The sequence below is a fragment of the Chlorocebus sabaeus genome, chromosome 23 (genome assembly GCF_047675955.1).
Source record: "Chlorocebus sabaeus isolate Y175 chromosome 23, mChlSab1.0.hap1, whole genome shotgun sequence".
In the NCBI taxonomy this organism is placed as follows: Eukaryota; Metazoa; Chordata; class Mammalia; order Primates; family Cercopithecidae; genus Chlorocebus; species Chlorocebus sabaeus.
Window position 1 is genome coordinate 16,352,834 of NC_132926.1, and position 72,089 is coordinate 16,424,922.

The following is a 72,089-nucleotide window of genomic DNA, read 5'->3' on the forward strand; positions in this document are numbered from 1 at the left end:
AAGCTCCACCTCCCGGGTTCACGCCATTCTCCTGCCTCAGCCTCCTGAGTAGCTGGGACTACAGGTGCCCGCCACCTCGCCCGGCTAGTTTTTTGTATTTTTTAGTAGAGATGGGGTTTCACCGTGTTAGCCAGGATGGTCTCGATCTCCTGACCTCGTGATCCACCCGTCTCGGCCTCCCAAAGTGCTGGGATTACAGGCTTGAGCCACCGCGCCCAGCCGAGTCTTACTCTAAAGGAAGAAGGGACAGCAGTGGTTCAGGCAGTTGTATGTAAAATACTGTAGCAGATTACAAGACAGCAGTGATGGGACTTGAGAAAGACAGAACTAGTACTGCAATCTATGACTTAGGGAAAGGACAGAGGATCTCAAAAGCCTGTGAAGGCATTACCATAATATGGTAGAATAAAATGATGGCCTTCAAAATGATGGCTCTGAGTTATGGAGGAAAGAGATACTTAGAATACTTAGTACTCTCTGTTTAACATAATAATCATAAAACAATGTCATGGTTGACACTGTCACTGTGAATCTTTATAAGAATTGAAATCCACACTAGAAAAAGCAAATGTGCAAAGCAATGAGACATTTTAAAAAAGGTTAATCAGGCCAAGTACATGGCTTATGTCTGTAATCCCAGCACTTTGAGAAGTCAAGGTGGGAGGATGCTTGAGCTCAAGAGTTCAAGACCAACCTGGGCAACACAGGGAGAACCTGTCTCTAAAAAAACTTTTTTTAAATTAGCTGGGCATGATGGCATGGACCTGTGGTCCTGGCTACTTGGGGGACTGAGGTGGGAGGGTCACTTAGGGTCACCTGAGCCTGCGAGATTGAGGCCGCGGTGAGCTATGATCATACCACTGCATTCTTGCACAGGGTGAGACTAAGACCCTGTCTCAAAAAAAAAAAAAAAAAAAAAAAAAAAGGGAGGATTAATCATGTTTTAATCATGTTTTTAAAAACAAGAAACATACCCAGAAACAGATTCCCAGTCACCTATGGGGTCTTTACATAGTTCTTCAATAACGCATAGTATATGTCTCACATTTAGTTAAATAAATCATCTTGAAAATGTGTAAATGTGTATATTCCATTGCTTGCCTCTGAGAATAAAATATGTTGCATTGCATTCTAGCAACGAGCACCATTTTAGCATTCAGCTAGTGCTTCCTTCATGGGCTGTAACTTGGCTCATTCATCAGCCTGAAATGGGCTAATTTAAAATAGTCTGAGAAAGAAAAGGGGAAAAAAGCTAATTGTCTGCAAAGAGGTGTTAAGAATGAAATAAAAATACAGAAAATTAGGAGTTGAAGAGGTATCTTTTTCAGCTGTCGCAGCCTACTGTCTGAAGACGCGTACCAGTAATTTGTGAAGATGTGCGGGTATTGAATTGCTCTGCGCACAAAGCCAGTCTAGTGAGTGATAACTCCAATACCAGCTTTGACTTGAGTGGATTAGGTGCTAAGTGGGTTTAACAAAATTACCCAGAGCATTACATCATATTCCTCCCACTTCTTGTGACAGAAGCTATTATTCCTGTGGGGCTGTGCTGAAAATGAAGTGGTCAAGAGTATGAAAGGGGTGAAAGGCTATCGGGATGAGAAGGATGGAGAAAAAAGGGATCCTTATGCTGGGCTGTTGCATTTTGGAAAATGGGGTAGAATTTTGCTGAAATCTGAAGTGTGTGGCTTGAAATGAAATGATATCTTCCTTTTATTTTTCCTCTGGTGAAGATTTAGCAAGATTATCTCCAAAACTTCCCGCTGGCATACTTAATTTTCTGATAAATTGATTACTACAAATATTTGGGATAAATAAGAACGAATCACAGTGATCCCTTTTTTACCCCTTCTTCTTTCCTTAGTTCCTTGTTCCCTCCTTCCCTCTCTTCCTTCTTCCTTTCCTGCCTTCATTCTTTTCTTCCCTCTCTTTCTCCCTCCCTTCTTCACTCCCTTTTCCTCCCTCATAGTATTTGCTCTCAAGCACCATAGCTGAGTAATTATAATAGGGAAACAGAAGGAAAGGCAGCAATGATCATTCTCTAAGACATGATGAAGAAGAAACTGCCTTATACAAATACTTATATCATTCACTGATCCAATATGTAAATATGATACTGCAAGAGACTAAAGTACTACGTAATGGTTGAATAAATATAAAACCAGCCGTGTGGGAATGTTTCTCTTTGAACCAGACAATAAGGATAATTTCTATAGAGAAGTAAAGATTATTAAAAATAAATAATATTTTAAAAGCTTAAAATATCTGTTATCTACAATGTGATTTAATATTATTAAAAAGTCACATCATCACCTCCTGCCTTAACCTTCCAAACAAGTAGCACACTTAAATTTGAAGTTCTGCAGTACTTTGCTGATAAATTATTTTATATTGTGCTACTTGGTCTAAGTAATAGAAGAGAACTCAGGGACCAAACTTTTATCACATGAGGTAATTTGATTCTAGATTTGGTTTCCACCACCTTAAACAAGCACCCTAGAACATAGTCACTGTGCTGCATTTTCTTCATCTAAGAACAGGGAGAGGACTAATGAATTCTAAAGTAGGAAAGGGAGTGCTTCGAAAAGAAATTCTTCTTGTAGGGTATTATATGACAATTTCACTAGCAGTCAGAAAATAATATTTTTCACCAATTAAAATAGTCTACCCTTATGGCAGGTGATATGTTTTGTTAATGGCTACCTAATAAATATTTAGCTGTGCGGCTGACGTATCCTTCTTGGGTTTTCATTTATCACCTGTCTCTGTTACCTACTATTGTGATGTGATTTTTATAATTGATAAGCTCATCACAACTAGTTAAAAGTCTTGTTGAGGCCACATAAACAATGACTTTTCCCAAGCTAACCTGGCATGTAAGTCCATTTATAATATGATCACATTTTCTTTTTTTTTTTGGAGACAGAGTCTCGCTCTGTTGCCCAGGTTGGAGTGTGGAATGTAGTGGCATGATGTTGGCTCACTGCAACCTCTGACTCCCGGGTTCAAGCAATTCTTCTGCCTCAGCTTCCCAAGTAGCTGGGACTCCAGGCGCACGCTGCCACGCCCAGCTAATTTTTTGTGTGTTTTTAGTGGAGACAGCGTTTCACGGTGTTGCCCAGACTGATTTTGAACTCCTGAGCTCAGGTGATCTGCCCACCTCGGCCTCCCAAAGTGTTAGGATTACAGGCGTGAGTCACTGTGCTCAGCCCACATTTTCTTAAGTCTGCAATACATTTGAAATTCTTTTTCTGTTTGATTCATTCAGCTGGTGCTAGTCTCTCCAAAACATAGTGGTTTCTTTTTCACAGTGCAACTAAAAGAATGGTATTTTAAACATTGGGTATGGATTTGAAAGAGGAGTAATAAAATCTTATTCTATAATCTATCAATTTTTTTCTCTTTGTAGTTCTTAAAAAGTCTGAGTACAGAAAGAATATCTCTTAATCTAATGCTCAATAACAACTCAGACAGAGGCACAAGATCAGTCTGATGGATGTTTGAAGACATAAAAATTGTACTTTTTTCATATTTAATTCAGATATCATGCCTTATATATTCCGAGGCTGAAGAAATGCACACAAGTACATATTTTTACCATGATCTGGAGAAGATCATAAAGCTTTGATTTCCTTTGTAGTCACTGACTTAACAATTGTGATTTGATTCCAACACATTGAACCTAACCCATAGTTTAAAAATTATTTGAATGGCTGAAATTCTTCTTTTTAAAATGAAAAGAGGAAAGAGAACTAGTAAATAACCTTACTTGTAATAAAAGTTTATGAAATAGCAGAGAAAGGTTAAAATGTCTTCTAGCATATTGACTCAGAACCTGGGAGGTGAGGTAAGGGCAGATGCCAGAACTCAAGCTTTCAGAGAAGAATTAAATATTTAGAGGGAATTTAGTTTATTTACTTTGTTTTATCATTTTAAGGTAGATTTTCAGGTTCAATTAAGGGAAAATTTACACTATTTTTTTCAATCTAAAAAATAAATCCCTGTCTTCTGCAATAACTGTCTTTCCGTTGTATACTGTGTGTATGTATGCATGTGTGTGTGTTAGAGTGCAGGTAACACTGAGAGAAAATGTCATAATTAATGGAAGAATAAATGATTATTAGTGAGAATTTTGCAGCGTTGTGTCAGGAACATGCCCCAAAATAGCTTGAGGTTGATGGGGAATACTTAAGCTGCCAGCGGTTTCACTGTTACTGACAAAAATCCCCTAGGGCAAGGCAAGTGATAAGCAGCGTAAGAAGTCAGCAGAACATGGTTCTGGACGAATGCACAAACCCTCATCAGAAGTGGAAACTGCCCAGATGTATCCATGTAGGTCTCCAAGCCAGCACCCAGAGCCCCACCAAATCCCATCATCTTGTAGCACAGACAGCAACGTCTCTGACAAAAGCAGCAGCCTTGATGAATCCTGACATTGGGATCATCACCAAACAGAACTCTTTGAGATTAGCGGCCTTGTTTTCTAACATGCCTGCTTAAGTCACGACTCCTAGGTTGAGTCTACTGTTTGTAAAATGAAACTAGTGTAACACTTTCCTTGATGTTGTGAAAAGCACCGCATATCTTTCTCTCTCTCTCTCTCTCTGTCTCTGTCTCTCTCTCAATCATCTATCTAATCTATCTATCCATCCATCCACTTTTTTGAGACAGGGTCTCACTCTATCTCTCTGTTGCCCAGGCTGGAGTGTAGTGGCATGATCATAGCTCACTGCAACCTCAAACTTCTGGGCTCAAGCAACTCTCCTGCCTCAGCCTTCAGAGCCGCTAGCACTACAGGTGAAAGCCACCATGTTCAGCCGGCACTAAATTTTCACAACTATTATTATTGTGGGTATTTTTTTTTTTTTTGACAGTTTCTGGCAAAGCATAGACTGTAGAGTCCACAATTTAATTGCATTTAACAATTCCTCTGTTTCCTTGGGCTGATAGTAATGCATTTTGAACCCCTTAATTCTCCACTTCTTCGTGATAACTTCCCAGTCATGAAGAGAATGTATAGAATGTATTGTTGATAAATATTCCTAAACCTTTTAAGACTTATTTTATAGAAAAGTTTTCAGTGGCATCAAAAACACTGAAAATAAAGAGTCTTATAGTTGATTTGCTGAGCCCATAGCTACTATGATTTCCCTGCAATTAAGCATGGAGTAAAAGAATGAGCATCAAGTTAGGAAAATTCCAAACACTGAAAGCAAGTGTTGGAAATCTGTCATTAAGACAGTTTTAATATGATAGTTCAATAATACAGTAGTTAAGACTGGTGGCTCATGCCTGTAATCCCAGTACTTTGGGAGGCTGAGGTGGGTGGATCACCTGAGGTCAGGAATTCAAGACCAACCTGGGCAACATGTCTCTTTAATAGAGACGAGCCTGTCTCTACTAAAAATACAAAATTAGCAGGGCATGGTGGCATACACCCATAATTGCAGCTACTAGGGAGGCTGAGGCACAAGAATCACTTGAACCTGGGAGGTGGAGGTTGCAGTGAGCCAAGATCGTGCCATTGCATTTCAGCCTGGGCAACAGAGTGAGACTCCAAGTCAAAATAAAATAAAATAAAAGGCCGGGCACAGTGGCTCACGCCTGTAATCCCAGCACTTTGGGAGGCCAAAGCGGGCCAATCACAAGGTCAGGAGATCGAGAACATCCTGGCTAACACAGTGAAATCCCGTCTCTATTAAAAATACAAATAATTAGCCAGGCGTGGTGGCGGGTGCCTATAGTCACAGCTACTCTACAGGGGAGGCTGATGGAGGAGAATGGAGTGAACCCAGGAGGCGGAGCTTGCAGTGAGCTGAGATTGTGCCACTGCACTTCAGCCTGGGCAACAGAGCAAGACTCTATCACAAAAAAAAAAAAAAAGAATAAAAATAAGATAGTAGTTAAGAAGGAAATTCTCTTACCTAATTGAAAAAATGTTCTAGAAAAAATGGCAAAGCAATGAGCAAAACATGTTTAGAATTCTTTTGTTGTTCAAAGGCATACATAGGAAACAGAAAGGTTTAAAATTCTTTTTTTTTCTGAAAAAGAAATGTATTTCTACTTATTCCTTTTTTTTTTTTCCCCAAGGAGCACACTTTGGGGCAAAAGGAGGGGGTGATAGCATAAAAAATACCTATTAAGAGAACTGAAGTCAAATTTCCTGTGTTCACATTTTAGCAGAACCGCTTGTTATTTCTGCGACCTTGGCAAACCACATCATCTCCTGAAGTCTCAGTTTTCTCATGTATCGCATGTTGGAACACAATAGTGTATACCTTATTGATGGCTGGGGTTATTGTGAGGGGTAAATAACATGTCACCTGCCAATCAAGTTGAATTCATGTCTGGCACATTACATTCATCAGTTATTCTGTTATTGTGTTGGCATAGAATAGTGTTTTCATTCTAGCTCCCAAATTTATTAAAGTCCTCACTGAGCGCTGTGGTGAAATAAGCTCAGGAAACACTAAATTAGAAAATATAGGACCAATATATCGACTGTTAAGTCTTCTGAGATTTTTTTTTTTAATTTTGAAGAATGTATCATAAACTTTGGGGAGAGAAAAATATGTAAATTTTTCCAATGTTATGGGAAATCTCTAAATGTATGGCTTGTACGCCAACAGAACTAACACTATAAATGTCATGTTTTTTATCTGGACCCATCTTGTTGGAGGACCCAAGTTGAGTCACCCCTTTAGTAGCTATTTCAAGATGCTATCATCAGGGTTACCTCCAAAATTACAGTACTTGATCTTATTTCCCATTAAGTCAAAAATCTCTGGCTGTTCTCCATGACTGCAGAATAAATTTGGAACTCTTTAGCATGGCACTCGATGACTTTGATAGTCTGACTTTAACCTTTCCTTCTCACTTCTTTTCTGATCATACTAACATCTCCAAAACACAAGGTATCCATGGTTTCTCATACTACTTTCTAAGTCTATAATGGATCCAAACAATTTCTCCACCTGACAATGCCTACTCTCAAGAAACATCTCATGTATCCACACCTTGGGAAACTTTTCTTGGGACAAATGCCATAGAGTTGTCCATCTCTCTTTATGCCTTATTTGATTTTTCTTTGCATAACTTATGACTGTCTGATCTAATTTAATTTAATTCAATTAGTAGATACATATTTCCTAGGGCCATTTTCTTCTAAGATAGGACCTCTAAACTTCTACAACTTTGTTTTACTTAGGTTCACAGTTTCACTATAGCCATTTATTAAAGAGAATTAGTATCATAACTTGTATCTGAATCCATTTTTTCCTACTTCTTATGAGTTCAGAGAAGGAATGGAATATGTCACATTCCTCTATTTATTTTCACTGACTAAAAGGATGTCTGTCTCCTAATAGGTACTCAGAAAATTGATTTTGAAACACTAGGAATACTGGGAAAAAAATCAAAGCCTAGCCCTGCTACTGTGCTTTAGAAGCCATATTTCCATACATGAGAGGGAGAAAGCTACTATTACTGCTCTGTTAAAACACCGATCTGTCTCAAGGCAGGTGTTTACAGGTGTGTTTGCCTGCAGGTAGTGACTGCAAATTGTATCAGTTCCTCCTAAATTCAAAATGTATTTCTTAGTTTCTTGTCAGCAGTAGAATTGGGACATTGGCTACTTGAATAATGGGGACACTCTTAGTTTATCAGGAAAATGTGAACACAACCTATATGTGGGCATTCATAAACAATTTTTTTATTTAACAAATGTTACTGATTAAAGTATTCTCAAATTGCAGGAAAAGTGTTCTATTCAACTTGAAGCAATAAGTTAGTTTTCTTATTGTAGTAAACCTAAGTTTTACCTAATAAACCTTGCAGCACAGAAGAAAATTGATTTTTTTTTTTTTCTGAAAAAGCAAATAGATTTAAACTGTTTTCAAATTGACAGCACCTTCCAGAGCTTCCACCATAATCAGGAAGAATATGAAGACTATTTCACTTAAGCAGAAAGGAAAAAATGAATTATATCTAAAAGTCAAATGTAAAAATACTGAATAGAAAGTTGACATGAATGCTAGAATTTGACTTCTTCTTAGTTCAAAATCTTCCTCTAAACAGAAATAGAAACAAATTGCTAGCGATCAGGTATGTCTGGAAATTTTGGTAAGTGAAAATAATACAGTGAAGGGAGAAAAAGGAAGAAACTGATGTTAGATGCCTTGTATGTTTATAAAGAATTGTAAGTTCATTTATTACTTCAAGAATTCTTCATTCTAAAAGACAAGCCAGTCTGACCTGTTGATGCGATGAAGGCTTCATACAGATGAAATTAAGTATTTGAGAGCTATCTTAGAGCAGTGCTTCCCAACCTTTTTGATGTCAGAAAAAATAGAGAAAATGATAATTTTGTAGGGCACCTGGAGATGAACTGATGGGTGTGCTCTTGGTTGGAGGGAATGGCCCTTCCAGTGATTTTCCATTATTGTCCCTGCTATTTGGCCCCAGTGACTCTCTTTCCTATTCCAGCTTCTGTGCCTTTGTACTTGTGGTCCTTTCTGCTTAGAAGGATGTTTCTCCAAACTTCACCCAGGCTTGTCCCCAATGTCACTCATACCTCTGGTAAAACTCCATCTCTTCAGAAACATTTTCTCTGAATCCCGCCCCCTCTTTTTTTTTTTGAGATGGAGTCTTGCTCTGTCGCCCAGGCTGGAATGCAGTGGTTCGATCTCGGCTCACTGCAACCTCTGCCTCCTGGGTTCAAGTGATTCTCCTGTCTCAGCTTCCTGAGTAGCTGGGATTACAGGCACGTGCCATAACACCCGGCTAATTTTGTATTTTTAGGAGAGTCGGGGTTTCACCATGTTGGTCAGGCTGGTCTTGAACTCCTGACCTCATGATCCACCTACCTCGGCCTCCCAAAGTGCTGTGATTACAGGCATGAGCCATGGCGCCTGGCCTGAATCCCCTTTCTAGAAAATAGATTTGTCCATCTCTCTTTATGCCTTATTTGATTTTTCTTCACATAACTTGTGACTGTCTGATCTAATTTAATTTTGCTTATCTCCTCCGAGTGTGTCCTAGGAATAAAGATATCTGCCTCACTTGTTCATCACTTTTCCCCAGCACTTAGCAGAGTGAGTACAAATATTTACTTGTTGGAAGTATGAAGGAATAACTGTTTCTTAGATCATAGAGTTTGCTAGTTCCCTTCCTTGGAAGAAATGTGCACATTTTTGTTATCTTATGCACACAGTGTTAGTTGTGTGACCAATTGTAGTAATACATAAAAGTATTTGAAGTTAGACACAACCTAAGGAGATGGAGGATTCCCTTTGAATTTTTGCAACAACACTGATTTAACATATTTCACTCTCAACCATCTGAGTGTAAATTTGCCACTAGAGTACAGGTAGTTTCAGTTCTATTAATGGGAGTACAGATATTTTTTGGATACGTTGTCTTACAGATAAGAACTTTAAACTCACTGAGTCATAAAAAGCAGGCTGAAACTAGGGATTGACCCTTGAATGAAATAAATCATTGAGATTCACTTGTGTGGATTTATATATCCCAAGGGCAGTCCTCACTGCATGAGGTACAAGCCTGCTAAAACTCAAACAGAAAACTCTACTGCTTAGTGGCTTGGGTGTCAGAGGAAGGAGCTCAGGGCTCCCAGAAAGGCTAGAAATGCAAGGAGATGGAATCCAGGGACAACCTCTCAGCAGAAGCTCTCACTCTGAGTTTTAACTCCTATCAAATACTTGACTGAACTCTAAGCTGAATATGAGTGGGAAATATTCCAGAAAGTCCCTAAAAGACAGAAAGCTAGAAGGCTAAGAAATTTAGGCAGGTACTTCAACTGCTAGGGGCAGAGACTGGAATCCATTTGGTTAGAAGGGCAGAAGATACATGATGAACTTTCCATTAAAACAACAGAAGAGTCAGGCACTTTGAAATGAAGATGCAGATCGCATGCTAAAGAAAGCAAGCAGTTGGCCTGGCGCGGTGGCTCACGCCTGTAATCCCAGCACTTTGGGAGGCCAAGGTGGGTGGATCACGAGGTCAGGAGATTGAGACCATTCTGGCTAACACCGTGAAACCCCATCTCCACTAAAAATACAAAAAATAGCCAGGCATGGTGGTGGGCGCCTATAGTTCCAGCTACTTGGGAGGCTGAGGCAGGAGAACGGCCTGCGGCCTGAACCTGGGAAGTGGAGCTTGCAGTGAGCTGAGATAGCGCCACTGCACTCCAGCCTGGGTGACAGAGCAGGACTCCTTCTCAAAAAAAAAAAAAAAAGAAAAGAAAAAGAAAGAAAGAAAGCAGGCATATTCTGCACAATGAACATGAGAAGGCTGGTGTAGCTACATTGGATAAGATATTCAAAGTCAAGATTATTATAAAAACCAATGAAAGTCATCCCATAATAAAATAGGTAAATAAAGGTAAATTCATCGGGGAAACAGCAATCATAAATTTTTACACAGTAATAGCAGATTTTCAAAATACATGAAGCAAAACTAGATAGAATTAAAGGTAGAAAGAGACAAATCTATGACCTAGTTGAAGATTCTAACACTCTTCTCTCCATCTAAATATATGATTAAACAAATAGAAATCAATAAAGATATAGAAACATATACAGCTTTATAAAATAGTTTAAACTAATCATCATTTACAGAATTTTACACTCAACAACTTCAGAAAGCAGAATTTTTTCAGGTGCACATGGAAAGGTCGTCAAGATGTGTCATACCATGAGTCAAGCATCAATAAATTTCAAAAGTTGAAATCTACTACCTCAACAGGGTTAATTTAGAAATAAATAATGTTAAAGTATCTAGAAAGTTAACCCAAATTTTGAAAACTTGTCGGCATACTTTTATATAATTATAGATCAAAAAAATCACAAAATAATACAAAAAATATTTTAAAGAGAATACAAATTTAACATATATCAAAATGTGTGGGATGCAGCTAACGTGTTGCTTACAAGGGAATTTATAGATTTAAATTGTTATAATTTAAAAAATGTTTAATATCTATTAATAAGATTTCCCTTTTAATAATAAAAGAAGAAAAGTTAAATCCAAATAAGTGGAAAGAGAAAAAACACGTCCATTTCTTTTACATGTTCTTTGCCAGCCTTTACTCCAGTTGATATTTAACATTTTAAATGGAAGAAATGCATAAAACTTTATTATATCTCCAAAAATAGGATATAGAATTAGCTTTATTAAAAACATGGGAAAATGTCAGAGCCATATTGTTCATTTACAAACCAAAGGCATTGTACTTACATTTTTTAAGTAAAGTTAATAAAATTTGTGTCTTGTTTAAAATATATAACAAAGTATGATTAGGAATCAGGCTCGTTCTTTTCTCAGGAGTGTTGGCTATAACACCGGTATCAAATGTTTCATTACGCAAAGACTTTTTTCATAAATGCATTTAATAATAATGAAACAAAATCACATATTCGCTTTTAGTTTGAAAGAAAACAATTTAAGCTTGACAATATTGATGCTCTTCTCCTTTGAGAAACTGCAAGACAGCGTTCTGTATTTTTCTGCCTGGTGGGCATTTCCAAATTCTGCCTTGTAACCATGGACCCTATCACAAATAGCAGACACTGCTTTGATACTAGAGATACGTGTCATGGCTTCAGAGTACATTGGAAAAGAAAGAGAAGAATGCTAAGATTATTAAACATTCTCATTCTTCATTTTGAATTCAAGAAAACATGAGTTAATAAGAGGGAGAAAATATTCTCCATGATTCTCTTTCATATTTTCCTGGATGTCTAGGCCATTCTTACTCTACTTTGTCATATTTTATAGTAATACCATGACAAGTTGCAAAGGTGACTACAGGTATCAGAAATTCAAAAGCTTATGGGGTCATGTAGGTAACATAAATGAGTGAAGGCATCCAGGTGTAAATAACAGAGAATGGTGATGATGGTGACCTGGAGAGCACTCATTTTCTACAGGGACAGCAGCCACCCAACTCAGCACTATGTTCCCAGAACTTCTGCTTTTTTATAAGAAGCAGAATATACACATTTTTATGCAAAATTTTTAAACTAAAGATTCAAAAACATTTTAGATGGTGTTTAAGCCAAAAAGAACCCATCTTGTGAGCCGAAGTTATCAGTGGGACATCAGTTTACAACCTGTGAAATAAAAATCCATTTCTCAATTATCTTATTTCCAGTACATTAAATGGGGGATTTCCTATCAATTTCTTTTTAAACCACACTAATAACAACAACAAAAGACAAAGACACTCAAATAATTAATCATACAACTAATGACTAGGTCTTTTACTCAAATCTTCTGGTTCCCAAGAGAGTTGCCTTTTCTCTAGGCAGCTAATCTTCCAAAAAAATGGTAGCCAACAAAAAGTAAAGGTTACTTTTAGTTACAGAGTAAAGACAGAAAGCAAGTTTTTCCCATGTCCTGTACTTTGCCTTTGGACTCCATCTACCTCTAGTCTTTCAGTGTCACTCCTTCTACTTATTCATTCTGCCCCGAACTTCACAGTTCAGAAATAAAAATGGTATACGAAGTTGCCCTAAGAGATAAGGTCCTTGTGGTTATTGGACATCATTTGCATTTCAAAATGGAATACCAGGGACAGGTAAATACTTAACTAGACTGGGTTGTATACTGTTGAAATTTAAGGCATCCATCTGTAGGCCAGCTGGAAAGCTGGAGTTGACTGAGAGGTTTAACCACCAAGAATTATGAGTGCTGTGTGTTTTTGATGGCTGCCATTGATTACATTCCATAGTGGGATTGAGTGATGCTGAGAAATTTGAGATAGAAAAATTTTAAGAAGTCTCCTAAAGGCACCATGCTCTTTCCTTTGGTGCAACATTTAAAACTAGAAGAAAATAGAGTCAATTGCAGACAGTATTACATAATCACTCATTCACATGGCAATTCCAAAACATCATGGTACAGTAACCTTAACAAATAATGTAGTAGTAGCTCACATCTTTTTAGTTGTTCTAATTAGGTGGGTTTTCAGAAAATTTGGAGATATGCAATATGCCAGGAAAACTTGGTGCTTAGCACAATTCACTAATAACAATGGCTACTATAAAGATATGTAATTCTGCATTTACTGCCTAACAGAAAATTTTAGTTTATAATATCAGGGAAATTTCAGTGAAATTTAAAATAACTATTATAAAACATGTCTATTTTATTTTCTCTTCTTATTTGTGGCTATATATGGATCACTCGATTGTGAGGGTCCTTCTTCCGGTACATATGCTGATGTAACTAACCATATGGTGTATTATAGCTGTCCAGCAAAGCACATCTGTCTCTGGGCTATGATAAACAGCCTTAAATCCCTCAAATAATCTCTCTTTTCAAAGGCTTTTAACAAAAGGTATCATAAGGTTGAAATGTGTCTTGAAATAATTGGCAAAATCTCACATTGTCAAGTGCAGGTATATTCTCACCAGGATTTCTCCATTTATACAGATGTAATCCAAAATGAATGTGACTGGGATTTTCCAGCATTGCTTAGAAATAATAACGGAGAGACATCAACGGCATGACTAAGAGCATACACACTTACCTAGATCATATATATTTATATAATTGTCCTATTTTTGCTTAAGCAAATAAATGGAACCAAGTACAGGACTAGGAAGGGTATGGAGAGTGCTAGTTCACTCCTAAAAAAAAAATGATGCAATGTGTTAATATCTGTTTTCAGCAATTTAATCACCTACAGAAGCCATAATTGCTGCATTAATTATTTTCTGAAGCTGACATTCTTGGCTTGATGAAAATACACAGCCACCAAGGACAAGTATTTTTTTCTTCTACCAAGGGAATTGGGGGAAAAAAAAAAAAGAAGAAAACACACACACAAACAAAGCCTTTCTACTAGAAGAAATGTGACTCAGGCCAACAACCTCAGAAGTAGTTATTTGTCTATAATAATAAAGAAAATTGTCAACACAGAGGGCACATAATACTCTTCTGTAGCTCTCTGAAATTCTTAACCTTACAGGGACTAGACCTTGAGACAAAATAAGAAAGTAATATCCTCTAAAACCCAAAGAGATAACCACAAAATGTTTTATGTATAAGGGAATGATGGGTCATCTTCTTTCTCTTTGATTTGTCTGCTTTTAATTCAAATGTTAAAAGGCAACTCTTTTCAATAATTGTTTCTCTAAGTTTAATGCAAGTCAACTCAACTTACAAATCAACTAGAAAACAAATTTCAGGTGCCCATACTCTGCCTGATATTTTGCTAAGTCCTGAGAAATGCAGAAATAAAAAATATGTCTCTTAAGTAGTTTGCAATCTAATTGGAAAGACAGAAAGCAACAGACAGCACAGGAAAAAAATGTAACATAACAGGAACAGCTGAATTGAACAGTGCCAGAAATTTATTGCATGGGATGTGCCAATTATCAAAACAAAGTGTTGGACTACATTGCTATTCACTGTTCTAACATTTATTTGTTTTTGTACTCTGTGTTTTGGCACTGGATATGGCTTCACTGTGGGGGTAAAGATCTATCTGAAAGCATTTGTATGAATAGTAGATTAACTGGATTGCCTGGGGAATGAAGGCAAGTAGATTTTCTTCTTAATTTTTTTCATGGATTGTTATTTAAATAGGGAGGAAAAGCTTTTTTCCTTCCACATGATGCTGTTGAAAATATTTCATGAATGATTTCACTGTTTTTCTTCATAAAAACAATTTTCAGAAATCACAAAATGTAAGAATTCCAGAAAAGTCTTGTAGTCCTAAAAATCACACATTAAAATTACTAACCATATGGAGAAAATGGGGTTGGCCAGACCATTTAAAATATAACCAGGCCAGTAACAAAAATAATAATAAAATGTATTTAAAATATCTCACTTAAAAAAAAGAAAATATTAAACTTCTAGAATATTTAAAGAATTGCTGTTATGAAGAAAGCAATTTACATTCAGAATAAAGCGATGTAGGTAATTTGATACAAAGGGATGTAGAAAAATGTTGAAGATGCTAGGAATACACAAATATTCAGGAAAAGTTCGTCTAAGCCAGAGTACATTGCCAAACTGTGCCAAGAGAAACTATAGGCCTGTGGACAGTATTCAATTCCTCTGTTCCTTATTTCATTCAGCTTTGCCAATATACTTTGCATTCAGCTGCTGTTACTTTGTGGTAAAAATCAATAACTTGCTGGAAAAATTGCAACTTCTACATTTAGATGACAGCATTCCCTATTTACCAATCATTTATGAGCTAATTTACATTACAGAGACACATTGTAGCAGAATAACTTCAATTGCTTAAAAAACACCTTTTATATCATTGATCACCTTTGGATTATTAAAGAGATATTTCTGCTTTACATAATGACATTAGGATATTAGTATTCGCAAAAAAAATTGTCCTAATAGGCTTTCACAAACTACTGGAGAAAAAATATACTAAAATAGATACTTACGGCACAAGGTAAATGTTAACATTGAGACATAAACAAAATAAAACTTCTAGGCTCTTGAACATAATATTCTCTTTCTGGCTTCAGTGCCTTTGTCTAGGATGCCCTTTACTCCCTGTGCCAGACTAGTAATTTATTAAATTGTTAATGGCAATGTTTGGAATGTATCCCCCAAAAGTTCATGTATTGCAAACTTAATTGCCATTTTAACAGTATTAAGGGGTGGGGCTTTTAAGAGATCATTAGACCATGAGAGTTCTACCCTCATGAGTGGATTAATGTTGTTATTGAGGCAGTAGGTTAATTATCATGGGGGTGAGCTTCTCGTAAGTTCAGCCTCTTTCTTCTCTGTCTCACACATGCACTTCCTCACCATGTGATGCCTTCTGCTGTGGGATGGCCCATGTCAGATGATGGTGCCATGTTCTTGGACTTCCCAGCCTCCACAACTATGAGCCAAATAAACTTCTGTTCTTTATAAGTTATCCAGTCTGGATATTCTGCTATAGTAGCAGAAAATACATTAAGATATACATATTTAAGGTATATAGCTTGATGACTTGATATATGTATATATCATATAAGAACAATGAAGTATCTCCTCCTCTATGAAGCTTACCTCAATTACTCATAGGAAGACTACTTATGTCTTTGGCCAACCACTGTGCCTTGTACATATCACTTTTGATGTATGTTAAAATGAGAATGATTACAATAAGTCAAACACATATTTTGCTCACAAAATTTAGGTGCATAGTTGTAAGCATTCAATAAGAATTTATTGAATAAACAAAGTTTCATGTATCTCTGCCTAGGATATTTTGGGGTGGGAAAAAAAGTAAATAACTGTGTTGCTCTGTAGCATGAATTCAGGGGTTCAAGTATGTGCAAGTGACTGTTACAGGTAGTTGGGACCACTAAAGCAAAAGCCACAGTGACATTAATTTTGGTAATATAAGTTATAGTAAAGTTAAGCTTTGGGGACCAAAATGCCTGCAATACAAGTTATCAGTGTAATGGCTAAATTTCTATGGCAAAGGTGAAGGATTTTCTCATCAGACCAATTTTATGGCAGGATTCATGGCACTGCTTTTAAAAGTTTAGTTTCAAATGAAGTTCTTTTTTTCTAGAAATTCTTTGAAACAGACTTATTTTAATAAACTGACTTATTTAGTAATCAGCCAGAGTGAACTTCTGCTACTTGCAACTAAGAGGCTTAAATAAGGGATCAGCATAGAGATTTTTATTAATAGTGTAGTTGTTTGAACAGTGGAAATTTATTTTATAGACATCAATTTATAGCATTTAAATAACTTAACTAAGACATATCATCCATTTCCTTATTTGGTTTTTCATAATATATAAAATTTAAGAGAACCCAAATTAACTCAATGGCTTACATGTGATGGTTGTTCCAGCATAATCTCTGTAATTAATTTTAATGGAAACTATGAAAAACAAAGATCAATTCACTACTTGGAACTGTCTTCCTATAACTATAATGAAAAAAATTGGGGTGGCAATAATTACCAAACATAAAATAACACAAATAAAACAATGTTCTTTCTACCTGAAATGCCCTTTCTGTTCTAATTTACCAGGTCCATCTCAGTCACCTTTCCAGATATCACTCAGATAATGACCAACTCTGGGGTGCCCTCTTAAGATCCATTGAAAGATAATTTTAAAAATACTCTTTTTTGGTCTTCATTATTCTATAATACTTGTACTAAAACAACTTGCCCTGGCAATTGCTAATTTATACACCCAAGCAAACTATTAGTTTCAAAAGAACATGATTTATTCATCTTTTTATCTTGAGTGCTTCTTAGAGTTCCTGGAACACTGTTGGAGCTCAATATGTTTTGAAGGAATTGAGTGAATAAATGAATGAATGAATGAAGCCAATATTTTGAAAGAAATAAACACCAAAAAATCAAACTGACATTGGAATATAACTACAAATTAAATTTAAGTCAATGTGGAAATAAAAATAAATATCATATGACTGTGTGTACATACTGAAATGCTCTGACGATAAAACTAGGGTAGCTCAGAAGATAAAAAGTTATGCAACAGATAAAAACAGAGTCAACAGTTTCAAATAGAAAGCACAGGGGGAAACTGCCAAAGATTTTAAGCTACAGGAGAAGATGAAACTTTTCATAAGACTTCAAACCAGCCTGTCCTGTTTGTCAAGTAATGGACTTGGTGAGAAACTTGTACACTTAAGAGAGTTGGAAGCAGAACAACGTTTCTCTTTCCAACTACTTCATTTGCAAGATGAGGAGTTGGAGTTCAGGGAATTTAACTAACATTTATTATTGAGGAGTAGGGAAACCAAGCAGAGGAACCCAGTTAGAATTGGGGTAACCAGAGCTGGGTTCTCCATCACAAAACACTAACCAGTCTTTTGAGGCTATTCTCTGCAACTTTGCTTTGATTGTTGTTGGGTTTTGTTTTTGGTCCCCGCTACTCTGCAACCTTAAGGGGCAATGATTGCCGTGGAGAACTGGCACAGTTAGCAACAGAACTCAGATTTATCACGTTCCCAGTCCAGTATTCCAACGTAGTATAGTGGTTAGAGTACTAGCTTTAAAGTGGCATCAGCTTGCATTACATTTCTCCTGTCACAACCTACAGTTGTGTGGTCATGGACAAATTCCTCAGTAAATGTGAATCTTCTAATTTGTAAAATGGGGATAATAAAAGTGCTCTATTCCTACTGTTGTCATGAGTAAATGGGAGTTTTCTGCCATGTTAACGATTGTTTCTCTCTCTCTCTCTCTCTCTCTCTCTCTGTGTGTGTGTGTGTGTGTGTGTGTGTATCTGTCTGTCTTTTTCCAGCTACTTTCTTGCCATTACTGTTAGATGGATAGTTTTAAGGAACACTATTACATGAGTATTCTTCATAAGTCTTTCTTAGAATCTTCTTCACACATTCCTTCCCCTATCAGATTTGTGATCACTCCTACCTCAAACTTAATCTCCTTCAAAACCTCAGCCAATTTTCAAGAAACGTATTAGAGAAACGTATCTCCTGAGGTCCCATTGTTCCCTTCCCAGGCAGGGCTTGTCAGAAGAAAACTTCTTTGTGCAAATATATCAACAGTTTTCTCCATGCCAACAGAGCCCCAGATATAGAAGTAGACTGGGCTGGACTGCAGTTTCCACTGGCTACAATCAAACATGGCAGGCCAGATCTGTTCAGTATTAGTCCTGGATCCAAAACCTATACATCTAGATGTGTTTCAGAATTCAGAATTATTTAGATTTCCGAAAGGTAATTTTGCATGTATATGTGTATATTTAATAATACACTGGTGGAGTCAGGGATAGTATGCCATAATCAAACATTATTATCTTCATAGCAAATGTATGAATAGTAACAGAAAAGAAGAATAAAAACTATAAATAGCCTCATGTCAGATCCAGGTTTGCCTCTGATTGTGAGTTCAGGTTAGATTAAGCTCTCCCTGAACATAAAGATATATATATATCTACTCTATCTACTCCAATTAATCTATAAGTTCTGTGAAAATAAGACTTGCGATTTATTCACCTTTGTATTCCCTCTAGCACCTATCACTGAAACTTCAAATAGTAGGTGCATAATACATCTGCTGAACTGAATGCACAGACATACACACATAAACACATGTATCAAGATGAATAATATATCACAAATGAGAAGACAGACATCTAAATATTAATTATCACAAACTAGGAAATAAGTCAAAACATTTGTATTTATTTTTTCCCTTTGCTTGCCATATCCCTAGGAAGCATGCAAGTAGTAAATGAAATCTGCATTTGTGACTTTTCCTTAGCAGAAATGCACATGCTAGGAGCAGAAGCCAGTGCATATTACTTCATTGATTCATTATACTAATGAAAAAGATAAGACTTTCAGGCATTTATCACTGAATCACAGACACTGAAGTGCTACACTCAATTTTTTTTTCTCTTTTAATGTTTGTATCTGTGCGTATAACTAAGAACAAAGAACGATTATTTCAGGCAAACTGAACTAAACCTAGTTAGCCCAAACTTAATTTACCTATGTTGATATTTCACCTTTATTACACACAATGTGCTTTATATAAGAAATAGAAAACGTTAAGCTAGAAGTCATATTTTATGTGTGGGAGAGAGTACCCTGTTTTTGAATATCTATGAATTCTATGAATCTATATGCCTTTCTTTCTGCAGGGATGGCAACATACCCTTTCTTGTTAGTCCTTGAAGATGAACCATTACTATATAAAAAATAAAAGGGCAGCTATTTTCAGAAGTAGGTAGAAACTTTCGCATGGCGGTAAAATCGAAAGCCCCCTGTATCTAGGTAACAGTAAAACTGTATATGCCTATTGTTATTCATTTGCATGATACACAAATAGAGATGTATAGCCTTACAACTCCACTTCTATCCTGAAATTCCCAATAGAGAGTTGTCTTATTCCAAATAAGTTTTGAATTTAGGGGAAATTAGTGGTAAAATATAGTGATACATGTGAATAATAATATGTGCATATACCCCATGGTAAAATTATACTGAAGAGCACATTGGAGTGATATCAACTACTAATTAAACATTATTTAAGACAAGTTTTTAAAACTCCTTTACATATCAAATATTCTAGCTTTTGTACTGCATAGTATCTAAGATAATGGAGCACTAAATAACATCTTATATACCCGGTGATACAATCTGAATATTTGTCCACTCCAAATCTCATGTAGAAATGTGATCACCAGTGTTCGAGGTGGGGACAGGTAGGTGTTTGAGTAATGGAGGTGGATTCTTCATGGACTGGTTGGTGCCTTAATTACAGTAATGAGTGGTTTTCCCTCTGTTAGTTCCTACAAGGTCTGATTATTAAAAACAGCCTGGCACTTACCTCCTCTCTCTCTTCTTATCTCTCTTGCCATGTGATACTTTCTCCTCTTTACCTTCTGCCATGAGTGGAAGCTTCCTGAGGCCCTCACTAGAAGTAGATGCTGATGCCATCCTTTTTGTACAGCCTGAAGAACTGTCAGCCAAATAAACTTCTTTTCTTTATAATTACCCAGCCTTAGGTACTTCTTTATAGCAACACCAACAGACTAAGACAAAAACATTGATACTGAGGAATGGGTTGTTCCTATAAAGATATTTGAAAATGTGGAAGTGGCTTTGGTGGTGGATAATAGGCAGAGATTGGAAGAGTTTGGAGGGCTCAGAAGAAGACAAGAAGAGAAGGGAAAGTTTAAACTTCCTCGAGACTAAGTGGTTGTGACCAAAATGCTAATTGAAATGTGGACGGTAAAGACCATGCTGAGGAGGTCTCAGAATGGAAGTGAGGAACTGGTTTGGAACTGGAGCAAAGGTCACCCATTTTTAGCCCTTGCAAAGAACTTGGCTGCACTGTGTCCATGCCTTAGGGCTTTGTAGAAGGTAGAACTTAGGAGTGGTGGCCTCCGGTATTTGGCAGAGGAGATTTCCAAGCAGCAAAGCATTCAAGAAGTGGCATGGTGGCTTCTGTTACACTACAATCACATATGGGAGCAAAGAAATGACCTAAAGTTGGAACTTCAAATTAAAAGGGAAGCAGAGCATAAACCTTTGGAAAATTCACAGCCTGGCCATGTGGTAGAGGAGCAAATGTATGTTTTCGGGTGAAGAATCCAGGCAGACTTCTAGTAACTGTTTGCTAGAAGGGTTAATGAGGATAGAAGAGAGGCAGGTGCTAATGGTCAAAACAATAGGGGCAAGGCACCAAAGGCATTTCAGAGACCATCAAGGCAGCCCCTACCATCACAAGCTCACAGGCTTGAGAAGACAGAATGGTTTCTGGGGCCAGAACTAGGAGGCCTACAGCTCCCTTGCACCACCTCTGGAACTGCTCCTTGAATCTTGGCTTCTCAGGCTCCATCCTTGCTTCAAAGGCCCCTGGGTCTGGCTCAGGTCACTTCTCTGGAGAGCACAAGCCATAAGCCTTCATGACTTCCATGTGGCATTAAGTCTGCAGGCATGCAGAATGCAAGAGTGAAGGAGGATTGGCAGTTTCACCTACATTTTGGAGGAGGTATTGGAAAGCCTGGGTGCCTAGGCAAAAGCCTGCCATGGGGTGAAGCTGCTGCAGAGAACCTTGACTAAGGCTGGACTGAGAGAGTATGTAGAGATGGAGTCCCCAGAGAGAGTACCCATTGGGGCACTGCTTATTGGAGCTGTGGAAGGAGGGCCACCATCATCCAGACCCCAGAATGGCAGAGTCACTGGCAGTGTGTACCCTTAGCTTGGAAAAATCACAGACATTTGATTCCAAGAAGTGAGAGAAGCCATATGGGGCTTCAGCCAGCAAAGCCATCAGGATAGGGCTGCCCAAGGCTTTGGTGGTCTACCTCTTTTACCGGTGCACCCAGGATGTGGGATATAGAGTCAAAGTAAATTATTTGGGAGCTTTAAGATTTAATGCCTGCCCTGATGCATTTCAGACTTGCCCGGGGCCGGTTACTCCCCTCTTTTTGCCAGTTTTTCCCTTTTGAAATGGGAATGTTTACACAAAGCCTGTACACCACTGTATTCTGGAAGTAAATACCTTATTTACAGACTCAAGCTGTAGACCTTTCCTTGACTGTTAAGTGAGACTTTGGAGTTTTGGGTTGGTGCTGGAAGTTAAGACTTTTGGGGATTATTAAGAAGCAATGATTGTATATTATAATGTGAGAAAAACATGAGATTTGGGGATCCAATGGTCGAATAATATAGTTTGGAATATTTGTTACCTCCAATTTCCTACTGAAATTTGATCCCCAATGTTAGAGATGGAGCCTGGTGGGAGGTGTTTGGTTCATGGCGGCAGATCCCTCATGAAAGGCTTGGTGCCTTCCTTGCAGTAATGGGAGTTCTTGCTCTATTATTTCCCGCTATATCTGACTATTAAAAAGAACCTGGCACCTCCGTTTCCTCTCTCTTCTTTACTTCTTTGCCATGTGATACCTGCTTCCTTTCACCTTCTGCCATAACTGGAAGCTTCCTGAGATCCTCACCAGAAGCAGGCGTTAATACCATGCTTCTTGTACAGCCTGCAGAACCATGAGCCAAATAAATCTTTTTAGGATAATTTACTTCAGTGTTCCTTTATAGCAACACAAATGAACTGAGACACCTGAGTATAGAATTAATCATGAATTGTTTAGTAGAAAAGATCACTGAAAGCAGATTTGCCTTAGTCTGTGTGCCTCTGAAAGTGGTCTGAGACAACACTTTGGGTTCTCCTAGTTCATCTGAGAGGTGGTCCCAGCAATCAGAGGGAGGGAGGGGCAGGGGGAAAACCCTACAGTCAGTGTTACTGAGCTAGACACCCTGGTGGAAGAATGGAGCTTGATCCCACTGGAAACTCTCAGAAATACATGTAGATTACATGAACTTTCCACCAAAGGATGGAAAGCTGGATCATTTTGTCACTATTTTATTTATTCTGTTCATTGAAGAGTGCTTATAGGGCATTCACTCCCTTGTGTTTGTGCCACATCTGCATTTGAGTTGATCAAGAGACAAGAAAAGACTGCTATGTAGGTCAAGACTATCTCTTGTTTGAAAGAATGGGCTTCATAATTTATTGATGGTGTTTCTGGATCATGGAATCTAAGGTTTGGGCCTCTTCACTTGCAAATATATGGTTGATTTCCTTCTATTGTTATAACTTATATAAATTATTTTTCAGGAATGGAATGGCTACCATGCTTTGACACACACACAGGTGTATACAGCAGTCCTTTTTATCCTTGGTTTCTCTTTCACGAGTTTCAGTTACCTGTGGTCAATAGTGGTCTGAAAATAGGCAAGTCTAATACAATAAGGTATTTTGAGAGAAATAGACCATATTGACATAACTTTCATTGCAGTACGGTTGGCCCTCCAGATCCACGGATTCTGCACTCATGGATTCAGTCAGCCTCAGATCAAAAATATTCAGAAAAAATTTGGTGCGTCTGCACGGAACATATACAGACATTTTGTGTTATTATTCCCTAAACAATACAGTATAACTGTTTCCATAGGCTTAACATTGTATTAGGTATTATAAGTAATCTAGAGGTAATTTAAAGTACATGGTAAGATGTACATGGATTGTATGTAAATACCACATCATTTTACAAAAGTGACTTGAGTATACAGAGATTTTGATATCTGTGGAGGGTCCTGGAACCAAGTTCCAACAGGTACTAAGAGACAATTGTATATTGTTAGAGTTGTGCCATTTTATTATTGGTTGTTATTGTTAGGCTCTCACTATGCCTAATTCATATGTTAAACTTTATCATAGGTGTGGACAGGAGAAAACATAGTTTATAGAGATCAGTTTTATCTGTAGTTTCAGGCATTCCCCTGGGGATCTTGGAACATATTCCCCATGGATAAGCAGTGGGTGATTAATGTATAAACAGTCATGCATTGTTTAATGGAGATACATTGTGGGAAATATGTCATTGGATGATTTTGTTCTTCTATGAATATCATAGAGTGTACTCACCCAAACCTAGATGGTATAGCCTCTTGCTCCCAGGCTACAAGCCTGTATAGAGTGTTACTGTACTACTATAGACAACCATAACACAATGGTAAGTATTTGTGTATCTAAACATACCTAAACATAGAAACGGTACAGTAAAAATACAGTACGATAATCTTATGGCACTACCATCATACATGAAGTACATGCGGTCTATTGTTGACTGAAACGCTGTCATGTGGCACACTGTATACACACACATGATCTACGCACATACATACACATGCATATTCTTACAGATTTATGCATAGGCTTTTTGACATCACTGTTGAAGTACAGAGGGAGCTCCCCTCTCAACACTTCAAATGAAAGTAAAAAGTAAACTGATGACATAACTGAGAGTTCATGCACCCACTCACAACAGCAATGATGTATTTGTACTCAAATAGCCTGACAACTAAAGAACCTTTGTTGACACACCCCACCTATGACCCAAAATGGACTACTGGGGGGGAAAAAAAAAAAAAGATATCTCACTAGCAAAAGGCTAAGAGTTCAATAAGAGTGATAGATAACAAATATTAAATATTAAGCAGAAAATGAAAGATGGATTTGCTTGATAATCAGCTTGATTGATGTCTACAAAGGAAAAGACAGAGAGCCCAAATCTTTAGAAAATAATTATGAGGGGAAGCCACTAAACAGTTTAAAGGATACAAGATTTGTATCCTGATTAGATTTGAACTTCAGAAAGATCATGATTAGATTTGAACTTCAGAAAAATCATTTAAGTTAGTTTAGGTAGAATGCACTAGAAACATGTGAGGCTTAGGTAGGAAGATGAAAGGAGAGGCTGGTGCAGAAATGTAGGCAAGAAGGCTAAAGACCAGGTGCAGAGAGTGGGAGTACTATGAAGGCAGGGGGGAGGTTTTAGGACTATTAAAGGAATATAATAGGAAAACTTGGTGACCGACTGAATGTTATGAATAAGGGAAATACAGGCCTCTCAGGAGCTTCCTGATTTTGGCTACATTCAAATCTGAGATTTCCAACCTAGTATACCTTTTTCTTTTTTTCTTTTTTGAGATAGAGTCTCACTCTGTTGCCCAGGCTGGAGTGCAGTGGTGCGATCTTGGCTCACTGCAACCTCCGCCTCCCAGGTTCAAGCGCTTCTCCTCCTCAGCCTCCTGAGTAGCCGAGATTGCACATACTTGCCACCACGCCCAGCTAATTTTTATATTTTTAGTAGAGATGGGGTTTCATCATGTTGGCCAGGCTGGTCTCGAACTTCTAACCTCAAGTGATCCACCCTCCTCAGCCTCCCAGAGTTCTGGGATTATAGGCTTGAGCCACGGTGTCCAGCTGGAACCTGATATACTTTCTATTAAAGCAAGCCTTACTGTTCAATTTTCAAAACAAAAGAAATGAATGCAATTTCTTCTTTCAAAATTGCTTATTTGCTTTATGTTTTCTGCTTATTTAAAAAAAAATCTAAAGGAGACTCACAGGTAGCCTTGTCCTAATTACCCTAATTCACTTGATATTTGGATGGAGTAATATGCTTGAATTTATTTCCCTGTAATGGATTGACTTGTCTAGCCAGCCAATAAATGCAGCACTGGGACTCTGTATATTTCTCCCAGTATTATATTATAGCAACTGACAATAATAACAGTAATAATTATCCAATTTCGAGATGGAGAAGTACCTTTGACCTCCATTTGATCCCCCTGGTCTATCTAAGTCTGATTCAGCATTGATTTCTTTCCCAAGGAAGTTGCTATAATCATGTTATGGCTGATTTATCACAATATGCTTGCTGGCTAGTGATTTCTCATCTTGAACTTGCTTCTTTCACTTTTCCCTCTACTAAAAGACATATTGAAATGTTTTCTTCAAAGCAAGGAGAATTCCCCATGTGTTCTTCCATATTTTTCTTGGTGGGTGGTGTAAACTGACCTCTCATCTCCAAGAACCATCCTAATTGCATTTTCTGTGTTGGGAGGGCAAAAACTAAAAGTAAATAAAATAAATAAAGCATGCTACAGGAAATTCAATTTAGATTGCAAATATGGTAATAGGAAAATAACATATGCTCAGAAATCACTAGGCTTAGGTTCTAGATTTTTCTACTAATTATTTTTGTGATAGGAGCACTTCAATCTTTTTGAGTTTTGGTATTTTTCCTTATAAATTATGTCTAGTTAAACTCTACCCTGCACGCAAAAATGTTATAGTTAGTAATTTTAAGCACATCTAAAAGTTGTGGGTAGGGCATGGTAGCCCACGCGTGTAATCACAGCAGTTTGGGAGGTCGAAGCAGGTGGATCACCTGAGGTTGGGAGTTCAAGACCAGCCTAGCCAACATGGAGAAACCCTGTCTCTACTAAAAATACAAAAATTAGCCAGACCTGGTAGCGAGTGCCTGCAGTCCAAGCTACTAGGGAGGCTGAGGCGAGAGAATCACTTGAACCTAGGAGGCGGAGGTTTCAGTAAGCCACATCACGCCACTGCACTCCGGCCTGGGCAACGAGAGTGAGACTTGGTCTCCAAAAAAAAAAAAAAAATTATTGTGATAATAAATATAATAGGCAAATCACTGTAACAGTTTAGGGTTCAGTGATAGTATATCAGTAAGGACTCATTTGTCATTCAGAAGGAGTGTACGTGTCACTGCTGGTGGATTTTAAACTGATATTCTGGGAGGAATTTGTAAATTAAAAACCTCCAAAATTATCTAGTACCACACTTTTGACTTTACAGATGACAAAACTGAGACTCAGAGAGAAATAATGTGGCCCAAGCTGCATAGTTCCTTAGTCCCCCTTTCAGGAGACTTCAAGTCAAGTCTTGTAATTCCTAATCCAAACCCTTTTAATCTTTCATCTAAATAATTAGCGGTTGTTGAAACACAGTCACTAGCAAGGAGATTAATCATGGGAGGTCAATTATGCTATGCAAACAACCGTCAAATCTTGCTGGTTGAAAACAACATTTTCTTTCTTTCATTCACACTTTACATCTTGTGGGTTGCTGAGAGCTCTATTCTGGACTATTGTCACTTTAGGCCCCAGGCTGACAAAACAGCGGAGATCTAGATTTTTCCACCTACCATGGGAAATAGTTTTTTTTTTTTTTTTTTTTTAAGCAAAGTATAGTGTGGTTCTTAAAATTTCCTCCTCCAAGGGACAAGTCACCTTGAGTCTTATTTCAATGGCCAAATAAGTCACATGGTCACACCTGACTCCAAAGGGGATGGGCAAGTTAAAGCCTACCACATGTCCAGAGAGTGTGACATAGACAAGCGAATATAAGTAATGAATACCACAGCACATTTAGCAGGTAGAACAGAGAAGGAACATGGAAAATTTAAGTCTCTTCCCTAAAATATGTAGAGAATTTAGGGAATGTTCTTCTGAGTAAAATTTAAAGTGCCCAATTCCCTTACAATTTGTCTCAGAATCTCTACATGAATCAAACCTCCAGGGACAACAAGGTGTATAGCTTCAAAAATTTAGCAGACTCAATGTCTAAAACAGACTTCACATACCAGAGACCTGCTGGCCAGATTCAGTCAGTGGATGGGTTATGTAGCCCACAGTATTTGTAAAAGGATTAAATTCATTGCTGATATTTTTTAAGTGGAGTTTTCACATACAGTAATTGGTTTTTGGTTTTCTTGAACTCATCATATCTGGTTGGACCTGACGATCATTCCTCCATGGCAAAAGTTGCTTAAAGTGACTAACATTATCCTTTGTAGTTGCATCAAGAGCTTTCTCATTTGTCATGGTCCTTACATCTCACTCTTTTCTTAGATCTGGAGTGTTACTTATTTAATAAAGTGACCTATTAGAAGCTGCTACTTGTGTGCCAAAAGGTACCGTCCCTTCTTTGGACTGAAAGCTAGCTATATTTCTCAGCTTTCTTTGCCCTTGGGCCATATGACTCAATCCTCTCCAGTAGAATGTGAGGGGAAGTGATGTGACTGCTTTTCAACCTGGGTTATGCACATCGTCAAATTCTCTGCCTGAGATGTCACTGAACACCTACTCTGGACTGTTAACATGCACAAAAATGGAAAAGCATCCATCATGTTATGCTGTTGAGGTCTATTTTTCACAATGGTATTTAGTTAGCCTACTTAGGCTAATAGCTGAGTCAGACAGGCATTTGGGCCTGTGCTCATAATAAACCATTCAGGTGATTTTTGGATACATATGTTTTTGAACACTTTCAGGGACCGAATCATTACAACCTCCTTTAGCTGGGGAAGAGGGGCAGAAGTGAGGAGTTCCAGGGATAGAGAAAAGTAAAAGAAGCAAAATAGACATATGGGGCCACAAACCTGGAGGGTTTGAGAAAGACTAATTGATTCAGTTTGGCTGCATTTTCAGAAGAGGAGAAGAAGTAAATACACAATTTTAAAGGGATGAGAATGCCAAGCTAAGAGAATTTAGAGTAGACTACGGAGAAAGAATCAGTGAATCTGTGGGGAATGAGGGGGGTAAGAGTGATATGATACTTCATTTGTTTTAGGGGCCACTAATTTAACATCACTGTAGACTGTAAGTAGGTGAGTCTGGAGAAAGCAGAACACTCAAGAAGTACTACAGGCCTGCAATTGAGAGAAAGTAACAGCTATCATTTATTGAGTGCTTTATAAGACTTGGGCCCTAGGCAGATTACCCTCTATGCATTATTTCAATTAATGAAATTAGTACTATAAAATATCTATTTTATGTACAAGAAAGTTTTAAAATGCTAATTAACTTAGCCCAAATCATGTGGGTGTACAAATATATCCTAGATCCACCATTCCATCCATCTATCCATCTATCTATCTGTCTATCTATCTATCTATCTATCTATCTATCTATCTATCTATTGATTGCAGTATCTCAATGAAGTTTAAATTAATGGTAAATCCAAATCATGTGTGTGTATATATATTCTAGATCCACCCTTCCATCTAGACAGACAGACAGACAGACTGATAGATAAATGGATGGAATGGTGGATCTAGGGTTTGAACTCTGAAAAATCTTTCCTCAAATTTCTTCCTAATTACTACATTATGTTTTATAACACAGTCTAAACTTAGGTAGTAGTGACAAAGGAGCAGACATAAGGGAGAGAAAGAGATGCAGTTGGATTTACCATGAATTTAAACTTCATTGAAGTACGGCTAAGCATAGAAAACTGCTCAAAATGTAAAACACGGTTCTTGATTGCCAAAAAATGTAGAGTCCAGTGGCAGGAGCTTTGAGCCAGAGTCAACCCAGACAGTGATCAGGCCATCACAACATTACTGTGTTCCCTTCCATAAAAGGGCATCATGGTAACTGGTCTTCAAAGGTGACCCCTAAAGAACTATGCCTCCTGGTATTTATGTTTTCATGAAATTCCCAAACACATTGAATTTGAGCTGGCCTGGGTCTACGTTTATCCAATATCATATGGCAGAATGGAATCCTTGCTGATTTGTACCTGCCTAGTCTTTAGGAAGACTGGCAATGTCCAGTTTCCTCCCTCCTGGAAAGCTGACTTTCGGGAGTACTGCCACATAAGAACTCTGGCTACACTGCCAGAGATTCTACATGGAGGGACCACACAGAAAGACTGCATGGAAAGGAGATACGTTCTGATGGCAAGATGATGAAGACAGGTTCAGCCTTCCCAGAGGCTAAGTCAGGTCTCCTTATGAATTTGGCAACTCTGTGAAAATTCTCAAGTAAGATCAGCAGAACTAACTGATCCCTGACAACTCAGAATGAGGAGAGGTAACAAATGTGGTTGGTGGTGGTTGTTTGAAGCCTTTAAGATTTGGGGAATTTTGTTACACAGCAATTGATAACTGAAAGAGGGATGTTACAAATTTGTGAGATACTGGAAAAGGGTAAAATGAATTTACTTGAACTACAGGAATTATATGGCTAAAATAACACCGATTATAATATTATCAGGCATGTTTTATTTAAATCCTTGATTGCAACTGAACATTCTTATTGCATCATGTGTTACTCTGAATTCAGATATACAAAAAACATGCCATGTAGCACTAGAAACAAGAATATCACATCATTCCTATTATAGCAACATGCATTGGCTCCTAATCCAATGCACTGAGCACATACGGAGGGTTAAAAACTGTTCCCCCAAACCAATGCTATAAAAAAACTTCCCTGATTTATGCATTTCATCTACTCTAATTATCATCATAGTTAGAAATGCCATTCCTTCACGTATAATGAAATAGTCTGTTCAGACAGCTGTCCAGTTACTTCAAATTCCAGTCATCCATCATCTAAATCTGTACAGAGTGGCATGTGTTATTAACCCATTGCTTAAAGGCTACCTGGTTTTGTGACTTCAAACTATAATTGCTGGTCAGAGAACATTACTACACTGAGCTCTCATTTCTCTGCCTAAGATAAACGCACTGTATGTGGAGAAAAGGTGTCAATTCAATCCCTTTCCCACCACTTATAAGACGCAAATGAGTTGTGCTGCAGGTAAGGCAATTTCTTCCATAGAGTTGACATGTAATAAATATCTGTGGAGTGAACACATAATCTCTATGATCCATTGCACATTGATTTTGAGATAAAATGAAGGGTTAATTATGAGTCCTAGCTAAATGAAGAGAAACTGACTTTGGCAAGGCAAGAATGCATTGTTCTGAGGGAAAAAGGAATTTGATTGCCTAATTTGATGGCATTAGAAAGAACAGTGCATGCCTCTTTTTCAGCCGGAACCATGGAGGTTATAGAAGAGTAGAAGAAGGTTCCTTCTGTGCCAGAAACCCTTCAGAAAAAGCGAAGGAATTTTGCAGAGCTGAAGATCAAGCACCTGAGAAAGAAGTTTGCCCAAAAGATGCTTCGAAAGGCAAGGAGGAAGCTTATCTAGGAAACAGTGAAGCACTATCACAAGGAATATAGGCAGATGTACAGAACTGAAAATCGAATGGTGAGGATGGCAAGAAAATCTGGCAATTCTATGTACCTGCAGAACCCAAATTGATGTTTGTCATCAGGATCAGAAGTATCAATGTTATCAGGTATGTTTTATTCAAATCTTTGATTGCCATTGAACATTCTTATTGCATCTTGTGTTACTCTGAATTCAGATATACAAAAAACATGCCATGTAGCACTAGAAACAAGAATATCACATCCTTCCTATTAGGTCTGAAAGGTGTAGCAGCTTCTTCACCTTCATCAAATCTTCAAGGGAACCTTTGTGAGGCTCAACAAGGCTTCAATTAACATTCTGAGGATTGTAGAGCCATATATTGCATGGGGGTACCCAAATCTGAAGTCAGTAAATGAACTAATCGACAAGCATGGTTATGGGAAAATCACTTAGAAGTGAATTGCTTTGACAGGTAACGCTTAGGATCGCTCCATCTCTTGGTAAATATGGTATGATCCGCATGGAGGATCTGATTCATGAGATCTATACTGTTAGAAAACACTTCAAAGAAGGAAATAACTTTCTGTGGCCCTTCAAATTATGTTTTCCACCAGGCAGAGTGAAGAAAACGGCCACTCATTTTGTAGAAGGTGGAGATGCTGGTAACAGATCGGATCAGATCAACAGGCTTATTAGAAGAATGAACTAAGGTATCTACCATGATTACTTTTCTAAACTGATTGGTTAATAAACAGTGCCTGCTCTCAAATTGAAATTAAAAAAAAAAAAGAACAGTGCATGATAGTCATAAACTTTCTTTTTTTAAAGACAGCATTAAGATATATTTTCATAAAATAATTATAAACTTTCTACAAATAAATTGTCAGCTTGGGAAATGCAAACAAAATATTTGAGAACTATGGGAGGTTCTTCCTTATACATGCAAAACTCCTGTTAATATGATAGGATTCTGGGCCTAGAAAGGACTATGCTTATACCTATGCATAATTTATGGGTGAAAATTGGCCTTATTACTCATGTGAAACTTGGAAGGTCACTGTTGAATAAAAAGGCTGCGAAAGTTTACTTTTTCTCATCGTTTTGTGTAAAAGTAAAGGCATACATAGTCACACAAACACACAGATAAACAAAATCTATAAAAGAAAAGTGAAATGCTTATTTTATTTTCTCCCACTCACATTTCTACTCCCCAGAGATAACTAGTGTTAACTAGTATAACGTTTCAAACACCTTGACGAATCCATGCAAACAGACAGCAACATAGACATGTACGTAAAAGTGTGGGGTTGTGAGAGACAGGTTTTTCTGCAACCTGCTTTTTATAGTGACCAGTAACATATAATGGATCTTCATTACTGTCAGTGCATACAAAGCTACTTCACTTCTTAGATGGATTTGTTGTTATTCCAAAGACTGGGTGAAACAATGTATTTAATGCTTTGTGTAGTGATGGACATTCATGTGATGTCAAATCGTGCGAATATTTCTGTGGCAAGATAATAACAATAATAATATTTATCATTGCAATAGCTGACATTGTCACATACTATGCACTAAGCACTATGCTAAATGCTTTATGTGCTTAGTCTTCTTAGCAACATTTTGAGGTGAGCATTCTTAATTGTTCTTTTTAGATGGAGATCTGGAGGCTGGGGAAAGGTGACACATTGTCCATGTGACACATTTAGTCCTCAGCAGAACCACGATTTGAACCCAGGTTTGTCTGTACCTAGATTTTTAGCCGCCACACAAAACTGTCCTAAGAAAAAAAACTTCAGTAGAATTACTCAGTAAAAGGACATACCCATTTAAACTTCTGCAGCATACTATTCCATTTGAGCCTACTCAAATATTTAGTGTATTAGTTTAAGTACATTCATGTAATTAAAAGATCATATACTCATTTAGAAATAATGATGTATCTACTCTAGCATTTCATGAAACAGTTTTGAGAGAGCTCATTTCATGTGTCACTGTCATTAGTGTGTGCATAATCACCAGAGCTACTTTTGAGTCTTCCTGCCTAGCTTTTCAGCACACATCATTTTCACTTTCATTTAAGTCGAGGGGGACATAAGACTTTTTGAAACTAGTGTGAATCTGTCCATGGCAATTTTATCCTTAGGTCTAAGTAGCCACTCACATTCTATTAGAGCATTTCTTTTTCTATTTTTTATTCTTCCTATAAGTGCTCTATCTGCTTTCCAAAATATAACCAGTTACTGAATTGTCCTTAAAAATTGATATAAAATCTTTAACAAATACACAAACACATAGACTAGAAGAATGAAAACCTGTGTTCATTAAGTGCCTTTATTTTTATTTTGCTCAGGAAAATGTAGGGAGGTTCCTGGATCTAGCAACAAACTTACTAGATCCAGAGAAGGGCCAAATGAGTATATATGGAGACACACACACACACACACACACACACACACACACACACACAGAGAGAGAGAGACAGAAAGAGAGAGAGAGAGAGAGACAGAAAGAGAGAGAGAGAGAGAGACAGAAAGAGAGAGAGAGAGAGAGAAAGAGAACTAAATCAAATCACAACAAAACAGAAACCAAAGCTGGGCAATTTTGTCATATCCAAATTTAATAGAAAAGGAAAAGGAAGGAGCCAAGTCATATACAACAGTTAGTTCACCAGATTAAGAACTGTTGGTTTAAGCCAGGAGCGGTGGTTCATGCCTGTAATCCCAGCACTCTGGGAGGCCAGGGTGGGCAGATCACAAGGCCAGGAGTTTGACACCTGCCTAACCAACATGTTAAAACCCTGTCTCTAGTAAATATACAAAAATTAGCTGGGTGTGGTGGCACGCACCTTAATACCAGCTACTCAGGAGGCTGAGGCAGGAGAATTGCTTGAACCCGGGACGTGGAGGTTACAGTGAGCCATTATCATGCCACTGCACTCCAGCCTGGGTGACAGAGCAAGACTCTGTCTAAAAAAAAAAAAAAAAGAAAGAAAAACTGTTTGCTTAAACTGATTAAAGCATCATCAGTATCAAATATTTAGAGATTTGGATTGTAAGCAACAGAGACCAACTCTGATAATTTGAGCAGAAAAGTAGTTTATTTACAAGACAGCAAGTAACTCACATAATCTCTAGGAAGGCTGAAGATCCAGGCTTGTAGATTACATTGCTAGGAAATTAAAGTAAAATCCATGACTCACACCATAGACCTGGTCCTATGATAACTCCATTGTCACTACCAAAGAGCACAGACCACACATTTCTTTCTAGCTGTGTTTGTTCCTAGATCTATGGCTAAAAATACTGCCACTGCTGCATCTGAAAACTGGATGAGGCCACCAAAGATATATTTGCAAGACTGGGTTTCTATGTAGTACCTATTTTTTTTTTTTTTTTTTTTTATGACATTGGGTTTTTGTTCAAAATCCAGGCACCTGGTCTGATTGGCAGTCTATATCATCTGTCAATGCTGCTGTTAGGGAGGCTGAGAAGTCCATTATCTGCCATTCTCTTGGTTTTTTGACTCACAAGTTCATGTATGGAAAGGTGGTTCAGTTGCTAGGGCTAGTGAAATAATACAACATACTCTGCCATCACTGAGCAGAAGGATCTTTTTACATCATTATTCTCTCTATGCTATAATTTTATCATTTGGAAATAATGACTCTTATTTGTTGACCAAAAAAAATGAGTTTTTCTGATTAAAGATATTTGCATTCCTTACAATTCTAAAAATAAGTAATTATAGACCATATTGCATGTAATTTCTGAGATGGTTACAGTAGAGAAGAGGTTGACTTTAAGCTTCTTGAAGGATAAGTTGTATAAACATTGGCTCATCAGTCTCATAAAGGAATTCTATTTCTCGCACTAGAACTGGCAACAATTTCATGAGAGCGAAGTGTTCCTATACATACTGTATCAAGCTTTTTCATAATCATAATATTTGGAACGTCTATGGCGCTCTCCCCTTTCAAAGTACTTTAACAAACATTAGCTATAATTGTAAAGAGCTTTAGGATCCTTAGGGATGAAAAGTATTGTATAAATGTGCCATGTAACCATGCCTATTACTTCTGTACATTGCTGCATAAATTATCAGAAAATGAGTAAATGGATTTCAGTCTCGTGCGCTTGAATGTTAATTGGGAAGAAAAATCTTCTTTCACCAGTTTGGAGATGACAATTATATCACAGTCTATTTGCTTTTGTAGGTATTCACTCTTTGTTAATCTTGACAGATTATAACCTCAGGTGCACTCTGTGTCTGGAAGTCTTTGTGTGTATCTTGACACAAGGTTTAGTGTCAATTCTGATGTTCAGTCTGCTGTGAAGACATTCTACAGTATCTGCGGCCTTGCTATATATCACTCTTGTACATGTATCTAGATTCTGCTGAAGCAGAGAATCTAATCCAAGCAGTTATTACTTCACTGAGCAGCCATAATGCTTCTGCGAGTTTTGTTATTGTTTGGTGACGGATTTCAATAAAGAAATTTAAAATACTATGTGAACAATTTGAAAAAATAGCAAATTCTACGCTTTTATTGAGAAACAAGTTTATTAATGGTTCTTTCCTGATAGCATGCCAAGTACAGGCTGTTGATTCCTGAAGTTTAGTTCTCATTCCACAAAGTTTAATTTTTAAACAATGGCATTCTGTGTTTTAGCTTCTCTCATTCTCGCCAGGCATGAGAAAAAAAATCAAATCAGCATAAAGCTTGGCTATTTTAAAGGGATTTTTCAGATTTTCTGAAATACTACTAATTTTCTTGCCCTTTAATTCTAATATCCAAACTACCACCATAATTAATCCTTTTTAACATCTCTCCATTTCATACTTTATTTTCATATTGAACAAGGCTAGTCTTGATATCTCATGGACCTTCTAAACTATACTCCCACTATGGGTTAAGAAATTCAGTTCTATATTATTTAAATAGGGTAAGAACCCTCTCACTATTAAGGGCTCATGTGTAAAACATTTCTCTTGAGCCAAAATGGGCTGTTGCAACCTGACCTACTTTAGGTTCAGCCTGGCTTTTGGTCCTTTCTCGTGAATAAGTGAAGCATGCCTGGCATAACACAACAAGCATCAGTAGAAATTTCAGGTATATGGAGATCATGGCAGCTAAGGAAGATTATTAGCATATGTGAACGTGAATTTTGAGCTGCTACAGCTTCTAATTTGAAAGGGAGCCCAAAAATGCAGAATTTTCAAATAGCGACAGTATAGTCAGAAAATAATAGCATAGCACAAATGTTTCTGTGGACAACATTTCGTCTGGAGATGGAAAACTTTACAACCATGGCTTTCTTTCTTTCCTTGACTTCTAGAACCCTCATCTCTGTTACAGCTTTGATACTCTCCTTTTCCTTTGACAGTTTTCTTTCCTTTTTTTAAATTGTACTTTAAGTTCCAGGATACATGGGCGGAACGTGCAGATTTGTTACATAGGTATGTATGTGCCACGATGGTTTGCTCCATCTATTAACCCATCCTCTAAATTCGCTCCCCTCTCTCCCTGCCCCCCAACAAGCCCTGGTGTATGTTACTCCTTTCCCTGTGTGCTTAACAGTTTTCTTCTGATTTCCCTGGCTGACTCTGCCTGAGCTCACAGATTCCCAACCTTGGCAGTTCTCCTAGGCTGCACTCCTGTAGGTGCACCCCAACTTTGTGATGGGGTCTCCCACAGCCACCATTTAACTGTAGGCAAGTGACACTTTGTGCTTGAGCTATCATGACAGTCCTCAAACCATTTGCTTTGTCTCCAGTTTCTCTCTACTTTAATACAAACTTCCCACAAGTGACAGATTAATCTTCCCCATAGTGGCTTTCATTGTATCACTATCTTGCTCAAAATCCTTTAATTGCTTCGCATTTCATAGAGGAAGAGATTTAAAATCTCACATTAATAAATTGTAGTCCATCATAAGGGCTTACCATGGCCCCATCGCTGCACTAAGTGCTTTACATGCATTATCTCATTTAATTATCACATTGAGGTAGATATTATTATCCTTATTCTATGGATGCAGAAACTGAGGCTAATCTCCCATTGACCTCATTTTATATAATAAAAATATATATAATCCTACAATGGCCTGGAATCATATATTTCAAAATGAAAAAAATCTCAATTTATCTCCCAGCTCTACAAATTACCAGCTGGGCATCTTTTTCAGAGAGTCACGAAAACTCTCTAAGCCTCATCTTCATCATCTAGAGAATAAGAAAAACAATGCCTATCCTTCAAGGTTATTTGGGATAAATAAAAATGACTTAAAATAGTACTCCAATGATATGTTGATATTATTAGTGTAAAGCAAAAGATGAGTTTGCATATCTTACTAAATTAAATGTCTAGGAAGAACACACAACGAAATACATGTTGGTGGAACTGCAGATTGCCTACATAATGTGATTTCACGGCTGCTCACGTGACTACTCTAGCTCCTCCTCCTCCTACCGACTCCACACATATGTTTATTGAGTGCACTTTATATGCTAGATATCGCATTTACGGGAAAGGCAGACATTCAGGATGGCTTCCAGTTTTCTGTGATAAGAATTAGAGGGGGAAGAGTGTGTTTATGAGGGAGAAGAGATTGAGCTCAGTTTTGAACATGTTAATATCTGTAATTTTTGAGTGGATATCTTAGAAGAGTATCCAAGAGGACAAGCAAAGTTCCATGGCTCAGAAAACAAAGCAGGGCTGGAGATGAAAATATGAGAATTTTACACAATGCATTTTTATGTAGTGTCATAGGACAGAATAAGAACACCTGGAGAGAGAATCGGAAGAATATGAAGCCCAGAATCCTGAGTACAACATTTAAAGGTCAGATAAGGAGGAGGGGCCAGGAACAGTGACAAGAAAAAGAAGGCCAAAAGTGATGCCACAGAAGAGGCTGTTTTCAACTATACTGCAAGATTCAGAAGGATTTCTTGTGATCTTAGAAAAGCAGGTATTAATGAAATGGGGAGCAGAACCCAGAAACGATGATTCAACTCTCTTCTTATGATATGGGAAACTCCTATTCCCAATGCTATACCCTTTTAAACTGCTGTTGCACACTTGTGGTTGGTTTTAGGGGGAAACTAATGAAAATATTGATCATCTGAAGGGTCATGAAATGATTAGAGACTATGAAGTATGTGTTTTTGAATATTTGGCCACAGGCTCGGGGAGTGAGGTCTAATAAGATGGGTGGGACTAACTACAAAATCTTGCTGTATTTTTGCCAAGAGACTGACCTGGTTTCAGTTTTCTGGAGTTTTCATAACTGCTAAAATATGCCTCATTTCATGCTAGTGTCGAAATGGCCTTTATCTTAGAAATCAAACAAGGAGACAAAGCTCCCTTAAAAGTTTGATTTCTCAGGGAAAATGGCTAATCAGCAAAAGAGCATTTTCTTTTCTCCTGAGTGCATAGTATGCTGATTTGATTTCTAAATGCTATGGGTACCATCAAAATGCTGATGAAATCAACTCTGTACACCCTGCCTTAGGGGCAGTGCTTGTATCCAAAAGTAAGAAGCAGTGAAAAACAGTCTTGTCCACACATCTGTCCTACCCTTTTCTCCCTTTCTGAAAACATTTCACTGTTATTGTTGTTACTCTCCATTTATTTTTTAAGAGCATCTGTTAGCACCATGCACTGTTCAAGTCCTAGGGACATATCAGTAAACCAGAGACAAAAATAGCCTGCTCTCATGTTGTCTATAGTCTAGTGGGAAGTAGGTTAAAAGATTATTTCTAGAAAAGAAAATGATGCACATCCCCAAATGTGTTACTCTGTGAGTGTACTTCCCAATTATAATTCATTAATATTTATTAGCTTATTGGTACTAATTTGTTGTTAGATTATCTAGCTGAAACATCAGAGAGCAGGAGTTAATGAAAACGGAAATAGGGAAAGGTAAATTTTGAAAGCAGGGGTAGACAAAATTTTGAAAAGATTAGAAAAATGGCAGAAGAACAACAACATCTGTGTTGTTGATGTAGAAAAATACGAGAGTTGGGGAAAAAAAGGAGAACAGGGGATCAGATAATTTTTTACTATTCATGTCAGTTAAAAGCACTGAGGATTTGGTATAGATAGTTTAAGCTGGTGGAGATTTGAGGCAAACCCAACCCTACTAACATCACAATTTTGCTAAAAGTTTATGAAGCTGGGATACATTCAAAACACCACACCCTTTTCTCTTCACACCAATAAAGACTCAGTCTATATAAGACTTAGTGGATTGGAGGGACAAATAGGAAATAGCATCTAAACAATCTGTCCTAGTAATGAAAATAAGGTGTCAATAACTCCAAATATTCCACATTGAACTGATCAGATATTTCTGAAATCAGTGGAGACTGTCCAACAAAATTCTGTCTCTGAATATTACTAAGATGTTAGCATATCTTCAAATTCTCATTCCTTTCAGATTTGCATGCTGAGAAAATGATTTATGAAATGACTTATGTTATAAAGACTTTAACCCAGTCTGGCAAACAAGAAAGCTAATTAGTGGCAATGATTTACTTCTGATTGGAAATTCATAATTTGCTGGGTCATGACCCATAATTAATATATTTTCTGTATTTCTTTCTTTAAGATAATTGATGGTGCATATTGAGTGTTGCTTTAGGATAACTTGTGTCTTAAATGCAATTAAAATTAAACTATAATCTTGTGTAGGTAAATTATGTTAGATAATTCAAATCACTTCTTTGTTTTCTGAACTGGCATTAAAATATATAGTCATAACAACTCATTGCTAGACAGAAAATATTATCCTAAGTTATCAATTAGTAGAGTACAATGTGTAAATCAAAAATCAAATTGGAAGCCCTCTCCGAACCATCTGAATGGACTTTCCTCCTCAGCCAGGGCTCTTTTAACATTTAACCTGAGAGACTGTTTCAGGCCATACCAGGAAATGGAGTCAGACATGTCTCACTACATCTCTGTGGTATTAACATCAACACGGACTTTAGGTCTGATCAGAAATATTTTACAACCTATCCTCTCTAAAGTCTAGTACCTAAAAGATTCCTCTGCAAATAATAACTTGGGTCTCCACAATTATCTTAATCCAGGCATTCCTTTCTATTAATCCCAGGTCTTCAGATAAACCCAACCAATTGTCAACCTGAAAAATTTTTAAATTTACCTATGAGCTGGGAGCCCCACTTCAAGTTGTCCCACCTTTCTGGACCAAACCAATGTATTTCTTAAATGTGTTTGATTGAAGACTCATGTCTCCCTAAAATGTATAAAACCAAGCTGCACCCTGAACACCTTGGGTACATGTTCTTAGGAAGTCCTGAGGGCTGTGTCACAGGCTGTGGTTACACGTATTTGGCCCAGAATAAATCTCTGCAAATATTTTACAGTTTGACTCTTTTCATCGACAACTGAAACTAGTAAGAATACTTATTGAGTTTTTTTATATTGAGAAAATTTTACAACTAATAAGGGGTAGACAAAATAATGTAATAAAAATACTTGTACTTAACCGGAACTATTACTAACATTTTTTATATTTGCTTCACCTTTGTCATTAATAAAGTATTATTGAGACAAAGTCACATGTGTCCTCCTCACAGAGGCAATCATCATAAATTATGCTGAATCCATTTTTATAACCTACTTTTTTATACATAATTAATATATTTTATGAGGATATTCTCTAAAATTTTACATGAATAGCATTCTAGTGGATACATTATTCAATAGTTTGCTTTATAACTCAATATCATGGTTTTTAAATCTATCAACGTGTATGTTTTTTCTTGTATATTCTATTTCTATTAACTGCCATATGTTCCCATTTACATACACAGGAACATACATTTTTAGCTTGTCCATTAGGTAAATGATAGACATTGAGTTATTTTTCTTTTTTTGTTCTTTCAAACCGTGTTGCCATAAATATTCCTGTACATCTTTCCCTCATGAGCTTGTATAAATGTTACTTTACAGTATAAACACAAAGGTGGAATTGCTGGTTATGTACATTTTCAATTTTACTGATAATGCAAAATTCCTCTACAAAATTGTTACTTCAATTCACCTTCCCACAAGCAGAATTGGAGAGTTAGCAGTCATTGCCAATCCTTAATATTGTTAGACTTTAAAATGTCTGCCTATCTGATTTTATTTTACCTCTTATTTATTTTATTCATTTTGTGGATGTTTTGCATGTCCCTGATTATTAGTAAAGCTCAGAATTGCTTCCTAAATTGATATGCTGTTTGTCTTTCTCTTTTGTGGATTGTCTGGTCATAATCCTTTTTTCATGTTTCTTTTTTTAAATTGCAGTTTATAGAATTATTTGCCTTTCTAAGATATCTTAAAAGGAAAAATACCCTTGTAAAATCAAAATCAATATGAAGTATAGGAAGTATAGGAAGGTATAGCCTTTCCCTTAACCTCATTTGCCTCCCATTCTGCCCAGATCCTATTTTAAAATTGCCTGGGAATTATAAAAGTTTTATAAAAACAGGGCTTCATGCTGCAAGTAGTCTGGTATTTGCTAAAGTCTACAAAACAATTTAATTTAGAACCTAGAGGCTTTGCGCAGGAATTGTCCTGTTACTTACAAATATGCCCATACCAGCACTGACATTGCTTCTAGCAGTCCTTTTTAGGAGGCTGCAACCAAGTGAAATCTGGCATATGTCAAAGTGATGGGTATGAAGAGATTCAGTGCTCTTAAATAACATCATTGTTTTGTAAGGACTGAACCTTATACAAAAGTTTCCTGCAATCTGATTCTTACCAATAAATCGCTCAAAAATCTCCACAGGTTCTTCTCATGACTGTTGCAGAGATGCAATCAAAAGGGAAGTCAGAAGGCATGCTAGGGTAATTTCCAGAGGATGCTGGATGAGACAAAGAACTTGAAATTGTGAAGTCATATATATAAAAAACAGTAAAATGCAGCAGATGAGAAGTAAAACAAATAAGTGGATGGTGAAACATTCTAAACATGTATGCATGTATATATACATACCTCTGCATGTATATGTAGACATGCACATTTGTATGGTTCTGAAATGTATGAATATGTGTGAAATGTGTTTTTTAATCAAAATCATGGTTTTGAAATCTATCAATATATATGTTCCATATATAGCGTATTCCTGTCAACAGGCATATTTTCATTCACATGTGTGCTCAGGCACACACATGTGGATGGGTATATATATTCTACACACACACATACATGATTCTGAGGACTCATTCAGCAGAACATGAATATCTAGCAAACAGTTCGACGAGTCTGTAATATTTACATCCAAATTTATTTCATTTGCCCAAATGAATCACTCTTTACATAACCTATCTGGAAAGGATTCTTTTAGGTAAGAATTGTCAATATGATTAGAATTTAATATTTATATAACCCCAACAATGCACTAGGTACTGCAAAATTGATGAAATTGGAGCAAAGTTGTAACTTTCACATTTATCCACCTAAAGATAATATTTTTCAACCTCTGGCTACTGTATTTCAGGCACTGAGAAAAATCTTTATTGAGGCTGCTTTCTAAACATGCGAAGATGAAGTTTGCTCACTTATATTTAGACAGTAACTACATAAGTTGTAAGACTTGAAGAATAATAAAAATGAGGTGAGAGGAAAACCAGATGTGGAGGTAGTAACAATGCCTTACATTTTTGGGAGAGAATAGAAAATATAAAATCAGATCCAGCATTGGAGAATTAAAACAGAGTTTTCAGTAAGTTGCTGTCATAAAAATCAATTCAGCAAATATTCATTAAATAGGTGCTTTATGTATTCTTTTTTTTTTTTTTTTTTTGAGACGGAGTCTGGCTCTGTCGCCCAGGCTGGAGTGCAGTGGCCGGATCTCAGCTCACTGCAAGCTCCGCCTCCCGGGTTTACGCCATTCTCCTGCCTCAGCCTCCCGAGTAGCTGGGACTACAGGTGCCGCCACCACGCCCGCTTTATGTATTCTTAAGGTCACCGCTAATTAATGGTTTAATAAATCAATTGCTTTAACAAAATAATAATAGTAAAATATAGTTATATATATAATAATAATCATACAATTATAAATCTATGGGGCAATTTGATCGTGTGTTTTATAATTCAAGCAAAATTAGCTGAACTGTGAGTTACTAAGTAGGAGGGGATTGAAGTAAATGAGCATTATGAAAAGGCAACATGGCATTTGAAGACATTTGTGGATTATACCATTGTTATTTCGTAGACCAAAAATATCTGGGGATTTATAGTCCAAGTTTTGTTTTTTTTTTTGAGATGGAGTTTCCCCCTGTCGCCCAGGCTGTAGTGCAGTGGTGCGTTCTGGGCTCACTGCAACCTCCGCCTCCGGGGTTCAAATGATTCTGCTGCCTCAGCCGCCCGAATAGCTGGGATTACAGACCCCTGCCACCATGCCCAGCTAATTTTTGTATTTTTAGTAGAGTCAGGGTCTCACCATGCTGGCCAGGCTGGTCTCAAACTCCTGACCTCACGATCTGCCCACCTCTGCCTCTCAAAGTGTTAGGATTATAGGTGCGAGCCACTGGGCCGGGCCCTGTAGCCCAAGTTCTTTAGGCTATGTCTTCTCTCTGCTAGAAGCAAATTTTTAAAGTTTGAATATGCAATTGTGCATCAGTTTCCTCATCTGCAAAACTACTACTCATTCTCAGTGTCATGAAACTCAAATACATTGCATATGCCAAAGTATATTAAAGTTATTAGTAAACTCACATGAAAACATTACCTGTTATAATACCAAAACTTACATTCATCAGGAAATGCAACTCAGCCTTTCCTATTAAAATCCTTACCAAGTGGCTAGAAAGTTGTCTCCTATAACCTGGGATCAGAATACCAAAATCTGATGTCAAAGGCTGCATGATGTCCTTCCTTTTGAAAGAAATCTTTCAGTCTGTCAGCCGGTCATTTAAGAGTAGGTAATTTTATTGAGCGCTCTCTCTGCCAGGATATTGAATTCCTTCACCCATCTCAAAAGCTTTGTGTTATCTTTGAGTCCTAGCTCTCCTTTGTGTTCCATGCCTATCTGTTATGAAACAGAATGGGCAGTCTCCATTGCACCTGACTTTGCTGTTCTGGACCCATGAGCTCTGCCGTATTTCATTTCCTGTTGTTGATGTCCACGAGATTGCTAATTCTATCATTATATATATATATAAAAGCATTGCTCCAACCAGTTTCAAAGTGTTTCTGATCCTTATAACCAAAATAGCCATAACTAGAATACTTTCTGACTTCACACCTTCACATATGATCTATCTTATATGGAAACTGTATTATTTGCTTTGACCCCCCAAAAGTTTATGTCTTTGCTTGTGTATTAACATTTTTATTCTTACCTGTTGAAATTTCATTTCTTCCTAAAAAGTCCAGCCTAAATGCTATTGCTTTAAAAAATCTTGTTTCATTCTAGTCACCAGCTGTGAAATTTTACATTACCCTCTTTCGTTTAACATCTCTTGTAATAATTTCTTTCCTATATGCTATACATTTATTTGCTATGTGCTACATTTTATCCTTTGCTATATGTTACTGTCCTTTGGTCATTCTTTACTCATTTTCTATTCCACAACCTCAGGCACCAGATACATATTTCTTACTCATTTCTAAGATCTACACATGCAGGATGGTGTCTTAGTCATGATAAGAATAGATGTTTGTAAAAGAAAGAAATGGATAAAGAAATTAAAGAATGAGAACTACACATTATTACAGGACCCCTTCTAGGAAAAACTTAGAATGCTGAAAATGTATTACCAGGAAAACCTTAGAAGGAAATAAAATAATGAACATGTGTTGTTTCTTCTGGAAGTCCTGCTTTTGGAAAATATTTTAATGTCTTTTTTTTGTCCTGTTCTTTTTAGTGTTCTGGTGGGCAAGGGGCCATCGGGGAAGCACTCAGGGTCACCAGCAGATGGAAGGACCGTAACTATGGACTCAACACTAACTGAATTTTAAAAATACATTAGTATGATTTACATTCTGTTTTCCGGCAACATTTCAATAGGGAGGCTTAAAAACCTCCAGCAATCCACTGATGAGACAAATGCCAATGAAAAATTGATAAGTAGCTGCGATATAGCTAGTTGGAGTAACAATACGTAGAAAGCAATTTAAAAAGAACTGAATAGGGGGATGTGGATCATATACTGACCATTAAAATAGCCAATATTACCATCATTCATCCTTCTCAGTTGAGTTTTTTCAGTAGGTGATACCATTCAGTTGAAGAAACCAATTTATCTATTCATTTCAACTCAATTATTCATGAATTTTGTCTCACTAAGGAGACATGAGGGCCAATGAATGATGAAATCTAAAAGTTGAGATCGTACTCAATCTTGTCCTGTTGAGTTGGAAGAGACCTTAGAAAGCCCTTTTTTCTTTTTTTGTTTTTCTCAGTTTGCTTCCCACAGAAAGTCTCTTCTGCAAAATCCTTGGCAGGTCATTGCTAACCTCTAAACAGTCAAATGAATGGTTCGTTTTGTCATTCAGATTTCTTCTCACACATCACCTAAGGACTTCTCTGATCAGGCCATCTAAATCACAACTATTCTTGAATCATTTAATATAATATTGTTCTCTTTTATTTTCTTGAAGCATTTGTTACTTTTTTTTTTTTTTTTTTGAGATGGAGTCTCACTCTGTTGCCCAGGCTGGAGTGCAGTGGTGCGCTCTTGGCTCACTGCAAGCTCTGCCTCCCAGGTTCTCGCCATTCTCCTGCCTCAGCCTCCCGAGCAGCTGGGACTACAGGGGCCCACCACCACGCCCTGTTAATTTTTTTTTTTTTTAGTAGAGATGGGGTTTCACTGTGTTAGCCAGGATGGTCTGGATCTCCTGACCTCGTGATCGGACCGCCTCAGCCTCCCAAAGTGCTGGGATTGCAGACGTGAGTCACCGCGTCCCGCTTTTTTCTTTTTTTTGAGATGGAGTCTGGCTCTGTCACCCAGGCTGGAGTGCAGGCTCCACCTCCCGGGTTCAAGCGATTCTCCTGCCTCAGCCTCCCGAATAGCTGAGACTACAAGTGCGTGCCCCACCACACCTGACTAATTTTTGCATTTTTAGTAGAGATGGGGTTTCACTGTGTTGGCCAGGTTGGTCTTGAACTTCTGACCTCAGGTGATCGGTCCACCTTGGCCTCCCAAAGTTCTGGGATTACAGGCATGAGCCACCATGCCCAGCCTCAAGGGCTTATTGCTGTACATTGTAGTTAGGTTTATTTATTAGTTTTTTGGTTTATTATTGAGCTTGGTCCAACAGAATGTAAGGTCTACATGAGCAAGGACCTTGTTTAGATGCCTCAGCAATATGTCCGAAGTATAAAGCACACTTCCAGGCACATGGCAAAAATCCAATTAATATGTGGTGCATGTTGTTGAATCAAATTAAGATATATTTGAAACCCACTGTCGTTATCTTGTGAGGCCGCCTGAAGCCTTTATTCCTAGAGGTCTTCTAGTTTTGGAGCTGGAATCTGTCATGCTATAACTTGTCTAGCTAGGTCCAGTTCAGGCTTCTATCATAAAGATGCTCTATCTTAAACTTGATTCATCTAATATCTTCAACTTGATTCATCTAATAGCTGAAGACTCAGTCTCGAGTCAATAAACAAGTTACTGAGTTTTAATCCTTTGCCACTCCCTCTACTAGGCACTAAGATTACAAAGATGAACAAGATTCAGCCCCTCTCCTCAAGGAGCTCCGTCTCTACAGATGGGTCACGGTTTTCCCCGTGTCTTCTTTTCTCTTGGCTTCACACTGAGTTATGTTGTCCATATGGCAATTTAGCATTTAAATAGGGAATGCCTTTCTCAATGAAGCTAAAATGATACCTTTTATCTTAAATTCTACAACTTTCAAATGTGAATTATCAATGACAAATCAAATCGCCTGGCTTACACCTCTAAATAACCTTGCAAAATTTCTTTTTCACAATGACGAAATATAATTCTGCTAACCATTGTTAGGACTATTTTTATTCACACAAGTTTAATACAGTGATATGAATTATATCAGAATTACATTTATGTCCTCTCTATGCTCTGCTCTTCTGAATTGTCTTCTTTTAATAAACTCCACTGCAAGAAGATGAATTTGTTTTTGGTTTACAGTGTTTCCAAAGGCATGATATGGAGACCTCGATAGCTTATGAAGTGATAACATTTTCTATAGGCAACACACATAAATAAAATGATTTGTTTTAACTTGTAGTCATTACAGGCAGTGCCAGTTGTATTTCTCTCCATAGCAGAATTAAATAGATGTTTTTATTCTGGCAGAAATCTCACTCCCCCACTTTTGCTTTTGTCTTTCTCCTGAGAGGTATGAGACCTCCTCTGTCAACTCAGACGCTCTTACTGTCACTAGGCAGAAAGAAAGCACCTCTCCATGTATGAGGACTATCGTCTGCCAATAGATTTGGCTGTCAACCACCCAAAAGCACTGTCACTCAGTGTCAAAGCACTAACAACAAAGCAATTATCCGCACAAAAAAGAAAGAGAATCAGAAGACCCAAGTTATGCAGATACAACAGAACCAGTGAAAAATGTAACCAGTGCCTCTGAAAACTAAAGTGTTTTCCTCCTGGTTTTCTTCCCCTCCCCAAATTCTGCCACATCAGCCGTAAGGCAGCCTTCACAATTTTCAAATCTGAAGTTTTATATGCATTTCTGATTATTTTTGGAAATAGCAATAAAGTAAATAGTTTTCCATAGAACATACATTCTTTTCTATTAATGATTCTAGTTTATTTCTAGGACAATAATATATTCAGGAGCAATTAAAATTCAGACAAATTTGACTCAATTTATGACAGCCAAGCAGGAGCAGCCTCACAAAAAAAGGTTGTCACAAAGGGGATATATTTTTTCAAATATATTATTTTAATAGTTCAGGGATTGGTTTTATAGGGCCATTAAAGCAAACATATTCTCATTGTTTAGGTGATATTTAAATTCCTTTGAAAAAATTACAATAATACACAGAATTATCCCAATGTTGTTGGATGAAAATATATGTGAATAGAAAGCAAAAGACAGAAAATATATATATGAGCATGTTAATTAAAATAATTGCCACATGTTGGGGTTATGGGGGTACTTTTCCTTTTTAAAATTTTTTTACTAATATCTATAATAAATATACATCATTTTATAAACAGGAAAATAAGTTATGTTATTTATTTTTTGAGATGGAGTCTCACTCTGTCGCCAGGCTGGAGTGCAGTGGTACAATCTCAGCTCACTGCAACCTCCGCCACCCGGGTTCAAGTGATTCTCCTGCCTCAGCCTCCTGAGTAGCTGGGACTACAGGCGCCTGCCACCACGCCCGGCTAATTTTTGTATTCTTAGTAGAGACATGGTTTCACCATGTGGCCCAGGAGGGTCTCATCTCTTGACCTCATGATTTACCCACTTTGGCCTCCCAAAGTGCTGGGATTACAGGCTTGAGCCACCACGCCCAGCCAAAGTTATTTTATTTTTAAATAGCTTATCGACAGTCATTACTGGCTATCATTAACCTAAATGTTAATACTTAGGTATATATCACTCTAGAATTTTTCTTTACATGCTAATATCTATATATTTATTTCATTCATTTACTCAAAGAATGTTTATTGTTTATCTACTATGTTCCAGGCTTTGTTCTACTCCCTACATATAGCAGTAAAAAAATGGGGTGGGACAGAAATCTCTATCCTCCTGGAGCACAGCTGGAAGAGAAAAGCACAAATAAGTAAAATATGTACAGAATTTTTTATATTGATGGGTAGCATGGAGAAAATAAAAAGAGAGAGAGAAAAAAAACTAGTATCTACAAAACAAGGAGAAAATAAATAACAAAATGGCATTAGTAGTTCCTCGCCTATCAATAATTACTTAGAATGTAAGTGGATTCAATTCTCCAATCAAAAGACATAGAGTGACTGAATGGATTAAATAAAAAAAGGATCCAACTATAGACTGCCTAGAAGAGACTCATTTCATCTTTAAGGCACACACATAGACTGAAAATGAAGGTATGAAAAGAGCTATTCCAAACAACGAAAAGAGAGCAGGGGTAGCTATACTTAGACACAGGGGATTCTTTTAAATGGACAGAATAGAATTAGAGGCAGAAAAAGAACAAATGAATATTTGAGTTTGATGAAGCTAGGGAAAGTATACTAAACATTATAACTCTAAATAAAATAAAATTTAATCTGTTGGCTACTAATAAGCCCTGTATGTATGAATCAGCAATTCAAATTAATGTTTGCATCCAAATATGGTGAAACAATAGTGATTGCTTAACGAATTAAATTTTCTTCCAAATTATGTAGTTATTTATTTATTTTCATTCCCGTATTTATTCAGAACACTTATTAAGTACCCACAAGGTGCCTAAAAGTATGCTAAGCTCCAGGGACATAGTAGTGAAAAGTAAGACCCACTCTTGGCTGTCCTTGGAAAAGAGAGGCTACTAGTAAGAATAGATGAAAGCAAGCAGATGAAAAGATAACTCTTGACTAGGATAGCAAGGTAGTTCAGCTTTATTTCTGACTCTATATTTTATTCACCCCTTGCTTTTGGCCATGTCATTCCCTTTATCTGGAACAAATCTCCATAATCTATAAAATGAATGAGATGGGCTAATATCGCAATCTTTAATTTTCATGTGGCTCTAAAAATTTTTCTTATGCTTTCATTTGACAGTTTCTAAGGTCTCTTCCTATTATTATCTACATTCATATTTCTCACAGAAAGATAACATAGCTTACTAAAAATACTTTTACACAACACTGAAAATAGATGCTGACCTTTCTTCCCACTAAAATCTGTACATTTTACTTAAATCAGTGTCATCATCATCTTTTCATCAATATTATTATATTTTCCAGACACTGAAATTTGTATAACATAATGGGAACATATAATAGAAAATACACAATTGATAAAATTATTCAAAATAATCAGATGTTTAATAATGTAAAACTTTGGAGAGATGCTAAATGATCATTTGTTAAATTGTTAACTAAAATTGTTAGTTTAAGCATTCACAGAATTGTTAGTGTCCTACATCACTATGTGATGTAGATGAAGGACTTAAGTGTTTATCAGTCCAAAATATGCTGCTTCAGCATATTGATTATTTTGATTTAAAAGCACTTGAAAAACAGCAGGTGCAGGAAGATCACTCTGACCTTTATGCTGTTTCTTTTTTTTCTTTTTTTCCGAGACCGAGTCTTGCTCTGTCGCCCAGGCTGGAGTACATTGGCATGATCTTGGCTCACTGCAAGCTCTGCCTCCCAGGTTCAAGCGATTCTCCTGCCTCAGCCTCCTGAGTAGCTGGGATTACAGGCACCCACCACCATGCCCAGCTAATTTTTGTAGTTTTAGTAGAGACGGGATTTCACCATGTTGGTCAGGCTGGTCTTGAACTCCTCACCTCAGGTGATCCACCCATTTTGGCCTCCCAAAATGCTGGAATTACAGGCATGAACCACCGTGCCTGGCCTGTGCTGTTTCTTAAAAGCAGGAGATAAAATTTCCATGTTAAAGGTACCCTCTCTATACTAGAAGAAAAATAACATTATTTTCAAGGATGAGAAGTAGAGGCTGAGAGGTTTTTGCACAGGCATTATGAAAATAATTCTTCTATAGCCTCCCCATGTATTTTTGTTACTTTTCCATAACACACTACTCTTTGTTCACTTTAGTATATATGCATGCAACATTAACTGCATCTTTGGGCCTTACTTTCCTTATGAAAGCCCCTGTTTGCCATGTAAAACTTAGATACATTTGTATGCTATTCTCCTGCTGATCTGTCTTGTCCATTTATTTCTCAGGCCAGATGAAAACCCCTATGAGGATGTCTCAGTATATTTTTGTGCTGCTATAACAAAATACAACAGACTGGATAATGTGTAAAGAATAGAAATTTATTTCTCACATTTCTGGAAGTTGTAAGTTCAAGATCAAGGTGCTGGCATTTGGTGTCTGGTTGGGGACTTCTTGCTATGTCCTCACATGATACAAAAAGCAGACAGGTAAAAAGGGAATGAGCTTCCCCCATCAATCCCCTTTATAAGGGCATCTAATTCTATTCATAAGGGTGAAATTCTTATCACCAAATCACCCCTTACAGACCCCATGTCTTAATACCATCACACTAGCAACACCTACATTTTAGGGACACATTTAAACTATAGTAAAGAATAGAAGTACTATTTGCTTCTCCTATAAACATCTGCCATTAATCTAGCTACATTTATTTGTCCGCTGGGATTTAATTTTTCCGGGTGAATCTTATCAAAATATGATCTTAAAAGAAAAAAGTTATACAATGCCATGAATATTAATTTTGGTCCCCTTAGATAAGTGACATATAATTTTATGAATTATTGATTATCATGAGAATATGAGTCTGTATAAATAATAGGATTAGGAGACATACTTTGTACTTGGAATATTAGCAATATTTAATTTTTAATAGAAGGCAAAATTTTCTATTAATACTATGCAGCCATAAAAAAGAATGTGATTATATCCTTTGCAGGGACATGGATGAAGCTATAAGCCATTATCCTTAGCAAACTAATGCAGGCACAGAAAACAAAATGTTGCATGTTCTCACTTGTAAGTGGGAGCTAAATAGTGAGAACACCATGGACACATAGAGGGGAATAACATATACTGGGGCCTACCAGAGAGTGGAAGGTGGAGGGTGGGAGGAGGGAGAGGATCAGGAAAAATAACTAATGGGTACTAGGCTTAAAACTTGGGTTATCAAATCTGTGCAACAAACCTCCACAATTCAAGTTTACCTATGTAACAAACCTGCACATGCATCCCTGAACTTAAAATAAAAGTTAGTAAATTAATGAATTTGTCTATTATAAGCCCTTTGCTAAAAATTTTAAAATGTAGAATACATTACATAATTCATACCAAAAGTCTGCATTGTAATACTTGATACTGAAAAGTTCCACACACATGGCTAGCCATATGCAGAAGCATTAAACTGGACCCCTACCTTTAACCATATACAAATATTAACTCAAGATGGATTAAACACTTGGATTCCTAAGTTTTCTTATAGGATTCTTACAGCTGGACACTGGCCTTGGGAAATAATTTGCCTAAGTCCTTAAAAGCAATTGCAATGAAAATAACAATTGACAAGTTGGACCTAATCAAACTAAAGAGCTTCTGCACAACAAAAGAAACTATCAACGGAGTAAATGGACCACCAACAGAATGGGAGAAAACATTCAGAAATTATGCATTTGACAAAGGTCTAATATCCAGAATCTATAAGGAACTTAAACAACTCAAAAAGCAAAAAACAAATAACTCCATTTTTAATGAAACACATGAACAGACATTTCTCGAAAGACTCTCAAACAATGAATAAATATATGAAACAATGCTCAATCTCACTAATCATCAGATAAACGCAAATCAAAACTACAATGAGACACCATCTCAAACCAGTCAGAATGGCTGTTACTAAAAAGCCAAGAAACAACATACGCTGGATTCAGAGACAAGGGAATGTTTATACACTGTTGGTGGGAATGTAAACTAGTTCAGCCACTGTGGAAAACAGTTTGGAGATTTCTCAAAGAATGTAGAACAGAACTTCCATTTGACCCAGTAATCCCCTTACTAGGTATATATCCCAAAGAAAATAATTTGTTCTACCAAAAAGAAACGTGCACTTGACTGTTCATCACAGCACTATACACAATAGCAAAGACATAGAATCAGCCTAGGTGCCCGTCAATGGTGGATTAAAGAAAAAATGATACATGAACACCATGAAATACTGCACAGTCATTAAAAAAGAACAACATTCTGCCATTTGCAGCAACATGGATGCAGCTGGAGGTTATTATCCTAAGCGAATTAACGCAGGAACAGAAAACAAATACTGCATATTCTCACGTATAAGTGGGAGCTAAACATTGGTACTCATGAACATAATGACAGCAATGGTAGATACTAGGCACTGCTAGAGGGCGGGAAGTGGGAGCAAGGGTTGAAAAGCTAACTATTGTGTTTTATGCTCAGCATTTGGGTGACACAATCAATAGTGCCCCAAACCTTAGCATCAAAAAGTATACTCACGTAATAAACCTGCACATGTACCCCCAAACTGAAAATAAAAGTGAAACAAATAGCATGTAAAATATATTCCTAAGTAAAACTGTAGGAAGAAATATAAAATCCTTTAAGCAGAGATGATGATATATTGAAAGTTTTTGACTTTTTTTGTTTTAATTTACATTTTCCCTAGGTTTTACTAATAGATTTGCTTTGGTAGCTCGCCTTTGAAGATAAACATGTATTCTGTCTTTCAATATGAGAAACAGTAAAATGAGTCAGCGATATACGATAGAATAATGTGAAAAGCCAAAGCCAAAAGTCATCAGAGAAATTCTATACTCACTTTGTTGGACTTATACATAGTAGCCAGGGGTCAATGTGTGGGGTGTGTGTGTGTGTGTGTGTGTGTGTGTGTTTTCCACAAGGTAACATTAAATATTAAAAAACTTTGAATCTAATTTTGAGATACAATTCTAACTCCAGGCCGAGGGCGGTGGCTCACGCCTGTAATCCCAGCACTTTCGGAGGCTGAGGTGAGTGGATCACAAGGTCAAGAGATCAAGACCATCCTGGCCAACATGGTGAAACCCCATCTCTACTAAAAGTACAAAAATTAGCTGAGTGTGGTGGCATGTGCCTGTATTCCCAGCATTCAGGAGGCTGAGGTGAGAGAATTCCTTGAACTCGGGAGACAGAGGTTGTAGTGAGCCAAGATCGTGCCACCGTACTCCAGCCTGGAGACAGAGCGAGACTCCATCCAGAAAAAAAAAAAAAAAGAATTCTCACTCCAAGCCAATTCTCCAAATAGGAGAGAAATAAGGAAAGCAACAGTGATTTTCAAAAAAAATAGATAGGCATGTTGTGGTATGGAATAACCTCAGGACTCCTAGACTACGTGCATCTTCTCCCATCATAGGCAGGTATATTTTATTCATCTTTGATGCCCCATCACACAACACAATGTTGGCACATGGTGTAATATCTGCTAATATTTATCACACTGAAATTAATAAAATGGACTTTGTAAATTAGGGTATCCTGGTTTTACTACAGTTTCTACAATCAAACTAGCTATTTGCATTGATGACATCTATCATAGTTTTCAACTCAAAAATTATATTAGTCCAGTTATTTGGCAGGAAGAACATACTAAATATTAAAAAATCTTAAACAGTAAATATATCTTCCTTATTTTTGGTAATTCAAATTTTAAAAACCACACACATGCACTTACATATATATACCATACTCACTACATTCTAAATGATTACTTATATTTCAACCCCTGCATTTATGAACAGTTTTGAACTGATATTGAAAAACTCCAGAATGAAGGGTTATCTTTCATTTCTTCATTTTCCAAGGCATTAAAAATTTATTTTCAAATTATGAGAGAAGCGACTGCTATATTTTATAAACTGAAAACCTGGTGGAAGCATAGGCTGTAAATTATTTTGTATATATTTTATGTAGTGTTGGAAATATATAATACATCTATTCTATTTCAGGTTGAGGAAAGCATTATCTTGGGTTTATTTCAAACTTCATAAAATTTGCTTGCTAGACGTCTCCATTGAAATGATGATGATAATGGTGTTGATAGCAAATGCTCACCTAGCCTGATCAGACCCTGTTCAAAAATGCTTTACACATCTTAATTCACTTAGTTCTAATAGCAATCCTATGAGACTATTGGTATTCCCATTTTACAGATGAGTATATTAAATTTAAGAAACTTGCCTTGATCAAATAGCTTGTAAGTAGCAGAGCTGAAATTTGATCTGATGCATTCAACTCCATGTTTTTAACTATTATATTAATGATGTCAGTGTTAATAAGACACGTGTGTATATATACTATATATACATATTCCATGAAAAATACTAAAATATATTAACCAGTAACCAATACAAAACAAAACAAAAAACAGTTGACTTCATCTTAAAGATTACCTTCCAATTCAGTTATTATAGAATAGGTACTTGGAATTCAATAAGTGTTTTGGGGGTAGCATGAGATCAAATCATTTCCTGGTGTCTAGACATAAAATAATGTAGTTCCTTAAAAATTCTAAGAGGAGAATAGTTAATTTTAGATAAAATGACCCTGCCGACTTAATTTTGAAGCAATGAGCAATAAGAATTAAGGATAAATATTTCTCTTTGCACATACTCATTTTGAATGATCGGTTGACAGAGTGCCAATTTCAGTTCACTTGATAATTATTAACAATTTTACTGACTGAATTTTGTCCAATTCTATTTTAAAATGAAATTCTACTCTTATAGAATATTTTAAACATTGTCATCATCTAAAGGACTTATCAAATGTGTTAAATAAGTGCAGGTCTAAGTCAAAGCCTCTTGGAACCAAAGAGATAAAAGAAGTCAATATTTATAAGGCAAGCTAAGCATTTCTGCTTTCCCGTATACATTTACTAAAAGCAAAATTGAAAGTGTAGAAAACGTATGTGGCTTTCTTCCACATACAAACATAACATTAATTATGTAAACTAGGAGAAAAAGTCACCAAACAGTTCACTGCTAGCAAGTTGAGCTTGAAATAGTAATAGATGTTAACAGAGAGCAAAAATTAACACTTGGAAGGATTTCAAATTTTGAGAAGAAAAAGAAAAATTTTACCTATGTTCTCTGATACTGTGTAAGCGAAGATAACACGTTGGCATTTCTGGAGAGTCCTTGATTGAAAAGGGTTCATTCTTGAGGTAGATCCCCAAATGGTTTTGTAATAGCTTAAAGGGGTCTAGAATATGCCACTGTGGCATAAAAATTATTTTAAGCTGAAGGCATTTGAGTCCCTGAAATACCTTATCTGCTTAAAAGCAGTCTCCCAAAAGAATAAAAAAACCCTCAATTGTCATAAATGCTCTTCCTAGGAGTAACTCTAATCATCTTAGAGAAGTCAGCACCATACCCAAACAGACATTGTGATAAAAGTATTCTCTCTCCCATTTATTCTCCTGAGGGCACATTTATCTTTCCCCAAAGTCATTAGTTTTCCAATAAGTGCCCCTTTCCCTCAACCTCACCTCTCCTCCCCTTTACCAATTAAGATGGTATCTAAGCCTCAAATTCTAACCAACACTTGAAGTCACATGTTTTTGTGAAGTCCCCATATGTATGTATATGATTAAAATCTGTTTTTTTTTTTGTTTTTTTTTTTTCCCCTCTTACTTATCTGGGAATGTGAGTTTAATTGACAGGCCCCCAATATCAGACCATAGAAGGACAGAAGGAAAGGTTTTTTTCCTAGACAGTTTCTTTTTGTCTTTGGGTCAAATGGGCCAGACTCAGAGATGAGTTCACTAAGAAAAAAAAAGGAAGTCCTGATTTCTCCCTTGCTCTGCATTTTACTGTAGCGATCCAGCTCTCCTATTAGAACTTTTATAGATCTGTTCTTATTTCATTTTAGAGGTGTGGGTCCCGATGTGGTCATTTTTTATTTGTTCTGTTTTTGTTGGCATGGTATTTTTTTTTTTTTTTTTTTTTGTCTTTTCTCTTGTACTTCCAAATCTAATAGCTGGAACTAAAAAAGAAGTCCAGAAACTGTGTCATGTTTAGAGCACATAAATGGGTTTCTTAGAGTCTTTGCCAATTTGGGTATCTCCCAACTTGGAAAATCTCCCAGATGGGTGCACTTTAAAAAGTTCTGTCATTCTTGAACTTGTTGTTGACAAACGTTTCTGTGGATGCTGATAGATATAAATACTATTTCTTTTTTAGACTAAGGATAGAAGTGGAGCATTTACAACAGCACATTAGAGATTTTTATCAGCCGGGAGTAAGAAAGGGCCTGGGAGAGAGACAGAAACATTACAATTGTATTACAGAGATTAATTCATGTATGGGCTGTACTATGGTATGGGTTTCTGAAGAATTCTAGCCAGAGAGTGGAAGTGGGGCCATGTCTGTGTACATGTGGGAGAGGTTAACTCATATATCCAAATTTTTAAAATAAAAAAAGTACTCCTAATTTGAATTGTGGTAATTGATCCTATTATAAAGGCTACAGGTTAGAATTCATCCCAACAAAAATGGAATCTTTGGGTTTGCTAATCTGATTCTTCCCAACTGCACTCAGAATATTCAAAATCTTCACTGGGTGGCAGATGGGAAAGAATGATAAATGAGGACAGGTTCTCGTCACCTGAACAAAGCACAGAATTTTCTACAGACACATACAGTGGAGAGAAAATAGTCCCAGCTCATCACATTATCCTGAATCTGAGTGGAGAAATAATCCCGTTTCCTACAATTGGGTCTTTTCCAATTTATCTTGCTTCATTCAAACAAACAGTGGGAAAAGAGAAAGAAAAATATAAAAACTAAGTGACTCAAAGCAGAGATTCAAATAACACAATTTCTAAAACATAACAATTCCTTTGAAAGTTCAAGGTTAGGAGAATATAACATTGATTCAAAATAAAATATGTATTAATATTTAATATGATTTTCTCCTGTCCCTGTGCCAGTCAGACATTTGGTCCCTAGCATGACATTAATGAGCCTGTGAGTTCCTTGAGACAGACACCATGTCTGCTTTATTTCTTCATACCCCATGGGAACTATCCAGTAACTAGTATTTAGAAGGTACTCAATATATATTTGAAGAGATAAATCATAAATAATTAGCCCTGTATTTGTCTCAAACACGGCTTTGCTTCCATTCAAAATTAGTCACTTGCCACGGGTCTGGAAGTCTCTAAATTGTCAATGAAAGAATATAAAAAATACTAATCATTATTTTATTAACAAGATTAAGGACTAAACAGGATAGTTGCTAAGGCCATTTCTAGTAATAACATTTTCTTGCCTTTGGAACCATCTTCCCATATTCCTTTTTTGTGTGTGTGATTAGAGAGAAAAAAATGCACTATAATAGTTTTGGTCATGTTTTTCTATTTTCAGGGTATTTGTTTGTTTGTTTGTGTTTTGTTTTCTTTGACGTGGAAGGGAGTCCATGTAGAAGTGTTGGCAATTGCAAATAAAAACTATTGCGTTGCTTCAGGTTAAATCACTTACCCTGCTGTGAAGCAATTAGAATCCATTTTGCTATTGAGCACAGCTAGGTGCTTAATAAAAGGGTCACAGGTAGAGACACACACACACACACACACACACACACAAACGACAGCCACTCAGTTCTGTAAACAGCAGGAGCCCTTAGCCAGCTGTGGAAAATGGTCAGTACCCTGAGTCTGGACAAGTAGGCCCACCTCCCCAAACCCCACTCCCCACGTTGGAAAGACTGCAGAGTCTTAGAATTTACAACCTATAAAAGTGAAATAAGCAATAGCATGCACTTTTAAAAAATGCTATTTTATTAAATTTTATTTTACATGATAGAGAATGTTGCTACAGTTTTTACATACATGATAAATCTCTCACTTTTCTTATTTATTGGCAACTGATGAAAGTCAAAAACAATTTATCACCTGCTGAGGCCACTCGTATATAAAACTAAGCCTGCTGTTATCCACTGTGCTTTAAATCAAAACTACATATCTAACACACTCTCCCTTGTACATCCACACTCTGAGAAAGAAAAGGCAAACATAATAAATGTATTCCCAGAAACAGAGGCAGTCCCTCAGTCAACCAAAGCACAGTGTTCTCTCCCACATTTACTTGTATTGTCCTTCTTAAAGTATAATGGAGAAGCAGTCCAGACTTCTGATGGTGTCATCCAAGTCTGGAGATTGCTTCATTTACCATTTAATTCGTTACCAACCTTTGCTTAAGAGTACGCAAAACACATAAACATGAATCGTTGTCTAAAGCACAACATAGTTTTGTTTTGTTTTTCCTGTTAAAAAAATACGTTATATTTGTGCAAGAATAGGAAAGGACTGCAAAAGTTATTTTTGCTTTATTTATTTATTTATTTGTTTTTTGAGATGAAGTTTCTCTCTTGTTGCCCAGGTTGCAATGTAATGGCACAATCTCGTCTCCCTGCAACCTCCACCTCCTAGGTTCAAGTGATTCTCCCACCTCAGCTTCCTGAGTAGCTGGTATTACAGGTGTGGGCCACCACTGCCGGCTAATTTTTGCCTTTTTAATAGAGACGGGGTTTCACCACGTTGACCAGGCTGGTCTTGAACTTCTGATCTCAGGTGATCCGCCTGCCTTGGCTTCCCGAAGTGCTGGGATTACAGGCATGAGCCACCATGCCCAGCCTATTTTTGCTTTTACAATCTCAATGTGTTAAATATGAAGATTCTATAAATGGAAATTCACATATATGTAATTTTTAAAAATGATGAATGTACTAAATAGAAAATATGTTAATAGGCCTGTATATTGTTAGGAAACTTCTATTTTATTTCTACCCACCTAGAATACAAATTTCTAAAGCTGAGCTTTGTCATAATCCTGAAATCATGCTGGAATTACTGCTTATGTCGGAAGTGTTCTATAGTATCTTAATTTTATAAAGGGAAAGCAATTCGCATTTCCTATGCATACTTTGACTATGACAATGGCTGGTTGAGTGTTATTTTGAGTCCCTGTGGCTATTGCCCATTAGTTCCAGTGGAGAAAGATAATGACTCCCTAGCACAGCAATTTATCATACTACTGCTAGATCTGAATTCCACATTCAGCCACTACATATGAAACCATTCCACAAAGAAGCCAAAGAAACCCAGCAGAACTTGAAAACCAATCAAATATCTTGCGTCAGTTACTGTTGAGCACTGCAAGAAGAAAATTTTATTGCTTTAATTGTTTTGTCCGAGAGAGTCCATCTCACCATGTAAATGAAGGTATAATTCCTCTGCCTCATATATGCCAAGGTTTTTTTTTTTTTTTTTTTCCATGTGCTAGGACATGAAATAAAGCTAAAAACTTCCAATAAAGGTACTTCAGGAATGGCAAAGGAAGGCCAAGTGAATTTGGCCTTATGTTATTAGCTTCATTAAAAGAATTACAAATATTTGTCTAATACTAACAAAAAAATTAATACAAGAGGCATTCATTTATTTCTTTTTCCAACAAATACATGGGATCTGTCCTGCTACTGGGGTCTGGTACACTCAGGGGCCATAAGTTAATCTACTCTTTGTAATCATAATGGTGAGTTTGGTTTCATCAGCACTCTAAATAAAGGGAAACAATCATTTCAATGAGTTGGATTGCTTACATCTCTAAGAACATGGTTGGGATGGCAACTACTCCACCAAATCCAATCTCTTTGCAAAGCCAGGAGTCAAGAGATTTATCATTGCCAATGCTGGAGATTAGAAAGTGTAATGCCATTTAGTGGTCAGTGAATGAATGGATCAGACCTATCTGGAAGCTGACTTTTAATGTTAAAAGTGGAACTCACCTAGACAGATAATCTATTTCTCAAAAGAATTGACTTTAAAAAGTCTATTTGATTGTACCCACATCCATTTATTATTTGTATTTGGAAATGCCCTATCTAGCTGGTTTTCCAAGCTCCTAACTCCTCTCTACTGGCTCTCTGACCTCTGAGAACATTTACTTATTGGAAACATTCTCACAGCTATTCAGAAAGCCAGATAAATATAAAATGGATAGGAGAGAAAACCTCACTTTTAGGCTGCTTCCCCTACAGTAGGCCACTCTGAAGAATTTTCAAATGAAAAGATACCTCATGGCTAAGAAATGGAATATGACTGATATGACTGAATCATGCAATCCTGACTGACCTGACATACTTATTCTGCCATATCTATAGTCAAGTGACTTAAAGAGGTCAGAGCTGGCCAAAGAAGAATAACCTGTTCAGCTTTGTTATAATTCTACTAATACATTTTGGTTTTCTATTGAAATTAAAATTGTCTCGTCTGACATTTTTAAAGCACATAAAATAATTTATTGGAGCACATTTGGAAATACATGTATTAGGAGCATACATGGAAAATATATTTCATCATGTCCTTGGCTGCAGCATGGATGCAGCTTCAGGTTATTATGCTAAGTGAATTAACGCAGGAACAGAACACTAACCACTGCATGTTTTCACTTGTAAGTCGGAGCTAAGCATTGGATGTTCATGAACATAAAGAAGGCAACAATAGACACTGGAGACTACTAGAGGGAGGACGAAGGGGTGAGGAAGGCTTGAGAAACTATTGGGTACTATGCTCACTGCCTGGGTGACCGCATCAATCCTACCCCAAACCTCAGCATCACACAATATACCCAGGTAACAAACTTGTACATGTATCCCCGAACCTAAAATAAATGTTGAAATTATTATTATTATTATTATTATTTTGAGACGGAGTCTCACTCTGTCGCCCAGGCTGGAGAGCAGCAGCGCGATCTCGGCTCACCACAAGCCCCACCTCTCGGGTTCACGCCATTCTCCTGCCTCAGCCTGCCGAGTAGCTGGGACTACAGGTGCCCGCCACCACACTCGGCTAATTTCTTTTGTATTTTTAGGAGAGACGGGGTTTCATGTGTTAGCCAGGATGGTCTCGATCTCCTGACCTCATGATCTGCCCACCTCAGCCTCCCGAAGTGCTGGGATTACAGGCTTGAATCACCGCTCCCGGCCTGAAATTATTATTTTTTTTTAAAGAAAATATATTTCAGATCGAGTTCCCTTAGCCATTCTTTGGAGACATCTTTTAAGCCACAAGATTACTAATTGTATGACTTTCAAAAACTATTATATGTTAAGTCAGTTTCTCCATTATTTAAGTGAATATACTCATGTGCATTTTATATTATCTTCCGTGCCCTCCTCCCCACACCTTTTTTCTCTGTCCCAACCTCTCTAATTTACCATCTCTTTCAATTAAGAATTTGTTTCCATAGGAAGTATAACTGTTTCACAGAGTAAATTACTATCATGTACTCTCTTGCATTGTGGAAATATTTTCCTTCAGGAAATCCACCTCATGATTCAATTATTCTTTTAAAACTGAGATTATTTTTAAATATATATTCAAGCCAGTACTACCTAAAGAGTTATCCTTGGGCAGATGTCAGTCTGCAAATTGTTACCGATTTACAGTGTAATGAGCTTGTCCTAGGATGTAAATCAATTACATTACTAGGCACACCTGTGTTCAACTACATTTTCACCATAGCATGACTCTCTCAATGAAGTACCATATGGATTTACCTTTTGGTGCACAGTCCATGTCTTGTCATCTGCTATTAATAAGCAATTAAGGGCAACCACTTTCAATGACAAAACCTATTTAGGACTAATTGGCTTTATGCCTAATCTGGTTCTAAAATCTGTGGATTTAATACATCTATCACTCTAGGAAATTGGAATATAGGCCATTCTCTGTCTTCTCCTTCTCAGTCGTCCTTTTCCTTTTCCACCACTGGGCCATTTCGATGCCATATGAACCATGTCATTCATTCATCCACTTTTTCAAACACTCGTCCTATGTTTAAAGAGTGTTACCACACACCAAATAATTGTTCTCATAGAGTATACATTCTGCTGAAAGACAACACCAGATAACCAAGTCAAATACATGAAGTATTTTCAGAAACTCTAAATGCCATGAGAAAAACAAAACTTCGGGGCATGGCATATGTGTGCTGCTTTAGAATGAATATTTGAACTGCAAGTTGGATGATGAAGAGGAATCATCCAGCAGAGATACAGAATTTCTGTTTGTGGCAGGAAAAAAAACAACTAGTACAAAGGTGCTAAGGTGGGATGAGCTCAGCATATGTGAAGAATAAGAAAGGGCTTGGCAGGACTGGATTATAGTGAGCAAGGAGGGGACTGTCTAGGCCTATACTAGAGAACACCACCAATCACACCTCCTTCTTGTACCCACTAGCCACTATCAAACTGGCATCATCACTGAAGCATGCATGTTGTTTTCTCAATTGTTTAACCCTTCCAACATTAACTGACAGAATTATTGGGATCAACAAGCTATTAGCATGTCTAGAGTAAGAATACTGAGTGTTAATAATTCAATGTGTCTGACTTGTCTGAGAGCATAAGTTACTTTAAAATCAGTCCTTAGGACTCAGAAATCCTAATTAAGTGAACACACCTCTGGGGCCTGAAAAATCACTGCCTTGTGGAAATGACATACAAATGAGCAGTTAGACCAGGACCTGCAAACTTCATTGTTTTAGAGGCCAGAAACAGCATAAATAGGTCAAATGGTCAGAGTGACAGGGCAGGTCTGATGACAAATAGCCACCAACACATGCAAAATGAGAAGATTGTGGTGAAGTGGAAAAAAATGTGCCCTTTCTATAAGCATCAGCCACCATGGAGTTCCAGCCATTAATACTGATGTATGTATGTGGGCCTAGTGTGGTCAGATCTTCGGATTTGGTCATAAAAAGCTAGAATCTGGGATTTGGAGATGAACACACATGATCATTTCAGAAGTTGGCGGCTGGGCACGGTGACTCACGCCTGTAATCCCAGCACTTTGGAAGGCCGAGGCAGGCGGATCACGAGGTCAGGAGATCAAGACCATCCTGGCTAACACGGTGAAACCCCGTCTCTACTAAAAATACAAAAAATTAGCCGGGTGTGATGGCAGGTGCCTGTAGTTGCAGCTATTCGGGAGGCTGAGGCAGGAGAATGGTGTGAACCCAGGAGGTGGAGCTTGTAGTGAGCCAAGATCCCGCTACTGTATTCTAGCCTGGGCAACAGAGCGACACTGTCTCAAAAAAAAAAAAAAAAAAAAAAAAAAGAAGAAGAAGTTGGCAAATGACGAAAAACACATATCAAACAAAACACAACTTCAGATTTTCATTAGCTCATTGACTGCTTGTTTTCAAACATTGATTTAATTTCAGCTGACGTAAGACATAAACAGACATGACCATCTTACTCTACGTTAACTTTTATGAATGTCTGGGGCGGGGGCTGTGTTAGTCTTTTTTTGCTTGATGACAGTTTAAGCTTGGTCCTAATATTTTACAAAAGTTACACATCCAGCAATGGGTTCCATCATCGCGTTTATCAAAGCTCTGGGGATTTCAAGTTCTTTTTAACATGTTAGTAAATTTATATCAAATCCAGCAAGTTAGTCAGCTAAATGAGACTTAGTTCTAAGACAAAGAGATTGATGCCACAAGGATATATTTTAATGCTTAATACTCTTATTTGTAATATCTATTATTACTTGAGTGAATAACAGTCTACTACCTGTTGATAGTCATTCATCTAACAAAAACACTGCAGGTGACAGCAGCAGATTGCTTCCTATGCCATTTAATTCAACAAAATCATCTCAGTTTAAACAGAAAAAAAAAAAAAAAAAAAAGAAAGATGTAAAGAAAGGCAGCAATTGAATCACTCTGATTTCTATTTTCAATCAATAACTAGCCCCTCGTGTCTCTTACATTAGCCCTCTGGAGTGAGACTGGCCACACGCACGCAGTGGGAGGAGGGTTGCTAGGAGGCAGGGTCACCTACCAGGGATTGGGTTTCTCCAGATTCCCTGGGTGGCAGCATGCTAGTTCTGGCTGAATTCCACGAGCTACATGGGGCAGCTGAACTCTCGGAAGTGGAATGCTGGGAAATATTACAGCACAAGACAGCCGTCAGCAGTTCATGGGGAAATATCTCTTACAGGAGTGTCAGTAATCTTAGGTACCCTATTATTATCACTCACTAGTCAAGAGACCCTGGATGCTTTTTGTCACACATTTCCTGTCTGGTCACGGTGAAATTATGACCATTGGGTTACATACAGTATGAGACGTGTGTATGTGTGTCTCTAGGCATGAGGGTCTGTTTTTCCCTTGCTAGTGGTTATTTTAATAGAAAAATTTCATGTCTGACCTATACCTGGCTGCTGTCCAAGAATTAAATATAGCAATTTGTTACAGTAATAGTCCTCCAGGGTCCTTCAGCAAGAACACAAACTATTTATTTTAAGTTATGCTTAAACGTGGATTTCATTTTAAAGTCTCATCTCTGGCACACGAAATATTCTAAGGAGCTTTCACTCCCTTCAGTAGCACAAATAATTTACCTCAATAGCTTTTTCCCCAGCCTGGCACTTCTTTCTTACTGGTGTTGACCATTTGAATAATCACATGTGAGTTTGGTTTGCTATTATTTTATCCGGGGGAAAACAAAACAAAACAAAACAATGATTGCACATAGGGAAAGAATATTTCTCCTTCTCCTCTGCAACCCCATCAAGATGTTCTACTACGTTTTTGTGTCAAGGAAAAAAAATGTCACCAAACAATTTCAAAACAAATAATTTCATTTGTTTTTAAAATGCACATCAACTTTACTAAATTATTCTGAATTTCTGGCCAGATGCTTTAAATACAAAGTTTAGGCAGTGTATGCAATTTCTGTTCTTTTCTTGTTTCAGATGCTGTCGTGATTTTAGGAATCAGGTGTAATGTACACATTGAGAATATTGGAGGTCCAGCATCTTTTTTAGTACTTTCAGCTATCCTTACTTTCCTAAGGCTGCTGTAACAAATTATCACAAACTGTGTGGCTTAAAACAACAAAAATCTATTCTCTCATGGGTCTGTAGGCTAGAAGTCAGAATTCAAGGCGTTGGCAGGACCACTCTCTTGCTGAAGCCTCTAGAGGAAAATTATTCCTCGTCTCATCCAGCTTCTGTTGATTCCTGGCGTTTCTTGGCTTGTGGCAGCATTAAGTGCAACCTCCATCTCTATCTTCACACAGCCTTCTCCTCCCCTCTGTGTCGCTGGGTCAAAGCTCCCTCTGCCTTTCTTTTATAAGGATACCAGCCCCCGGATTTAGGGTCCACCTTCATTCCAGGATGGGCTTCTATTGAGATTTAATTACATCTACAAAGCCCTAATCTAAATAAGGTCACATTCTCACATTCCAGTTGGTCATATCTTTTGGGAGCCACAAGGAAACCACTGCAGGTTGATTTAGGTTATTTTTTTCAGGGTAACAGAGCTATCATCTGTTTTTCTTGAATAATTTTTTCTTCCTCCTATTAAAATGTTTTTTTGTTTTATAGGATTTATAAATAAGCTTCAGAAAGGAAAGATGCCAATGATTTTCTGCACAACTTCTAGTTTCATTTAGTGGAAGAAAAGTAGTTTTATATTGAGAGAAAAATGACAGGAATATATAATTCTTAAATTATATTTTATTGTGTACTGTACATTGTTTAATTATACAATACCATACATAATACAATATTAAAGTATATATTTTTCAATTATGTTGTTCTATACAGTATATGTTTTATATATTATTATATGTACAGTTATATGTTTAATTGATTGCTGTACCACTATTAAATATCACATTTTTGAAGACTATTTAATGACACTGGCAAGTGTGAAAAACTTTGGAGAAATAAACTAATCCACATATTATATTTGTCTATATATTTCAGCAGTTATTACCTCCGGTTGATGGTACTTTGTAATTTGTAGTCTTTTTTTGTTTTCAGATTTTTCAGGTTTACATTAATAATTGGAAAAAAGTGATTCTTTAAAACCTTACATATGTAGACAATAATTTCCAAAACTCTTACTTTTTAGGCTGGGAATGATTTTTCCCTTTTTACTATTGTCTGTTTACACTGATTTAGAAATGACATAAAGCAACAATTAGCGTGAATTTGTGTACCTCTTCCTGTGATCCTGATCATTCACTTACTTACTCACTCCCAGAATGCTTACAACGTTCCTGCCCTCTACTCCATATAGGGAAACAGATATGAATAAGTCATGGTTCTCACCCTCAAGGAACTTGCTCTAGATTATAGAAGATAGTCAAGGTAAAGCAATACTTGAAGTGCAGTGCAATAGGAGGTCAGGCAGAGGTCTGTGCAAAGTTCCAAGGGAGCACAGAAGGAGGACACAAAATACAGACTGGGGGAACCTGGGTGTTTCCAAAAGGGGGTGTCGGCGGAGTTGAATGCTGAAGTAAAGCCCAAGAAGGAAGGAAAGCGACATTCCAAACAGTGGAAGCAACAAGCTGAGAGGCCTGAAAGCCCTGAAGTTTTGAAGGTAGTCAGGGAGGTTTGGGGAGGAGTGACAGACAAGGAAGAGGATAAAACATTCGCATCAACTTTGCTTGGAAGTTTCTGGAGAACCAATGAAGGCTTGAAAATGGGAGGCATGCGGACATACTGAATTTTTGAACAGGATTACTCTGGCAAGAAGAAGGTATATTGATGGGCATGCTGGCAATGGGAACATCCACTTAGAGGTAGGTAAGAGATGCAGTTCTGGAAAGAGGTAGCTGCAGTGTTATCTGAAGTAGTACGTGGACTGGAGGTGCATTTAGAAACAGGCATTGGTTCTGCATTGGCTAAAAAGTATGTGGAATGTGAAAGAGTAGCATATGAATCCTTATCTCTGGCTTGGGGTAACTCTTCTCATGATGTGCCTTTCCCTGAGATGGGGAACAGAGTTGAGCAGTTTTGGTGAACAGGATGAAGAATAACAGATGTGGAATGCTTAATTGAATTGGACATTCGTATGTCATATTTAAGACGATGTTTTAAGTGCCTAAAAGGTGGTTGAATGTTTTGTATCCAAAGTCCAGAAGAACGTTATGATCTGGAGGTTAGCATTATGGAGATACTAGAATACAGATGAAACAATATACACAAATAAGGAGAATGTATAGCACAAGGATTTTTGTGGAAGGATTGTTGTACTTACTTGGTTCTACATTGAGGGAGGGAGATGACTCTACTTTTTTTTTTTTTTTGGTCAATTTTGAAAGTTGTTACTGCTCTGCAAATAGTTCTTATACTAAGCCCTGCTGTAAAATGGATGTTAAAGGAGGAAACTCAGGTTTATCACATAATTAAAATGTGTGTCCATGGGCAGGGATCAGGGGAGAAGAACATATGAATGAGACCAAAAAAGAGTGGCCAGGAGGAAGGAGGGAACATAATTAGAAAAGAGAGACAGGCAGAGAGCTTTAAGGAAAAAAATAGTTGCAGTCAAATGCACTGAAGAGGTTTTTTAAAAAAAGAACCAAAATTAAGTTTGGAGTATGAAAATGAAAACTCACTGATATATACAAACATTTTCTGATGTTTAAAGACACATATTGGAGTGTTTAGGGGTGATGTGTCATCATAACATGGGATTTACTTGAGATTATGTTAGAACAAAAAGTGTTGAAGTGAATACGGAAAAATTTCCACAGCAGTTACATTCAGATGCTATGTTATGAGTTGATTATGTATTCTCTCTAATTTTATTCATGTTTGAACATTTTCATAATGAAAAAATAAAAGTAAAAATTGAGAAGTTAATTTTTTTACACTTTGCCAGAATAGGTTCCCTGTGGAGCATTAGCAACAGTGGAATCTATGTTTCAAAGCAAAGTTTTCCAGTTCTATTTCTATGACTTATTTTAAATTGCCATCTCGCTCTCCCGACCTCCCCATCTCTTTCCAGCACCCATTTGGAAACTAATTACTACTACTACTTGTACATTGCAATTCATATGCAAAAATCAATTTGGGAAAAAAAGCTCCCTAACTTCCCCTGATGGCACAAAAAGGGTCCAACCGTAACAGACTATATTTTGCTTAAATGTTTGAAAAGATTAGAAACTTTTGTGAAAGCAAACGTTCCCTCCTTAATTGAAATTTGACCAATAAAAAGAGACATGAACCCCAGAGGTACAAGTTTATGTGATGGGATAGGTGTTAACTCTTCATGTATCAAATAACATTTTCTGTCAAGCCTGGAAGGGGTATAATTTTCAAGAGAAACCAGGTTCATTTTAGGAAATACTTCAAGAAACATGGTGTTTTGAAGTATTTTTCCTCCTCCATGTTGATCAGCATTTTTTTTTTTTTTTTTAATACAGGCCGAAACCTCAAAACAGCCTGTGAGTGCTTCCGCTTGGCATAAGCATATGTAAATGATTCTCTGCTTTCGAGCATAAAGATATACATAGACACACCGAGAGACAAGATTTTTCCTTTTGCAAATAGCAATGCTTTATGGCAGATTGCCAGAACTCACAGAGGCATGTTATCACACTGTCAAGAGGCATTGTACCACTGAGGAAAGATACCGGTTTTAGGTATTGTATAGAGTAATTGTGGTGTAGGTATTTCAATTGATAAAAATGGGGAAATTTTGGCAGTACATCAATAAGCAGTATAATTAAGGTAATAGGTATCGTGCCATCTAATCAAGTTACTTACTGTAATACCAATGTGGGTTAACTTGCTTTAACATCCTCTGAATACTAATTACTATTACTTCCAGAATTTTATAATATGCAATGTATTGAACAGAATTTAACATAGCTGAATAATTATTATACCGATAAATAAAATGGTTATTACTCAAGAAACCTACCATAGCTTGTTTTAATAGATGACTTTGAAAGTACTCCAGTTATAAGCCACCACGACATTAGAGAATGTAGCCGGTGTCTCATTTTAAAAGATGCCTTAATGTAAATGTCATATCCTCTATCTCTAATATAGTTTGTGTAAGGCTGTTTCTTATCAGAAATTGAAATTTAACTTAAAAATCAAGGTTTCACATTTAAAAAGGCATTAAAAAAATCTCCATTGAGTAAGCTGTCATTTCTATTTGTGTAAGAGAGTTGGTGACTGATGTATTTCCTTGCAATAATTATTTTTCCAACTTCAATTATAGTTGGTCAATTCCCACTTTTACTATAGGCTCCTGATCACAGACTTCCATCCTAAAAAAAAGGGACTTAGATAATTAGTGCTTAAAATCCGAGTTTCTTGCCTTATTCTTTTCATTTATCCCTCTTTCTTGTACTTTCAACAACTTACACAATTCAGCCAGGTTCTTTGCCACTTTATAACAAGGATGGCCTTCTCTCCAGTTTCCCATAATATGTCCCTAATTTTCATCTGAAAACTTATCAGAATGACCTTTACCATCCATATATCTACCAACATTCTTCTCATGATTATTTACATATTCTCTAAGAAGATGGAGGGTTTTTCTCTAGCTCTCTACTTTTGTTTCTGAGCTCTCCCAGAATCACTTTCTAAAATCCTTTTATGGTGACTATTAATAAAAAGTCAAAAAATAACAGATGCTGGAGAAGTTGTGGAGAAAAGAGAATGCTTATACACTGCTGGTGGGAATGTAAATTAGTTCAGCCACTGTGGAAAGCAGTTTGGTGATTTCTCAAAGAACTTAAAACAGAACTATCATTTGGCCCAGAATCCTGTTATTGGGTATCTACTCAAAGGAATATACTTGATTCTACTATAAAGAGACATGCATGCGTATGTTCATTGTAGCATTATTCACAATAGCAAACACATGGAATCAACCTCAATTCCCATCAGCAGTAAACTGGATAAAGAAAATGTGGTACATAGACACCATGGAATATTATGTAGCCAAAAAAAGAACAAGATCATGTCCTTTGCAGCAACATAGATGGATTGTAGGCAATCATCCTAAGCAAACTAATGTAGGAACAGAAAATCAAACACCACTATGTTTTCACTTATAAGTGGGAGTTAAACATTGAGCACATATGGACACAAAGAAGGGAACGATATGTATTGGGGCCTTCTTTAGGATAGGCGGTGGGAGGAGAGTGAGGATCCAAGAACTACCTATTCAGTATTATGCTTATTACCTGGGTGATGAAATAATATGTACACCAAACTCCTGTGACACACAATTTATCTATAGAACCAACCTGCACATGTACCCTAAAATTAAATAAGAGTTTTAAACAGAAATTAACTTCTCACAGTTGCAGAGGCTGAGAAGTCCAAGACCAAGGGAGCAAGCCAATTTGGTTCCTATTGAAGGCTCTCTCCTCAGGTTGCAGATGTCAACTTCTCTCTCTGTGGCATCTCATGACCCTTCCTCAGTGTGCATGTAGACCAAGGGAGAGAGACAGATCTCTTGTTTCTCTTCTTATAAAGACAATAATCCTTTTATGAGGGCTTTACTTTCATGACCAAATTAACTCCAAAGAGCCCATGTCCAAACACCACCACAAAGAGGGTTGAGGTTTCAACATATACATTTTTTGGGAGGGGACACAATTTATTCCATTGTACTTCCCATTCAAAAGTTACAGATAGAATGGATTGATAGATAGTATCTACATGCCATCTATAAGAGATTCACTTTAAATGTAAACACATGCATAGATTGAAAGTGAAAGGATGGAAAATGATATTCCATGCAAATAGCAACCAAATGAAAGCAGGGTGGCTATATTAATATCAGGCAAAAATAGCCTTAGGTCAAAATTCTTAAAGACACAAAGGATATTATATAAGGGTCAATTTGCCAAGAAGATATAAGAATTATAAAATATATACACTCAACATGCAACCTCCTAAATATATGAAACACACATTGACAGAATTGAGGGAAGAAGAGAAAGTTCTACAATAATAGAGTTTTAATATCCCACTTTCAATAATAGATAGTATAGTCAGCTAGAAGATTAATGAGGGAATAAGATGAAACACTATAGGTTAATTGGACCAAAACACATATAGAGAACAGTCTAACCACAGAAGAATATAGGAACACCTGAGAGATGTTGGGTTTGGCTCCAGACCTCCCCAATAAAGTGAGTCACACAATTTTTTCTTGTTTTTCAGTGCAAATAAATGTTGTTTATGTTATACTATTGCTTATTAAGTATGCAATAGCATTTTGTCTAAAAATGTACATACTTAATTAAAAATACTTTATTGCTTAAAAATATTAATGATCATAAGTGCTTTCAGTGAGTCATAATCTTTTTCCTGGTGGAGGGTCTTGCCTTGATGTCGATGGCTGCTGACTGATCAGGATGTTGGTTGCTGAAGGTTGACATGTTTGTGGCAATTTCTGAAAATAAGGGCTTTCCCCATTGATGGACTTTCTTTCACAAAATATTTATCTGTAGCATGCCATACTATTTGATAGCATTTTACCCACAGTAGAACCTCTTCCAAATTAGGGTGAATCCTCTCACACTGTGCCACTGCTTTATCAACTAAGTTTATGTAGTATTCAAATACTTTGTCGCCAGTGTTCACAATATCTTCACCAGGAGCAGATTCCATCCAAAAATCCAATGTTCTTTGATCATCCATGAGAAGCAATTCCTCATTTGTTCAAGTTTTAAGATTGTAGCAATTCAGTCACATTTTCAGGTACCACTTCTAATGCCAGTTCTCT